This window comes from Pelecanus crispus, chromosome 8, assembly GCF_030463565.1.
Source record: "Pelecanus crispus isolate bPelCri1 chromosome 8, bPelCri1.pri, whole genome shotgun sequence".
Taxonomy (NCBI): Eukaryota; Metazoa; Chordata; class Aves; order Pelecaniformes; family Pelecanidae; genus Pelecanus; species Pelecanus crispus.
The window spans coordinates 41,415,746-41,476,693 of record NC_134650.1 but is presented as its reverse complement, the minus strand read 5'-3'; the positions used below and the strand labels follow the sequence as shown (position 1 = coordinate 41,476,693).

The window sequence follows — 60,948 nt, the reverse complement described above, 5'->3', positions numbered from 1 at the left end:
TGTAGCCCCTGCGATTCCAGCAGAATATAATATCCATTTTATTCACCTTTAAGCTGTTTTATATAATCATTATAGGAAAAATATATACAACGGTATCTTTCGAAAAACATCGTAGTTCTTCAGTGGAGAGCACAATTAGTATATTACTTCTTATTATTCATCCACACAGCTGTACATGCCACTGAACTGTTGTTCCAGAAGACTGATGTTATCAGATTCTATATTTCTCTTTGGCTTTCTCTTTCAGAATGCAGATGTGCTTAAAAAAAAAAAAAAAGAGTAGTACAACTTCAGTCAATCTTTAACTTCAAAGGAAATGCAAGAATCATTTTCAATTGTGTTTTCCTTACAATGCTAAGAATACACCAGAACAGTAATCTTTGCAAGTTTACTACTTGCAGTAAAATTGAGGTGTTAATGTTGCTTGCAAGCTCATCTATAATTTATAGATTTGTATATTCTGAAGAGGTCAGGTTTGTTCAATTATTGTATTGTTCTTCATATTGCTTTGCAATAGCATAGATCCATTATGTGTCTTTAACATAACAGGCTTGTCTTATTAAAAAGATTTTCAAGGAAAAAACTTTTTTACTTAACCAGATGTAAGGAAGTGCTTTTGAAAACTAAGGAGGGAAAAAAAGGTCAGCTCTTTCTATCAGTTATGCTCTTTCCAAGTCTACTACTCAGTGCAGCCTAAGGGGACTATAATGGAACAAAGGAAAATATCTTGATGGACGTGTTATACAGTATAGGAAAAACCTTCACACACAGTCCACACGCAGCCATCTTAAAGGCTTGGCTAGAAAAGAGCAACACAGGATTTCACTAAGACAGACAAACATCAAATCAAAGCCAAATTACAAGTTACTTTCTTTTCAGATGGGGCCAGCAGGTTGTATGCTGCCAACTGCCCTGGAGGATTCAGAATACTGTACAGCAAGGCTGGGCCATGAGACTTGTGAAGTAGATTCATAAAAAGGTAAGGCCCAAACAAGTTCTTATGTGTTTACATTGAAGTATCAGCTTGGCACGTTAATAATGTTTTTGCCCGTTTAATGGAAGTTTCTAGTCAGATTTGAAGTTTTGTTAATTGTTGAGAAGCTCCTAGTATACGCTAATATTCTTGCTTGTTACCTGTGGTAACAGTCATATATGTAACAGTTGAGGCACACATGTATGCACTTACGTTTAGATCTCTGAAGTATTCGTTATAATCAAGAGAATATCCAACCACAAATTTATCTGGAATTTCAAAGCCTATATCTGTAACAAAATACAATTCATTTTATACTTGGGTGGTGTAAATAGTTTTTGAGTACACAGCTTGTATTCAACACATGCTTCAGCTATTTAAGAGTAATCCTAACAAATACATCACCTTGCTTTCAAGGTACTTAGCATGCTTCTTTAAGAATCAGAGCCATAAATTGATGACAAAGGTTAGCATCTATGCCATCCCCATCAGTTTGTAATACAATTAAAATGTTAAGAGAATGTATTTTCAGAACAAAGTAATTATTTAAAAACCTACTTATAAGGTAGTCCTGGGAAAGGGAGACAAGGAGTGACATTTTACTTGTGTAGAAGTAGATGTACTGCAACTCAGTAGGGATTTTCAGTTTGAAAACAAGACAAGTTTAATGCAAAGTCAGAACAAATGCCTTTTAGGATCAGAGCCAAACAATACAAAGTTAAGGTGTGATTCTGTTTCTGGTATCTGGTAACAAATAGCCAAACCTGCACTCAGGCCAGCCAGGGAAGGAAAAGAAGGTGGTCATGAGGTTTCAGTGTGGGATAGCTGGTCATCAGGTCACAAATTTTTTATGTATTTTCTCCCCATTTCTGTCAGCCTTCCTGAAACTTACATGCCAGTTTTCAGACTTACTGCTTGAAGTGAAAGCGTGCAATTGTATTTTAGACAACCAGAAAAATACAATACTTACAGTCTGGTCTGTAACCTTGACTTCGATGTGTCCTTTTAACGAGCAGGCTGTAAGGCAGAGCAGAGAAGGTTATGTTTTTTAAAATATGTCTTGCTCTAAGCTGTGTACTTCACTCCTCCCACCCCTCCCCATAAGCTTCTCCAATCATGCAGTTAAATTAAAACAATGAGATTATTGTAACAGAAAGAAGTAGTGTTCAGCCTTATAACTGAGGAAGAAACAAAGGCTCTGATCTAGGTTCATTCTGGAGGTCCAAATGACACTATTCTTTTAGATTTAGTTCTCTTCAATTCTGTATCCCAAATCATTATCTCTTCATGTAGCAATGTATCAGCAAACTAGAATAGCACGAACAGGTAAGCAAGTTCAAGTGGCACGTAAAGATTTTAGTGGGGAGGGAGGGAGAAGAGGACAAGCTGTGCAATGTCGCTAGGATTTCTTCCACAAAGTCATATCCATTCTTGCTTTTCCTGTGCACTTCTGAAGAAACTGAGAACCTCCTGGACAGACACTAGGAGGAGAGTAACTGGTACATAAAACAAGAAGTGGTTTTTCAAAGCATCATGATTACTTGACAGAAGCAGGGATATTCCCGAAAAATTCCTTTGAGAGATCATCTAAAAGCAGATCTAGAATGCCACTTGAAGTCATCTTGCAAGTGCTAACAAACTCTTAGATTCTGAAAACCTGTGTGACTGAAATATTAAGAAAAATTCTGAGTGTTGTCATTCTAGTATTGCGGCAACTGAGAAGGTGTTAGGAAACCTATGGAAAGGGCTTAATTTCCTTCAAACATAAGGAGGTAAGAAACAGGGAAACCATCAGACTTTATGGACTATGCAAAAAGAGCCAGGAAACTTTTTTTATTCATTTTAACAATGAAGGTGGTAGTGCATATGTAAATTTCCCAGTTTAATACATAGTTTTTCACCAACTAGATAGGTATTGCTTCCTGCTTTTAATTCCTCTTCCCCCAAATTTCAAACCAAAAAAACCCCAAGCAAATGCCCACCAGCATACACTGACTATTCACCTAAATCATTTGCTATATCTTCTCATTACAATACATTAATAACTGGCCACATCGCTATACCTTACAACTTTTACCATCTTTGGTTCGTTGTCTTTTAGCTTTGAAAGTAGCGCTTTCATTGTTCTACCAGTCTCAATAATGTCCTTAAAGAGATAAAAAAAAATAAGTTATCCTCTGAGTCTGAAAGTAAAACCAGACTAATTAATTTAAATTAATTTAAAGCATAAAACCCAGTCAGCAATCCTGGCAGCACAGTAACGTACTTAATTGTTGTTTTATACGCAATAAGTATTAACTTGCAAAACGGGGAGAAAAACGTCCATGTTCTTCCCTCCACCCACACTCCAGTCTTTACTTACCTCTACTACTAAAACATTCTGGAAAAGATCATGTAGGAAGAGAAAGAAAAGAAAATATTTACATGGCAACATTCAGTAAATTATACAGCCTGGAAAAGTTTGCACTACAAACTTCAGTTACAAGTAAGCTGCAATTGATTTTCAAAGGAGCTTGTCACTTAACTGCTTACATTATTTTAGTGCTTTCTGAAGAGTCTTTCTGTAAGTTCTTATGGAAGCATAAAAGATTGTGAGAAAGCCACCTATGTCAGGTTTTATACATTATTCTATGTACAGCAATAGCATTCTAGAACTGTACTGCATGAGTCAGTTTAAGATGGTTCATTTCTGGGGGCTGTGGGGTAAAATGTGGAATAGAATCTTCAGAAGGATTCAGTATTGGTTGCGTTAAGTTTCCACTGAGATCAATGGGAATTATGCACTGTTTCAAAGCATGGCATTTTAAACCAGTGTTAAGTGGCTGTAAATATGTAGTATCAAAACCTTAATAAAGGTGGACTTCCTGGAAGATACACAAAAACCGTTCTTTTCCCTTAAAAGCTGAAGATGCTGATTAATACCTTCCCATTTAGCGTGGACAGTTCCTCACCAACAATACTGATCTTTTCCGTAGGTGAATCATCCTAGAAGGAGAAAGAAGAGAGGGAAGTCACATAAAATGTGCTCAAAATTGTTACCCTGTATGTGTGTGAATGGTGTGCTGCTTTTGCTTTTTGCCTATGAAATGACACTTGCAACTTTACACAGCACTCCTTCAACAGCTTTTAAGTAGCTGAGAGAAAGAGGAGAGAGCAAAATATCAGTGCAGACAGATGTTTGCATGGAACAAGAGTACATCCATATTCATGGAATAGACACCATTGCTTTCAGCTATTTTTGTTACCACAGATTTGTTTTAGAATTCCATGAAAAATTTATAGGATATTGTAAACTGTTGTATTTAGCATGGGGTAAATTTTGATCAGTGCACAGAGCTCTAGCCTTCAAAGAGGGGAGAAGATAAACCAGAAAAAAATAGTGTAAGTCATTGCTTTACAGTAGTTGGCTCAGATGAAAAAGATATCTGTTCCCCAACACACAGATTATGAAAACAAGTCTCTCCAATGTTAGCTATAGAAATAAAAAAATAATGCAGAGAGAGCCAATAAGCAAGTCTTTGATGCCAAGCTCCTCTCCATACTCCCTCCCACCAAAGGGTGCCATGCTAAAGACAGAGTAGAACCTGTATGGAAGCTTTGGGCTGGAGAGGAGTATGTTGGAGACCTGACCCTGGCTTTGTCATGTTAAGTGTTCAGCTATATGTTCATTCCAGCGGATATACAATATCCATCTGATCATTGGGGCAGGTTGGTAAATCAGTTGCTTTTCAGTATGTGGTAGAGTTGCTTTGAACAGGATATATGCAAAAACTCAATTTTTGTGGAGTTTTTATGTAAACTACCAGTATTCAGAATGTCAATCTATGGGAAGAGTCAGTTTTCCAAAGAAAAGAAAGTTGCTTACACCGTAGCTTTTGATTCTAACAAAATCCACAGTAATAGGTACAGATTTATCACCGTTTTGATTTAGTGCTTTTATATGGTCCAGCAAATCAGCAAAGAATTTATAGCCTCCTTTAAGGACACAGAGCGCAACAATGTGATGGCTTCCCATATCTTGCATGATATCTCTAGCCAAACGTTCTGTCCTGGAAGGAAAAAAAAACAAAACAAAACAAAACCCACAAATCCTGTAAAGTGTTTTGTATATCAAATTTGTTTGTCCATATATTAAACAACATCCAAGTTAAGATTCTGATCTTGCTGTTAAGTTTTTATAACCAGCAAATTGTGACCACATTAAGTCATAGGAAAGTGAGTTACCTGTTTGCAGTTCAGAGGATGATGCCTACTCTATTTGACATACTGTTGATTTAATCCATATATCTAAACAATGCAGGATAGGAAAGCTTAAAGATTTTTTGAGGTAACATGGAAACTTAACTGGGGTTGTAGAGGAATCCTCCACGTAAAACTCCTCTTGTATTAAACTCCAGAACACAAGTGTTATAGCTGCAGGGTTTCCATGTTTCTCATGGGCTATGCATGGTGGGACATCAGGCTTTTTCATTTGGAGGTAAATGGATCATTGGCATCACTATCACAACTCTTCGTGGATTATCCTCATACCTGTCCAGGATGAGTCCATGAGGAATGAAGACTCTTTCTAAATCTTCTTCATAATGCTTAGGAATGCAAAATAGATTTTTATTATAGCCACTTTCTTCATCTCTTATCTGCAAGTGAAAGGGAAGTAGCTGTAAGAGTAAAGACACAGCTACACAGGAAGAAACCTTCCAGTCTCTGATAACGCAGCGTAAGACTCTTCTCCTCACCCCCTTCACCCCCCCCCCCCATAATTTGTCAAAATAAAAATATATCTGAGAGTTTTTGAACCTTCTGATAAAACAATTCACAATCTGTCTGATAATTCAGGAGCTAGTATGCTTGTCTGAGATGTGAAAGGATAGATAACTACTTCGCCCTAGTCATTAGAAGAGAAATTCTCAACCATCATCCGCTCATAAAAATCCCCAAACCAAACCCAACAAAACACCCCCTTGTATTCCCCATTTCCCCTTCTGCAGAGCACAGTAGCTTGCTCGTGTGGTAGACAAGCAAAAATTAAAATTTAAATTTAAGTTTGGGATTACAGCTTGATCTTCAGTCAGCAGGTGACTTTAGGATGCTGCACTACCTTGACCATCATTTTCCATTTTGCAAAAGAGATAACCATGTCTCCTAAGTGTGAATTCACAACTGAACTTTTGACAGAGGTAAGCACATACCAACCATCAGCTGTCTCAGAGGACAGGGGAGATGACTTACCCCAAAGGCAAAGCTTTGAGATGGTAGTGGGAAGAGGAGAAGCTGCAGAGGGTGCCCATAGGTGGGAACGAGTGACCTGCTGAGCTGCAGTTCAGCTTGTTGTGCTGTTTGCCCTGCTAGCAGATTGCTCCTCAGCATGGTTGGGAAGAGGCCATAGCTACTTCCCACAGATCAGGGTCTTAACCCTTTTGCCATCAGGCTTTAGAATTACAGTTCTTTTTTCAACATGCTGGCTCCAGGCTGTTGCACCCAGAGGTGTCTGGATGTCTAGAAGTTACGTATTCTCCATTTGGGCTTCTCTTCTGACTTGTCTTTTGACCCCAAACAGATCATAGAATGCTTTGGGTTGGAAGGGACCTTGAGAGATCATCTAGCCCAACCCCCCTGCAGTGAGCAGGGATTCTGTGCCTTTGGATTCTACCACCCTTCAAGACCATAATGGATGCTTTGGTCTGTTCATTTATGAATTGGACGTACAAAAGCAGGCAAGAAAAAATATAATGAGGTAGAAATGATTGTGAATAAGAGGGCTAATATGTAAGTATTAGAAATAAGTTAAGAAAAAACTCAAAGTAGTGAGATTTTGTCACATCTACTATTGCCCTGTTATTGTTAAAAAATACAGAACTAATTGAAAGAAAAATTCAAAGCTGGCTTAAAGCTTCACTAGTGCAAAACAGGTTAACTACACACCAGTTGCATTCAACAGAACTCAATACAGTGTAATTCAAAATTATTAAGTGCTGCACTGTGCAGGTTTCTTTGGTGGACCATATGTTCCTAATAGCATATAGTCTGTTTATTGAGCAACGAAGTAGACAACTGCTTCAGTAGAAGGCAAAGTTTTAAAGGAGTGGTTTTACTCAGTATTCTTGCTGAGACTCTAAATCTTTTCTCCCTCAGAGTTGGCATGTGTAACACCCCTATACTAACTGTGAAATAACCTTGGATTTTAATAAACAGGCCCCAAAACTAAGGATTTGGCAGCTTGCTAATGGACAGCACAGAGCTATGAACTAGGCAATAATAGCATAAAGCATTGCTAACAAATGAGTTAACACCTGCAAACTCTTTAGACAGATGAATTGTTTTTAATTCTCCTTTTTTGGCATAGGAGAGATGAGTGCTTAGGAAGAAAGGAAAAATGGACTGTAGGGAACAGGAGTAGGTTATTACTTGCAAAACTCACAGCAGCCACACAAATGAGATAACCAATTACTGCCATTTATTTTAAATTGGCCACAAATAGCTCACTTCATTTAAAGATAAAACTAGACAGACAGTTGTTAACAAGAATTTCAGAGAACAGATTATTGTAGTACAAAGCAATGCATACAGAATCTCATTCTGGCTGAACTAACCATATTCTGCAAGTACTCAAAATTGATAGGCCTTGATGTTCCAAGTTAGACTTACAGGATAGCCTTACAGTTGAGGCCTGTTTAGAGTGTCAGCAGTACTGTTCTGCCTGGTTTAGTTACTATTCTTTGTGGCTGAAGTCAATGAAGTGAAAGCTCAGGTGAAGGATTGTTTTCAAATTAAGTTTGCGGTTTATTAATCTGGGAAGAGATACTGGCAGTTATGTTGGTATCAGCTGTAGATGAGGCTAGACGGTAGCATCTATGAACAGACTTCAATGCAGCGCAGACTGCTTATTGTTGGGTTTTTTATTAACCCAGTTGGCCAGTTTGAAATGGGCTAATTTCTGCCTTTGTGAGGTTGCTAGTGGTGACAAACAGAATACACATACAGGATATGGGATTCTGTCAACAAGAAGCAGTGATGATAGGACATAATTAGAAGCATTGGTCAAAGGGAAAAAACTTTATTTGAGACTACCGGAATGTATAAGCATCATTTTCATTTGGAGTACACAAAAAACACCTTTAAGGATAGTCACTGACGTGATAAACAGTTTAAAAAGTGCTGTAGGGTGGGTTGGTTGTTTTGTTGTTTGGGTTTGGTTGGTTGGTTTTTTTTTTTTTCCCTTCAAGATTCCCATCTTTATTGCATTCTGCATAACTGCAACTTAAATGCAATGGCTACGCTACATGCGACTAGAGCAGTTTTTCTTCTGCCCAATGATAGAATCATTGAATGGTTTGGGTTCGAAGAGGCCTTAAAGGTCATCTCATTCCAACCCCCCTGCTATGGGCAGGGACACCTTCCACTATACCAGGTTGCTCAAAGCTCCGTCCAACCTGGCCTTGAACACTTCCAGGGATGGGGCATCCACAGCTTCTCTGGGCAGCCTGTTCCAGTGCCTCACTACCCTCATAGTGAAGAATTTCTTCCTTGTATCTAATTTAAATCTACCTTCTTTCAGTTTAAAGCCATTACCCCTTGTTCTGTCACTACATGCCCTTGTCCAGCTTTCTTGTAGGCCCCTTCAGGTACCAGAAGGCTACTATAAGGTCTCCCCAGAACCTTCTCTTCTCCAGCCTGAACAACCCCAACTCTCTCAGCCTGTCCTTGTAAGAGAGGTGCTCCAGCCCTCGGATCATTTTTGTGGCCCTCTTCTGGACTTGCTGCAACAGGTCCATGTCCTTCTTGTGCTGAGGGCCCCAGAGCTGGACGCAGTGCTCCAGGTGAGGTCTCACCAGAGCAGAGGGGCATAATCACCTCCCTTGCCCTGCTGGCCACGCTGCTTTTGATGCAGCCCAGGATACGGTTGGCTTTCTGGCCTGCGAGCACAGATTGCCAGGCCATGTTGAGTTTCTCATCAACCAACACCCCTAAGTCCTTCTCCTCAGGGCTGCTCTCAATCCATTCACCGCCCAGCTGTATTTAAGGGACTTCAGCCTTACAATTTGCTTTTGCAGTTATAATTTAGGCTTTCATCTGCACAGCGAGTTAAAGTTCAGCCTCGTTGCCAATGAGTTTAGTTTCTTGCTGCATTTGATGAGAGGCATCACAACTGGTTCAGCTCAAGTGAGGGATGAGCTTTGTCCGTGCTAATGTAACTATTGAATAAAGCTAATCTTGAAGCATACAGGTGTGCATAGTGATTACTGCTTGTAGCTAGTCCAACAGCGCAGTTTAGTATCTTTTATTTGGTTAACAACTATGCTCATTGAGACTATTTTGTGCAAGCAATGTCTGCTACATTAATATCTTGTTTGTTGCTATGTGTGAAGCATTTTTTAAGGTCTGCTGAAAAGTTCATGAACAGACCTTAAAGACTGCATCAGTTTGAGCACCACATCACCATAGCAACATGCTGCATACCTTACAGGCTCATAAAAGCATTTGTATTGTGGCACTTGCTAAATAATACAGCAGTATCCATTATAATAAAGTAATCTACTAGACTATCACACAAAGTCATTACATTTTTAAATCACGAGCTTATAACTTGAGAAATTAGTTGTTTAATTTGGATTCAGTCTTATCTGTTGTTCATTTATTGATGTAGGTTTCTGAGTTTAAGGAGGAAAAAAACCCAACAAAATGAACTACAGCAATTATGTACAATGAAGAGATTCATCAATAAGTATTTTTTCATCAGCACAGAATGAAAGAATATGAGTATAGATATATTAAAGTCAAATAAATAATGTCATAAGTTTTTTAAAAAATTGAGTCTTTTAAGATGCCTCTGTTCTGAAAGCCAGTTTTTCTTGTGAGTAAATATAAGAAACAAGGCCTTTCACTAGTCGATATTTCTAATGTTCTACTATTTTTGCTGAAGCTAACCTCTCCCCTCTCCCCCGCACCCAAAGCTCCCTTCAATCAAATAACCAAATATAAGTACATTATGCTTTCTTACCTGCAGTCCATGAGCCATAATCTTACTTTGAACTATGCTATCAGAGAATGAGTTGGTAATGTTACTGCAGTTTGTCTTGCTCTATTTTCATCTTGCAGTCAGATCATGACCTGCTTCTAAAAGGTCAAAATTGCCATCCTTCCTACAGGAAGCATCACTTCCTTCTACTAATGCACTGACATCACAATCCCAGGTTCTTACTTAATCAGATTAACCAGAAATAAAATAGGCATTAGCCCTGCTGCTAATCAGAGCAAAGACACGGGGAACAAGGGAGATGCAAAAAGGAAGCACATGAATCAAATTAGTGGGAAGGACTAGGTAGGGTAGTGGGTTTTTTTATTGAAAACACAAATCAGGTATTTGGTTGTAGCAGCTGGTAATTCAGTGGTATATGTGTAAAAGGTAATTTTGTATACCAGTTTCTTACACAATATTTTCACATCCATTGTTGTGATAAAGTCCACATCTTTTTAAAATTCTTGTGCTAACTTGCTCTCAAAAATCAGTATTTGAATAAACAAAGCCATATTTTTAAAGATGCCGTAAAGCAGAGGTCTGCAGCTGTTGAGACATGGTGAACCCTGTCTGACATTCTTCCAGGTCATCCTTTCATAAAATGAGGGGGTGATGGTTCCAGTAACACGCTCCACATCATTTAAAATCAAATCGCATTGACATTCACTGTAATCTGATTATTTTCATGTACCAAACTGCACTATTATCTGGGATTAAAATGAAAGTCTTAGATTTCTAAAAATTAATCCTACTAACAGAATGAGCTAAAGCTAGCTTGCGTACAACGTGTTACAGAATGTTCTTACCAGATTGGGTACATTTTATTAATTCAACTAACTAGTTTAGTGTTTTCTTGTGGAGAGGGCACATTAATGAAACATTTTTCTCATTTCTTTGTAATCTAACAGATGCTCTGCAGATCATGGCTGATAACACTTGGGATAATGCGGAAATGCTCTTCCAGGTGGATTAATGGGCATAGCCACAACTTTCAGTGATACATTAAATAGTAGTACTGTTTGGGAACTATTAATGCCTTAAGGCTACTTGGCCCCTATTTTATACAGTTAGCAATACCTTCCTTCTATGAATTCCCTGTCATATTCCTACGTTATATATGTGAGCTCCCTATCTTGTGAAAAGCCTTGCTTTTCTAATTCTTAGTGTAAGGCACTTCTTTCTAGGTGGTAGTAACTCGTGTTCAAAAAGCTGGAGAATTTCCTCAACAAAATCAAATCCTCCTTTGAAAGGAAATGTTAACAAAAACCATACATGTAACCTGTGATGGCTATTGTTAGAGCAGACATGCTCTCCCTTCCTTCTTCTCAGGTGCCAAAATGAAGGTAAACAGCAGCACTGCTGAGGAACTCATGCAAACATGCATTGCCTTTGTAAGTGCTTGTGGATAAAGCGAGAGAAAGAAAAAGGGGGGACTCCCAGAGTAGTTTGTATGTTTCCCCTTTCAACCCAGTGTAATTTAGCTGCCTTGAAAGGGTGTTGGTGTTCTAGAGAGCCCTGAGGGGTTGATGCCATGATAGAATACTAAGTGCTGCAATATCGCTCATACCTGTTGCCCATGTATCACACCTACAGCTTTATATGACTGGTTCTAGGATTTAAATAATTTTTCTTTTCTCTAAATATTTACAGGAAAAAAAGACATGTATAGGTTTCACATTTGTTTGTTGATTCTCTTGTAGTTTTCCACATTTAAGCCGAATTTAGTGTAGTTTTGCTAAAATCAACAGTATGGGTGAGACTATTTGTTCAAATGAAGGGGCTAATTATTGGCACTATCTCAGTTTACGACTTCCAGCAGTCTAACGAAGCACGGTTACTCAAATTACAGTGAAGAAGTAAATATTGTGTGCATATCTGATATGATTTGTAGCACCCAGCTTAGCTCTGCCCTTTTTTTAAATGCTCTGTTCTTCTCTATATTCCGTGATTTTTTTTGCGTGCTTAATCTCTGTATAGGGAAACCTTGACTGCAGATCACACACACTAGGCAGCCTTCTCTCTGAACAGGCCACCTTAAAATAATCTCAAGTGTAATATGTATGCTTTGGTGCTGTCTATTAGAAGACCACCTCTGTTATGTAAATTACTTTTATAAATCCCTGAAGTTGTGAAGCAAGTTTGATTCCACATTACTCACATTTTTATAAATTATACACTGGACCTTGCAAATCTTTGTGTCTCCTTTAGGCACCATACTGTTTGATCTGTTTTGAACTGGGCCCAGTTCTAAAGTCCCGTTTAATTCTGTTTCAGAAAAGAATTGCAGAAAATCCCTCCCACTGACTTTATTTCTGAGTTTTTACTGCATTGGAAGTATTGTCTGAGCTACGAATGAGCAGTGACTTTTTCACTAGAGTCCATGTTTAGAAAGAGCAGAAGAATTTCATTCCTAAGGGGTGCATGCATATACATGCATGTATCATATAGTTGTATTATTATTAAATTTTCTTAACAAGTACTCATTTCTCTTTAGAGAAACTGACAACAAAAGAGACTGTTTTGACATTGGTTCATGATGTGGACATCTGTTCAGCTGGAATGAGATTCCTGTAATTGAACTGGGAAAATAGGTGTATTCTACTAAAATCCCCATAGATGGAAAATGTCAGACAGGCTACCATGTGGCCTCCAAAATTTTATGAAAGGATTCATGAGAAATAGTGAGGTCAACAGCCCATGTGGGGGAAAAATGTAGATTTTGGAACTCTGTGAGACTTGAAATAGAAAAGTTTAGTGTTGGGAAAAACATACACTTTCATTAAAATTTAAGCTGGTTCAAAAAGCCTCTGCTTACTCTATCAGAAACTCCAAAAACTTCTTCCCAGATCATATTTGTTTGAATGAATTTAGGATTCTCAGTAAATTCCATAGAACCGTAATAGTAACCACATACCACTATCACCTGGCAAGTACTTGAAAATCCAATAAATGCGTTAGTGGTCTCAATTACTAGTGGGCTGAGATTTGCATTATGAAAGTTACTGCTACAATGAATGTCTTTATTGTCACATTCTGAAGAAAGAAAAATTCACAGGTGAAAGGTTCATGCTAAGACAGCCCTTTGTCATTGCTGAATAATGAAAATAGAATGTAGCCAGCTGGCATTCTTAGATGGTTTCTCAGTTGTAAATTATGTGATCGTACTCCCATAGGAAAGAACAAAAAAGTTTTAAGTGTGTATATATTGTTCCACATAGGAGCCGCAAGTGCATCTTTTTAAAGTTAAATGTTTTGAGGAAACCAGTGCACCAAGCAAGACGGGTATCCATCTGTTGCCCTTCTCTAAGTAACAGGGTACTACTGAAAGAGCCAGTAAGCGTAGCCCATGCAAACAGACTGGAGATTAATTAGATCAGCACTGACAGCTGGGTAAAACAGCAGCCAGTCAATGCAGAACAACACTGCTCTTGTCCTTGTATGTCTTCCCTGAACTACTGAATCAATAATTAGTTTTTTTAGGACTTGATTTTGCTGTTTGCATACCTGTTTACATACCTAAGTTTGTTAAACAGTTTTACATTGTATTACGGTTAGAAGTAACTGATCTTGAGACTGCTGCAATAATTTTAAAGTTCCTCAAGAAACATTGTATAGGCACTAATTAAGTCCTGTGAGGCATTTCCTTTTAATTATTTTAAATCAGAAAGCAAATACATGATATTGGATGTATTGTACAACTGTTCCATTAAATTACTAAAACCTTACAAATAAAACATCAGAGAAAGTGTCCACTAGAGGGAAGCCTCTACCATGGAAGACAATACTTGCCAAAGGGGAAGAAAAACCTACTTTTTATGAAGCAAACTTTCTAGACTAAGAAACTCTGTGTTCAATTAATAAGTATACAGATATCTCACCGAAATACAAATACAATCAGGTAATTGAAAACAGGCATCTTAAATATTTAGACCAGTTCTGAACTTGTATAATTGTGGATTACAGGAAAACTGCTCTGATTTGCACCACTAAAGACCTGACCCATGGGCTCCATGTTCCAAGTGGCTGACAGAGCCTTAAATTAAAGCTGAGCACTTGTATTCAGTGACTGATGTGTTATTAGGAAACCTGATGAATACACTTCAAGATGGCTAGACTTCAGTAATTTGGAGCCCATCCTAAATCTGGTTTTTGTTTGGCACTTTTATGTCTTGGATTATAAGACCAGCTGCTTAATTTGTTTGCTAAAAAGCTGTTTGGAAAAACCACGCTGCACATCCCGTGGTAAACAGTACATGTTTACAATTAGAAATTAGAAACAATTTCACAATTTTAAGCCTTTATCATATCGACTCCTGTAGATTATGTAGCTCTTCTACACAGAAAATTTCATGAGTATGAACCTTCATACTTTCCTTGTCTTTTTTCTCTCTGGTCTGAATATGAGATTTTTATTATTTTACTGAAACAGAAAAGTGATCTAAGTCTTGACCAATACTGGATATTTATAAACATTGTGCTTGAAAAGGTCTTCTACTTTTACAACTCCTCTAATACCCCCAACATCTAGCAAACACTGACTGATGGCAGAACTTGAAGGAAAACACCCCTGTAAAAGATGACTCAGATTTAAGTTTGAATAATTCTTGAAAATACCCTGACACCAATTCTTCAGTGGACGAGTGACAAATTCTGCAGACTCAGACATTCTGATTGCTGACCTGGAGGAACAGTACAATATTTATTAACAAAGTCTTTCCGGCCATAACATAAATGGTGGAGTGACTGTGTGAAGGAAACCTTTATATACCTTTTGCTACATTTGTTTTGTAGATAGGAAAAATGTTTCAGTCTCTCGGACTGTCTATATTGGAAAGTCATTTTGAGAGAGGAGCTGGTTAGGACTGAGGCAGTAGAGCACAGAGGCAAGGAATCAGGACTTCTGGATTTTATTCACAGCTCTGACACACAGTTTATTTGCTGTACGACCGTGGCCAATTTATTTTCCTGACTGCTCCTGTTGTACCTCTGACCTTCCTATGTGCCTACTTTCCCCCCATTGCCTGCTTTAATCAGCTGACCTTAGTTTTCTGAGACTTCTCTCCTGTGGGCTACACAGGTCATTGTTATTTTTGGGAAGGTGCCATTCAAGAAACACCATTGCTGTCATTAGCTAGTGGTCGACTTAATGATTCGAAAAAAGATTGTGGTCTATTTGGTTGAATGTTAAAATACAGTAGTTATAGTTTAATATGTCAGTGAGCAAACGTGAGTTTCTCCACCACTGCCATAGTGTCCAGTGTGTCTGATTGAGTTCCCCCCACCCCTCAACAGCTGGATGAGTTGTTTTACCTAGGGAGCAATGGGTGGTCCAGGAAGCAGTCTGCTGTATTCTTGGGGAGCTGGACTCATCTTCACTACAGAGATGTTTAATAAAAATATTTGTTGAACAATGGCTTTATCTGAGTGTGTGATCACAGCTGTTTTATTTTAGCAATGTAACAGCAGTAACAATTGAATCCATATTCCTCCTTGGCTATTTATTTTCCTGAATTCATTCTTAGTGCAGTGAAATAATTTGGTGTGAATTGCCGAGTTAAAATAGAACTGCATGTAGTGGATTTCAGATTGCTTGTATTACCTTTGTATGATTTTCTATTACTTGAGACCTTAAAACATAGTATAAAAATACATACCACAGAGAGGCCACATTTTAAAATATTCTGAAAGTCTTCCCTCTATTTTTTTCTAATCACCATTTTTAATTGTTAACAATGTTCTGTTCTGCAAAGCCGTGTTTGACTATTAGAAAAGCTAAGTGCCGTCTTCCCATAACAGCATGTAAGAAAAATGTGGACTATGCATTTTGGTAAAAAAAAAACCGCAAACCTCTTTTAAAATACCATGCAATTACTGCATTCAAATAAAGATAGCTCATCTCTAAATCTTAGTTTTATAAACCCAGCTATTTCAGTGTTGCCAATGCCTTTTGTTGAGAAGTTGAATGATGAAGATGACACTTTTGTATAAGCTTGCTTAGAAAGATTTTACTGCTGCTACTTGTGTTTACTCGTAGGCAATTCCAGTGGTTGGCAGCTTACAGTGAAAACCACTGCTAGTGTGCATTAGCTGTGCAGACTTGCCCACAATCTAAAAAGGAAATTCAGTGCTGGTCAGTACAGTTTCATAAGACAATGGAGGGACCCAAGAGAAAGCTTCTGTTGCTGATACTCATATTTTCAATTCCTTCCTCAGATCTCCATCAAAGTACTCCAGTTACTGCCTGTTGAATTTGGTGGCATAGGAGACTCATTGGAATTCATTTACACAGTTGAGCGTCTGAATTCTATAGGGGGCTTGCACCATTGTAAAGTCAGTAAATCCTAGTAAAGATGTTCATAGAATCCTAGAACAGCCCAGGTTGGAAGGGACCTTGAAAGATCATCTGGTCCAGCCTTTTGTGTGAAAGGAAGCCCAGATGAGATTATCTAGCACCCCCTCCAATCACATCTCAAAAACCTCCAGTGATGGGAACTCTACCACGTCCCTGGGGAGGTTGTTCCAGTGAATGATTGTTCTCAATGTAAAAAATTTCTTTCTTATATCAAGATGAAACCTCTCCTGGTGCAACTTGTATCTGTTGTCCCTTGTCTTCTCCATGTGGCACCTTGTGAAGAGAGAACCTCTGTCCTCTGTGTAGCTGCTCTTTAACTACTGGAATACTGTGATGAGGTCCCCCCGAGCCTTCTCTTCTCTATGGAGAAAAGACCTTAACTCCTTGAGTCTTTCCTCATAGGGCAAGTTCCCCAGGCTTTTGATCACCTTCCTGGCCCTCCTTTGGACCCTCCCCAGTATGTTATAACATGCCTTTTTCTTTGTCTTTTTCCACTTCCAGCACTCAGGTTTCATGCCTTCACTCTTCTTGCAAGTTTCTTCATATTCTAGTCATGACAGAAGAACTTCCTTTGTCCTAATATCCTGTCACCTCATTCACTGAACTCATTTCCACCTGGTTCTTCCATCTCACAAGTAGTATTACAGCTTTTCCATCGTAAAAGTATAATCTCATGGGTAAAAAACTGGCTGGGTGGCTGAGCCCAGAGAGTTGTGGTGAATGGAGTTAAATCCAGTTGGCGACTGGTCACAAGCCGTGTTCCCCAGGGCTCAGGTTTGGGGCTAGTCTTGTTTAATATCTTTATCAATGATCTGGATGAGGGGATTGAGTGCGCCCTCAGTAAGTTTGCAGATGACACCAAACTGGGTGGGAGTGTCGATCTGCTCGAGGGTAGGATGGACCTGCAGAGGGACCTGGACAGGCTGGATCGATGGGCTGAGGCCAGTTGTATGAGGTTTAACAAGGCCAAGTGCCAGGTCCTGGATGTGGGTCACAATAACCCCACGCAATGCTACAGGCTTGGGGAAGAGTGGCTGGAAAGCTGCCTGGCCGAAAAGGACCTGGGGGTGCTGGTTGACAGCTGGCTGCCCATGAGCCAGCAGTGTGCTCAGGTGGCCAAGAAGGCCAACAGCATCCTGGCTTGTATCAGGAATAGTGTGGCCAGCAGGAGCAGGGAGGTGATTGTTCCCCTGTACTCGGCACTGGTGAGGCTGCACCTGGAATACTGTGTCCAGTTTTGGGCCCCTCACTACAAGACAGACATTGAGGTGCTGGAGCATGTCCAGAGAAGGGCAACGAAGCTGGTGAAGGGTCTGGAGCACAGGTCTTATGAGGAGCGGCTGAGGGAACTGGGGTTGTTTAGCCTGGAGAAGAGGAGGCTGAGGGGAGACCTTATCACTCTCTACAACTGCCTGAAAGGAGGGTGTAGTGAGGTGGGTGTTGGTCTCTTCTCCCAAGTGGTTAGCGATAGGACGAGAGGAAATGGGCTCAAGCTGTGCCAGGGGAGGTTTAGATTGGATATTAGGAAAAATTTCTTCACGGAAAGGGTGGTCAAGCATTGGAACAGGCTGCCCAGAGAGGTGGTGGAGTCACCATCCCTGGACGTGTTCAAAAACCAGGTAGATGTGGCACTTTGGGACATGGTTCAGTAGGCATGGTGGTGTTGGGCTGATGGTTGGACTGATGGTCTTAGAGGTCCTTTCCAACCTTAATGATTCCTAGTTTTTACTTTCATTAAAAAATAATGCAGTCACCAAGCGAGGAAACATGAAAGTGCTACTCTATCCTTAATTGGTTTAGTGGTGGACTTGGTAGTGTTAGGTTAATGGTTGGACTGGATGATCTTAAAGGTCTTTTCCAACCTAAACAATTGTATGATTCTATGATTCTCATAATAGGGTACCATCTTCCTGTTCTCCCATCATATATAATCTCCAATTTCCATTCACTAAGTTATCTTCAGGGGCAAGTGTTAGGGCTCTCATTTATTAATTCTGCACTCATGGCAGCTTTTGACCTGGTTAATGTCTTCCTCCTGGACCACTTGTCTTTGTTTTGCTTTTGATTTCGTTATCTCCTTCCACTCAACAATTTCTGATCTCCTCTAACATATTTTTTCTCACATTTTCTTTTCTGAGGGAAAGCTATAACACAAAAATAAGCAAGATCTACTTTCAACATAATTCACTTTTATCCCCATTAGAGATAATAAAACATCCTTCCTTAATTTAAATGAATGGATTATGCCCTCAGTGCACATCACACTATGTTTATATAATTTGATAGTTTACTTTTTAATTTCTTATTTGGTGCTGCAATGGGTGGTGTGAATTATTGTATTGTTGTAATTATTGTATTCAGTTATTTGTAGAAGAGTCCTCTGCAAGCAAGAGCCTCCAGAGACTCAGAGCAGTTCACCACATTTCTATCCTGCATGTATACCCTAATTCAGGTAATTGCTTTACCTTCAATCTTATACAACCTATATCCTAGACTGGCAGATTTTATATATATTTAACACATATATTTTGCCAGCCGAAAAACTAAACATGGCTTATTCATGGCACTTGACAGCTGTTACTGAAACAAGACAGGAAGCTGGAAAGATGTTATACTGGAGGCTTCTTATGTTTAGTTTTGGATTATTCTCAAGTAAATCCTTCAGTGTTAATAAAATAATTTAGATTTCTCATGAATCCTCCTTGGGCAATTTTTTTTAAAAACAGTAATTCTGAAAAAGGATAAGTTGTCAGCACTGATATTTCTAAAACTGATTTATCTGCCCTTTCAAAAATCTTTTGCTAGTGTTTAGAAAGGGTGCAAGAAGACAATCATAATTGTAGCAACTGCCTTCAGCTCTGCTTTCCTTTTGAAGTCATCATTCTAACCTAGTGCAAGGCCAAGTCTTGTTTATGTAAAATGTATAAAGTGTTAACAGGTTAAATCTCCTGTCATACAAAGTCATATGTGAAATACTGATTTATTCTATGCAAAACCATATACTTTACATAGGACCAAATCTGGAATATTTGCTAGAAGCCATCTCATTGAAATCAGATAGGTTTTTAAGGGATTTAAGCAAATTAGATATACAACTCTCAGCATTTCTGAAGATACTAACCTTCCACTGACAGACAGCTTCTATTCCCATTCATTATGCCTCAGGTTTTCAGGCCTAGGTATTTGAATTAGCTTTATGTCATCTTTACTCTGACCAGAGTTTGGAAAATGAGTATGTAGTTTTGTGACTACACAGAAATTAGTGGTATATATATAAAAGATTTTTAATGAAACACATTGATTAACAGTTCCCTTATGCTATTATAATGGCTTTGATCTGTGAGAAAAGTAATAAAACCAGAATCTGAACCATTGAAAATTAATGCAGTTCTACTGTAGTTAATTTATATCTGCTTTAAGCTGTGTATTCACCAATAGTTAAACCTATGCCATAGTCTGTTTAAAGAGTGGAATTAATGTTATCTAAATGCTAACTCTCAAATAATACTGGTATTTAAAAGGCAGTAGTTAAGGCTTGTGCCTGTTATATCAAATTGGTTTTTTTGAAAAAGATTGATAAAATCAAAATTTTTCATTAATAAACAGTCTTGTTTTATCTAAAACTGTTTATCCAGTTTTGACATATTGCCGGACTGGCACTGCTCTTATATGTCCCAAACTCAGTGAAATTAATTTCTTATTCATTCTCATAATGACCATGAGTGTGTTAAGTACACAGGTGTATTCAATAAGAACAAATTAGGTTTGCTTTCAACTCTCCTAGAAGCACCTTGGCTCAGAGCAGAAAGCTTGTATGTCATCAGAAGGATCTTCCAAGGCTATTAATAAGGAAGAGCCACACAAGTTTTTATGGCACAGTGGGCACAGCGGGCACAGCAACTGGTTTTCCCTCTGTTCAGCCATTCACAAGAGTATGTCATAATGAAGCTAAAAACCATGGTTGAATATTAATGAAGGCAAACAGCATACATTCTTCACTCCTTAACTAGTCTTTTCCACATTTCATTTGAGTGTATACCAAAACTGACATAAAACTGATAACTAAGAAGGAGCCATCGTATGTAACATTGTGTGATACCCTCATATGAGATGGCAACTCGCTTTTCTTTTTGCTTTGTTGCTGTTAACATCCATTTCAGAAAGTGCTATCCAGCACTGACTGAAAAAAAGATGACTTTGTAGAAGATATGATGCAGTGGTAATCAACAGAAACCAGAAAGTAAGACTGTGGGCTCAGATGCTGGCTGAAGATCACTCAGTCTAGCCACAAGTCTAAAAATGCACCACTGTACGGTAAAGCTGGAAAATCTCTAACATCTTGGCTTTTACTAACAAAAAAGAAGAAAGTTAAACTCATGGAAGACAGCTGTGATAATTTTGGTCATTTCCAGACATGTTAAATTTTCATTATAGCAATTATTCTTTTAATTATCTTCTTAAACAGCTGCCATTTTAAAACATCATCCACCATGATCGGCTTTTCAAAAATTCATTTTAATCAGTAGGGGTCCAATTTAGGAAAGCACAAAAGTATGCATTAAGGACTAGCCCTGTTGAAGGCAATAGCCAAATTCATTCTTAACTTCAGGCGTGTATTAAGGCTTCAGTCTGGCTTCAGTCATGGAACTGAAGAAGTGAGAATGATTCAGGCATAGAGTAAACTGCAACTGAAGAAATCTCGTATGTAGCTTTGCAGCCTCTTCTCAGAGAACATCTGTGACAGCTGCATTGTGGAGGGGCAGAAGGGAGCGTTGTCTAGGTGTCATAGGTAGAAACTGAGAAATTAAGCTCTTCACATTTTCAGTTCAAAAAATTCCACAAAGACACTGTTGGTAAGAGGCTGTAATAGCAAAGTTTTTGTATGGATAATATGGTGCATCTAGTGAGTCTACCCAGGAAAAATAAGACAAGCTATTAAAAGAAAAGTAAGTTTTGGACAGCTAGCAGGTATAATAGTACTCTCACACAGCTGTGTCAATGGGGTCAAAGCAAAGGCTTCTGCATTGAGTTAAAATGCACAGTATGTTGTTATGCTTAAAAAAATCCATGATCTCAAGCTGTGTTTTCTATCTGGAACCTAGAAAAGGTTGAGGAATAGGCTGCCAGGGAGCAGCAAGGGACAACTGCTGCATAAAGGACAAGGAGCCAAGTATGGTAACATAGCAGGCAGGGCAGGGGCCTCACCAGCCAGGTTTAGTCTCACAGTACGTGACTGAGGTGAACAAGACAGGCCTGGGGATGCAACTGGGGTCAACCAGGAGTCCAGATCACCAGAAAAGGTTGTGGTGATGCAGCAGGTCCAAGGTCAAGCTGGGAAGTCAATCCACAGGTCAGGTCCAGTGATCACCAGGCAAGTCCACAGCAACAAAACAGATCCAGCTGAGCTGGAGACAGGTGCACATGTGATACAGCTTAGACAAGGACTGAAAGCCTAGTCCTGACCTTAAATGGAGCCGCTGAGCCCATGGCCAGAGGGTGTTGGTGGAGGCCCCAGGTGAGACTGGCCATGGCCAGTAAGGGCTGTTGGTGCACACAGGTCCCTGACACAGGCTACCTGTCAGGGGTAGCCAAACTGCAGGAGGTTTTCTCTTTAAAGAAGCCCAGAAAAGTCATGCTTAGAGTTAAGCAGAAGAGAAAACCACAAATAAGACCCACCTGTGATAGTTTTTTACATAACACCTGTGCATGTTTGAAATAGATATCTACAAGACTGGAAAAGAAGAGCAAAAAGAAGTTTTATTTACTCTAGCAAGAGAGTTATGAGATCACGCAAAACCTGTTCAAACTATAGAGGAAATAGTAATTTCCAAAAACTCACATATGACATTAACCATACAGGTTTAGTACTGAGGCTTTGAATTGGGTAACAAGAATCTAATTTTTTTCCATCAAATGCTTCCACAGCTATGCATCTTCAGAGGAAGCGAGAAGATAAATGCTGTGATGTAGAACAGGGCAGCTGGTTTGGATCCTTGTCCCTGTATATGCTGAAAGAGCACTAGAACAGTTATTCTTACTGTAGGCATGTTCATACAGCCCATCATCACAAAGTTAACAGAAAGCATATATATCTCTCAAGTATTTAGTGAACTACATACCTCCCAAGCATTTATACTCCTATCTGGATATTTTTCTTTTGTCATTATTCAGAAAGAATATGAAAAACACCAACTTAATCTTTCATTAACTTAGATTTTTCCCTGCTGTAGACTGTGAACTTGGGATATGACAGAGTCTTTTCTATGAATTTTTGCATCCCACATCTGTGTACAACAACCTTAGAGAAGAATTTTGGGGGAATTACTTTTCCATTTTTATTTGTGTGATGGAGTAATCGGTCATATATGTGCAGTCAGGTGTATTATTCAGGATAATGGGGAACTGGAATAGATCAGGTAATGGAAAACAGACATGCAGGTATTGCAAGATGCGCAATTTCAATGCAGAGATTCCTCAGGAACTCTGCGCCGTTGGTTCAGTTTTGGTGCAGCTTAGCAGGGACCCTGTTAGAAATAGGCTACATGCAGCCTCTTGAGGAGTCTTCACACCGTGTATCCCCGCTTCTGAGGGCTCTTACTAGCTCAGACCCAGAGTACAGAAACGTACAAAAAACCCTTTTGCATTCGTTGTTTTGCCAGCCCAGAGACAGAGCCATACAGGAAAAATGTCTAATTACAGAAATTGTTCAGCTGGGGGCTGAGAGGTGGGCAGGTTCCCAGTGGTTCCTGTGACTTACCAGAACAGTGCAAACTTCAAAATTGAAATAGTCCTATAAGAGAAACTTTGTGTAGCACCTTCTGAGAAATGTGAGATAATATATGCCAAAGACAATTTCAAAACTGGTATCTAAGGAACAGGAATAAAAGAAAATATCCAACAAATAATTTATATGGTGACCAGTTTTTCTGTCAGTTCTAAATGTAACTTGTCACATTGTATGACATTAATTTTTTATTAATTTTCCATGGTTTTCTTCAGTGCTGATTTGAAGGTAATAAAAGGTTTTTCTTTCTTTTTAAATCATATGTCTGATCCTCAGGTTTTGTGCATAGATATTAATTTGTGTGTTTTATTGAACATCTCTGGATAAACTGCCTTATTGCTATCCAAAGAGAAGAAGACTCTGAGTGCTACAGATTGTGTCTGACAAAGCTGTTCTGTAATACAGGGACTGACCTACTCCCTCTTAGTCATAGTTAGTGACAACTTTGGGCCACGTTCTAATATCTTTATTTAACTGACACTACAGATAGCTACAGTTTTCTTACTATGCCTGCTCCTTGAATAAGGAGTTAGTCTGCCTGTGTAACAATGTGTATGTGTATACAGGGACTCAGTATCTGGTCTTATAAGATAGCCTGAAAATCCTATCTGAGGAGCCATCTATGACTGCAGTGTTGAGACATTACCATGTTAGATATGTGCCAAAGGCAGATCAGGTTCTTCTCTTGTTCTCTTCTTCCTTGCAAAAGGAAGCAAGTATTTTTTGATCGACTTCTGAATGTTTGCTTTTCCTGATGGGCCCAGCTAGCTCAGCTTTTCACATACAGTGAAATTTGTATTCCTTTCCCAGTTTGTTCTGTTCCTCCTCTACAAACCTAGACTGCACCATCTGCATTGCTCAAGGTGCAGACACAAATTTAGAACCAACATCATATTGTCAGGCAGGAAGACAATGTCATCTTTTCTTTCCTCTTGTACTGCTTCAGAAAGGCCAGCAACAAGCTAACACAAGGAAATCAAAATGAGTAACTGCTAGCTTACTAATACCCAATATGAACAGGTACAGAAGAGATAATGACTAAATCTAGGGAGACTAGGCTGATGGCTCTTGGGTCAACTGATACAAGAGTGACATTTCTAAATTTATCTTCTCATGTGCACTGTAGAAGTTGGGCCTACTAATTGAAGGTTAAGTTCTTAAAGGTATGTGTGTGTGCCAGGTGCTCTGTTTTTCTGTGACTACCTCTGAAAATTTTGTGTTTATTCCCCCAACGTTCTATTATGGGAAGCCTCTTTTCCCTCCTCTCAGATGATAGTGAACTTCTCAGGATGGGGACTGTCTTTGGCTAGTGAGTAGGTGATCTTAATATAAGGTGATCTTACATCGTAATGCAAACAACTAATGATAGAAGTACTGCATTGGATACAACTCAAAAGCAAGAAACTAATTGTCAAAGTATCAGGAAAAAGTATTGAAGCTCCTTTATACATATGCTAATTTTTTCCTGTTTGGAATGCTTAGAGAAGAAGAAAATTAAGCAATATAAATTAAGCAGTATTTTACAGTGGTATAACTGTGAATGCAGTTAATTAGCACAGGGGAAAAAATGATCCTGAAAATAATGTTGGAAATGAAGTCTGGTTAAATAGATGATAATGCTTTTGCTGGCTGTGTGACAAGCCCCAGTACAAGATGTCTAGTGTGTAGATTCCACCACTGAGTAACTCATTGCCATAATTCATGTAAAACAATACAATTTTATCATTCTTCCAATAAAATTAACTACAAACCGGGCTTGTAGTGCAGCATTTATGCTGGCCTCTATGCCCCAAAGGTCATTGTATTGTCTGCATAAAATGTTTGAGTCATATTTGAAAGAAGAGTAATGGGATAAAAATGTCTTCGTTGGAAGTGTTTTCTTCCCTGGAGTGTAGGAGCTCTCGAGTACTTAACCATAGTACTGTAGCAGATGGTGAGCAGCCAAGCCACTATAATGGGATGAGAATCTCTAATGTCAACGTTGGCTTCAGGGATGAAAAACACAGTTTTTATAGAGAGAGGCCTTACTTTCATCTGCAGTGTAACACTAAGTGTTCAGCTGCATTTTAACTAAATGGTTTTATTTCCTACAGCAAATAAAGTATCTTTGTTAGGATAATAAGAACTACCATCATTATGCATAAAAATCTGGTTCTGCTGAAATCAGTGGCAAGACTACTTGATTTCAGTGTAATTGAGGCTTCACCAGTCCATTTAAATGTCAAATCACCATAGCAGGCATTTGTGCTTTGAGCAGTATCAATAGCATTCTGGATATTCAGTGTATTAGCACTGACAGCATCAAAATTAGATGTCGTTGTGAATGACAGTATATCAACATTCACTATATGGTTATCCTTGTGCCTAATGACTCAGTTTAAAAGTGGGTCATAGCAGTTCTATGAGACAAATCATTCTGAAGGCTGAATCTATGCAGAACACATGGGAACAGAATCCTTTTTTCCCTGGAATAAACAATGCTGGAGGAGACAAGCTTATGCTGAGTCTTCATTCTGCCATTTAGAGAAGAAACACAAAGTGGAATTCATGCAAAAATATCACAGAAGTGGAGGCAGACTCAACTGCAGGCTGGTCTTGCTCCCTGCCAACCCAAACAGGGAGCACTGTAGTCACTTCAACATGGAGTTCACTCTCAGTTTGCTGAGTCAGCTGAGAGCAGGGCATCCACTGTCCTCTCTAGCAATACAGCACACTGGGAGTGGGGCTGTGAGAACAGTGTACATTGTGTAGAAGTGTTTTCCGAACACTTCAGCTCTGCAGATAACAGAATTTAGAATCGTAGAATCATAGAATGCTTTGGGTTGGAAGGGACTTTTAGAGGTCATCTAGCCCAACCCCCCTGCAGTGAGCAGGGACAGCTTTAACCACATCAGGTTGCTCAGAGCCCCGGCCAACCTGACCTGGAATGTTTCCAGGGATGGGGCCTCCACCGCCTCTCTGGGCAACCTGTTCCAGTGCTTCACCACCCTCATTGTAAAAAATGTCTTCCTTATATCCAGTCTAAATCTATTCTTCTTTAGTTTAAAACCATTATTCCTTGTCCTGTCACAACAGGCCTTGCTAAAAAGATTGTCCCCATCCTTCCTATAGGCCCCCTTTAAGTACTGGAAGGCCGCAATAAGGTCTCCCCGCAGCCTTCTCTTCTCCAGGCTCAACAACCCCAAATTTACCTGCTATCCAGCTTAGACAGAGCATGTGGTATGTGTAACTGTGTCTTCCCACAGGGCAAATACTCTGTCATGAGTGACTACTATTTTGGTCTTTGCCTATCAGCTGGAGTTGCTGTTTTCAGACTGTGATAAAATGCTTTATTCTGGTTTTCAGCAGAAATACCTGCATTCCCACATCCTATCACACATGCACATACACACAGACACTGCTGCTGCTTTAGTTTAGGTCAGGGAATGAAGCATTCTGACGTCAATATGCTCATAACAACCAAAAAGTTATTATCAGTAATAAGAAGATAATTCTCTCTGTGCAAAGTTCTTTTTGTTTGTGTCAGCCAGCAAGATCACATCTTACCTTAGTTTCTGAGGTGGTGGGAAAAGGAATTACGCTTGCCAGATGAATTCTGAAATGGTTTCACTCTGAACCAGCTGGGAGTCACAGGACTGGAATGACAGGGTCAGGAGAGCAGAGACCATTCTGGTTTGGCATGAAAGAGGAGAGAGGGACATGAGGGACATGGAAAACATCAAGATGTCTGAGTAAACAAAAACGCTAGACCTCAGCTGGGGTAAATCCGAGAAGATGCAATGAATTCAGTGAAATCTATGCCAGTTAGTCTAGGCCCCCAGACCTTCCAGGGTTTGACTGATGTAAATCATATAGTGATTCTTTTAAAGTTTATCCCATCACTAATTATTTGGTGTGTCTAAGGGTCTGACATTCACTTTGCAAGGCTTTTTAAGAACTGATTTTACCAAGAAACCACAGGATTCAGGGTAACATTTTTTAGACAGTTTGGTGTCAGTGGTGGTTTTTTCTCCTCGAGGTTTGCTTTGTTGCACAGCTGTGGTTTTATTGGGAAAAGTCTTCACGTAGCATCTGGTTTTTCATTGCCTGTTTCTGGTGATGTTTGCTGGAAAAAAGCATAGCATTTCCAAGTGAAAAGTGTGTGCCCTGTCAGGAACCTTCCCCCAGCCTTGTTAGAGTGCAGGTATGCTACCCAAATCCTACTCAGAGCTCTGATTTTATAAATAGTGGCCAAAGTACAAAATGCAAAACCTAAACAAACCTGAACATAAGTCTAAAAGCTATAAACCCAAACAGTCCATAAATCAAATGATAAGATTCCACAAGATGAAGAATTCATGAATAACAAGCATGTAAGTTCACTTGGTAGCATGTTGGAAATGTGCCACCTCCTGCAAGTGGTAATCAAATACACCTGAACTAGTGGTTTATGACTTAAATAATGTGAAATATTTTCCATCTACTGTATTAGAAGCTAGATTAGAGAAATCAAAAAGAAAGGTTTAACGACTCGAGAAAATAAGAAGAGAAAGCTGTGCTTTCACAGACATTTCCTTTGCAGTAAATCAATGTTTGCCTCCTTTTAGTGTCCTCTTCACTTATGGGGGAGGAGGTTACCTTTCATTTATCAGAGGCAGCAAGATATTTCTGCTCTTGGAAATGTTGCCATGAACTAGATGTGTCTCAAAGGGAGTCTAATTTCTCATTACCTTTCTAACCTTTCAGCCTTTGCTGATTCCAAAATGAGGAATTTTGAAATGTAAGCTCAGAAGCAAACTGCATCCTTTCAACAGCCCTCTCTATTTAGTCAGATAAGAACATCTGTGCAATTTTAAGGGAAGCCTTCCAAAGTGTTAGTGATCCACTGATATTTTTCAGTTGGCAATTGACATAAATAAACCCAGGTCTGGACCCAAATGCGTGTTTTCTTGAGACTTCATTTTTTCTTTAGTTTCTAAATTTTTGCTGGTTGGTGAGAGATAAAAACCTGTCTATAGAGGAATACATCTTATGGCTTAACTTTATCATCATGTGAAACTAGATGAAGTGCCCCTAACATAATGTAGATGAGATGCTGAGCACAACTCATTCATAAAAGTTGCGAGTCTCCAAAAGAAGGCTGCAGGGTTATTCTTAAAATCCATTGCTCTTTCAAGTCTATTAATTAGTCCTCTGAATGAATGCAATTGTTAGCACAGCATATTGTGTGCCGTATTCAGGAACAGAATTGAAGCTGTATTAAAATCTCCCATCATGATAGCAAAATTTAAGGAGTTGATGCTGTGAGCTCCAAACCACGTGAACCTCTAAGAACTGGAAGCTGCCAGTGGTTGTCTTAGATAACCATAAGAAAACATGTGGTATTATGCATATCATTGCATGGTAACAATTGTTTATTTCTGATTTTTTGCTGGTAACTAGCACATTTTACTTAGCTATTTATTCAAATAGTTTGATTTAAGTAAACCCTTTAATTAGATTCAACTCTGAATTAGGCTTAATTGCCTCACATGTCCAGATGTTAGTTTTCCAGTGAACTGAAAAAAAATATTAAATGGTATGCCTTGAATAAGATAGAGGCACAGGGTGGAAGCTTGCTCAGGTTCCTTCCAAATAGCTGCCCTTTTACACAATGATAGGAAAAAGCATTATCACTGATGTATAAAGAACTGACTACAAAATGTATTCTTTTGAAAATATGAGAAAAAGAATAAAAAACTTCCTCCTGCAAATTTTCCTAATAACGAAAAGTAGTTAACATGCCACAAGCTGTTTTAAATGTTGTTGCTTGGTGTTTTCTTAGACCTCTTAGAAGATTCAGTAGGGGGAGATGAGAGGGAGCAAGTTGCCTGAAAACAGTTACAGTAACCCCAGATCTGAAGTAGTAGTTAAATTGAGCCAAAGTTCTGCAACATGTAGCCCATTTTAGCATTATATGGATCAGTGACTATCAGCTGTCTTTGGAAAGGGACGTGATATAAAGGATGATGTAATACAAAGTGCATTTGTATAAATTACTTTCTAGTAAAAAACCCTACATCAAAGCAAACCTCATAGCAATGAAAATTGGTGTAATCTTTGCCATGCCAAATGCTCAATCCAAACCCAAACTATTGTTTCACTTTGTTGGGTTCTGGAAACATATTTCCCAACCATTAATTTGTATCATTAAGTACTGAATACCATATAAAAACAGTACACAAACTTGTGCTATTTAACTGAGACATGGTATCACTTTCCCCTGCAATTTTTATTTTAATTTCGTGTCTTTTTCATGGTTTTCTAGAATAGTGATGCTGAGTATTGGGGGAAGCATCAGAGGAATAGCATAAATCAAGACTGTCCCTATATTCCTTTAATTCCAAACATCAGGTTTAAAAAAAAAAAAAAAGGAAGAAAAAAGAAAAGCAAGCTCCCTATCTGTGTGGTGGGCTCAGATCAGGTCAGACCAAAAGCCCACTGGGCTTCATTTGCTCTTGGCCTCTGTAGGACTAAATTTCTTGCTTTTACCTTTTTTCTTGATGCTTATGTAGAAGTCCAAGCCTGTTGACTTAATTTCTAAACCATTGTGCTGGGAGTGGGTCAGCCAGGTAGCATCTCTTCCCAGGCCTGCACACCATCTCAGTGAACTTAAAATGATGTCAGCATCTCCGGGAGCTAGAGACCCAGAAACATCTCTGAATTAAGCAAACCTGTTAGCTCTGCTCTGGATCAAACCCTTAAATGGCTCTCCTATGCTTTTAGCTGCCTTAGTCTCCCAATTAACTTTTTTTTTTCTTCTCACAAAGTCTGTTCATCTCATAGTGAAAGGATCACGGATATAATCAGAATTTTCACATCTAAGTGTTTTTTACTCATCGTTTGAAAGAAAACCAGCAACAACTGAAAGATAATAGCTTCTGGTAGATACTGAAGAACAGAACAAGCATAGTGATACGTTCCTAGAATAATCAACTGCCAAAATTACTTTATATGCAGGGACTTTCTGAGCCAGAGGATCATCTTTGTGTTTAAAAGCCTTTATTAGATGTTTCTTCAATTAATTTGTTCAATCCCTTGCAAGCCTTTGCGATCTTCCAGCATCCACAACATCCTGTGGCAAGAAATTCCATGAGGCAGTCTGTTAGTCTGATGATTGTGCTGCTATTGTGTTTCTACAATGCATGGAAATTAACAACTCTGTGATATTTTCCTGCTCATTATCTTAACACGGGAAATCACTTTGATATTGCTCAAAGCACTAAGCTAGGTTCTTGACTGATACAAATTGAAATAAATGGAACTAGGATAATTTATGAAATAGTATAGTGTTATTGCTGTGCAAGAGCAGTCTTGAGTTTGAGATTGAGGTCAAATTTTTCCATCTGTCCACACAATTAACCTACAGAATTTCCTATTATATTGGCTTTGTGAGGACCGTGCTGGTACCCCCAGGAGGAAATAACTGTGTGAGTCCTCTACTGTAGAGAGTGCTGACCTGCTGTCAGGACTGTGCCTTGCCTGGGGATCTAATCTATCCTGTCTCACTTTGCAGTGCTTTCAAATGGCAAATACACAGGAAATGAGGTGACACAAAGTCTTTCATAAAAAGACCCCAGAATTTTTCACCATAAGGACATATGACATCTGTAGAAAGTCTGTGTTCTGGTTGCTTGGCAGTGGGATAAAGAACATGTGGAGCTGAGTCCTGGGAGCACTTCAGGCTACATACAGTATTCTTGGTATCTCTCAGATCTTATAGGTAAGTATAGAAATGCATCCCATTGCACAGAACACCTCCTTTCTACTCTGGTTTCTTTAGGATGGAACTTGTATTTCATCCTCATTACATACATTTAGAATGTAACTTTATGTGCAGGAATCTTAAAGCCTTGAGAAGGTACTTTGTTGGGGCAGATTCTGTGAGAAGCTTCTGGAGGACTCTCAGAAAGATCTTATGCATGAGACCAATGCAGATAGCCTTTCTAAGGGGAGTTAGGAGTGGGAAGAGTGCATCAGAGTGGGCATCTTTTGAACAGCCCATAGTTAAAGGATTTCATGCAGGACTCTGTAATTTATGGATACCTCACTGCCAGTAGTACTTAGGCTGCAGCAGCAGTATGCTTAATGCTGGCTAACTGCCCAAGGATGTAGCTTTCTTTCTGGGCAAATTTTGCAGCCTGCAACCATGTCCTGAAGCAGCTACTGACCTGGAACTTAGCTGATTGAAAACTTATCTCAGCACGTACCTTTTAGCCTGGAAATTCTGCCTTCTAGCTTCCAGAAACTCAGCATATATGTCCCACCTATCTTGCTTCCTCCCAGTTTTAATTGCTTTTAATTCTGAGTATCAGATCATCTTTTCCCCTTATTTTCTCAGCAGACAGTTATTCATGGAAAAAAATGTTCCTGGTGTCTGGCTGTGGGGTGGATCATATTCCAAATACAAAGGATGACCTAGTTTCGGTATGTGATGTGGCAGTTTTCCTCAACTCTGACTGTATTTCAGTAGCACTTAGCACCCTCACCTAACTCCTGCCCACAAACTGTTTCCCACTACAGGAGTGTTCATTTTCAGTATAAAAATATCCCTAACAAAATGACAGATTACCCACATTACTGCTTTTTAATGAAGCAGACTCTCTAATGTAAAATAATCAGTGTGGTTTTTGGTTTGGCTCAGAGGTGGCTTACATTAAAATATTGAGTACTAAAATGGTAGGTCAGAGTAATGCTAGAGTAATACCAAATTGTGCATGCCTATCACATTTTATTCCTGTACTTGAAGGGTTGCTCTGTTTTTAGTTATAGCAGGGCCTGTTTACGCCATTGGGAAATGTCCATTCCAAGTTCTATCTGTGCTGATTTTCAGAGAACTGAAATTATAGCTTGGCTCTCATTTGTGATCATAACTTGTATTTCTAGTTAAACATGGGCAGCTCCTATGTTCAGCTCCGGACACCTTTGGGAATGCTTCCTGTGGTAGACAGGATGGAGGTTTTCATGCCACTTTGGATGCCCTCACTAACAGAGCGCTCAGTGACAGTCCTTTAAGACAACATGTAAATGATGGAATGCCAGTCGTTGCTGACGTGTGCTTATGAATGTCAGCTACAGGGATTTCACGGAGCTTATCTCTCTTGAACAATCAATATATTCTTCTAGAACCCACCAAAATGTTGACGTAGGAGATGCAGTTACAGAGCTTGTCATGCAGGCCCTAAAAAGTCATGGCCAACTGTCTAAACTGTTTCTGACTTGAAAACCTATTCTACTTCTTGAAAAAGGGCTAGGTCAGTAGCTTCATGTCCAGTCCTCAAAAGTACTGAGTACTTCCAGTTAGTGTCTGGGATGCCTTCTATTCTCTGTCTGCACGCTAATGCAGTTCAAACTGCTCAGAAATATGCAAGACCTAGTCTTAAATTGTAGTCTCCCCTCATCCATTACTACCTGCTGGCAATGTCTTCAGAGTGAGCATACATCTTTTGAAGACAGCACCATGTCTATGTACTTGGTAAGGTCTTCATAAGCCCTCTGTTTTTCACTTGATTGCCACCACTGTTGGAAGTGTCACCCTTCTGGAGCAACAAGAAGGTGTGTCTCTCTTATTTCACAAAGCCATTAACAGGGAGTCTTCTGTTAGTGCTAATATTTTTAATTCTTCTAACTTCACTGACCTGGCCTAGATTAGTTGTAATAATAATGAGAAGCATGTTTTGAAGGTTACCATCCAGGTGGCAGGATAATTTTTTGTTTATTATGAGCTGATAAATCAGCTATTATTTAATTTACACAACAGCTGCAAAAGTAATTACTTGAATATATTGAACGGTTATGTCTAATGAAGGTGGATTTCTAATGACGGCTTCATTCTGAAGTTCTTACTCATAAAGCAATAATCAGAGCTTTGAAAATTTAGGACAAGTTTAGAGGAACTATCTTATGAAAGCTATCTTAAAGAGTAAATTCTATTCAAAGTCATTCAGTGGGAAACACTAATTTTTTGCTTCTTCAGGTATATGTGCATTATTAAGTGGGGGAAGGACAAAAATTAGGTTAAATTATTGTCTGTATGAGGACTAATATATTATGTACATTGCTGAATGATGTAAGTGCAAGAAAAATAGTATGATTTTATTTATTCAGATGGGAAGAAAGCAAGATAGTTGGAGGAAAGTATTTGCACTATAATAAAGGAGCTAAAATATGGATACTTGGTGATTTGCAGAACACTTCTCATGTTGTCAAAAGATACGGGGCATGGCCTCAAGCATTAATAAGCATTTTGTATCCTTGCTCCGTACCAGTGGACACACAAGCTGTCTTGTTACTTCTTTCTCTGATGTTCAGTAAGATTATATCACAGTAAAATAGGAGACCTTTGTGTCTTGCTGAGAGTCACACAGGTGAGAAGGATGGCTGAATACAACACTGCATGCATTCTGAACTCAGTTCTTGGAGGCGTGATTAGAGTATCAAGGGGTCAGAAAAGAATTGGGTCAGGAAAGCTGTCTGGGGAATTAGGATAAGAAACTATCTCTGGCAAGTGGAGAAGCGGAAAATGAATGTGGACTTGAGCTGTGAATGGACTAGACCATTTGGGTAAAGTGGGAGAGGAGGTAGTGAGAAATAAAAGGACATACTTATGTAGATCCAGTATATATTTATTTTGTTGGAACCTCAGAACTTGAGGTCTTTCATCTCTTATCCCTCTTTTTTTCCTGTGAATAACTAACTCTTGGACTGCCAAACACTACAGACTACCTACCTGCAAAATCTTTCCCTTCAGTGGAAGCAGAATTATCTGTGCATATTTAGTTTATAAGCACTGCAGAGCTATGATGATTTAAATAGTTTTATGTCCCAGCTGACTGACATTGAGCCATTTCATTCTGTTCTGTGTTCATTGTATGTATACAGGTTGGATGATTAACTGGACTCTCCTCTGCTTTTCAGACTGTTTCACTGAAGCTGTCTTACTATGGAATGCATATATTTTTCTTTTAAAACATTACCTTCTGCGTTACACCTTATGGCATTTTTATGTTTGAGACCTCCTCACTTTCTAACAATTTATGATAAATGTGATTCTGTCACTTCATAAAAGTGATGGTTTCATGTGATGTAGCGTGATGTCCTAAATAGCACTTACATCAGCAATGATGCAGACCTCTAACCATTCTGATTGTCAGCATCAGTCTCTGTAGGGACTCCAAAGTAGGTAATTTTTATGCAACTCATTTTGGCTCAGCAATGCATCACACAAGGAATTAGAGTAGAAGCAGTGTTTTCTAGTATTGATACTTTAAGGCAAACCCAGGCTGAAACTGAGATTTGAACTGTAATTCTGATAACTCCTATCAAAGAAGGAAAGCAGTGATTGTTCATTGCTGTCAGTTTTGACAGTCAGCTTCTTACTGCATTGAGTCCAAACTCTTATTTGGACTTTTTGAAGTCCAGATTTCATAATTTCATAAGAAATGTTTTCCCAAGCACAAGACAGCAAATGTCAAGTTGACATACAGTTTTACTTTTCTGAATGTCTTCAGTGCTGCTTTTTCCTCAGTAATGAAGACAATTGCATAGTGATGAACTATTTTTTATTCATGGAATATGGAACAACCTGAAGTAGAATGGGGATACATTTTACAAAGGACAGCACAAATGGAGCACAATACAATAAGCAGTAATCCTTGCCTCAGTTCAAGTCTCCATTTTTTATGAGGAATGAGCTGGAAGGCTATGCATTTTGATAGATAGGACACTGAGCTAGGACACCAAGATTTATGTTCTTGTTTCAGCTCAACCCTTGACTGTCTATATGACTTCAGCCAGGATTTTTTATTCTGGTTCTTTAAGGTCCTTTAGGACTTAAAGATGTGGAAAAAAGCCAGCGCTTTCTCTTGTGTCAAGCACCTATCTTCCTGTCTTTTTCCTAGTGATCTTAAGGTAATTCGATGTTTTTGAAAATGCACTACCTTAGATGGAATTCATCTCAACAGCTGTAAATGCCAAAAAGTTCGTTGGGGAAGGATTGACTTCAAATGCCTTTATGTAAGCTTCTGAAGTTAATCATCTAAGTCTTAACTAGACACAGTAACTTAGGTCTGTACTGTAAGTTTGCCAGAGAAAAACAGGCACCAGCAAGAGAGAGGATGGACTGCTGTGGTACTGTGATTTTAAAAGGATGCAAGTTCAGACCTCAGCATTTAACTTTTAGACATAGAAAGATGAGACAAATCCTACCTTTTGCCTGCATGTCTTTCACTGTACTCCTGAGCGTTGTCTGTTGCCACCCTTGCCAACAGCCACATTGTTAGCTGCTTGCATAATGGTATATGCTTATGGTACGTTTCTGAAACTTGCCTTAATTGGGGGCCCTAAACGGTCCTGTACTAATTGTTAAGAAGGCCTCATTTCTCAGTATGTTTTTGACATGAATGATCCTTTGAGCATCAGGCACCTCTGCTGAAAACTTCAGCCATCCAAACTGTGAATAGCCTTAGTCAGCTGACATACTTACCATCTCTGTGGTGATTTCTCTTCTCCTCGTTCTTTAAAACCTGAAAGCTACCACACTGTCTCTCACTGATGTCAGTTTATTGATTGTGACAATTATATTCATAGCTGTATTAGCACTGATCATTTGGACAGTTAACCTGGGTATGTACTTCTGTAGGTTTTGTTATTTGGTTATACTGGGCTTTTATTTTTCCCTTGCACAAGGGAAAAATTAATTTCCTATATTAATGTTCATGTTTGCAAAGATGTATGCATCACTTTAAAAACAAAGATTAATAGGTTTGGTTTGAGGGTTTTGGTGCGCAACCAATCGAGATGCTAATAAAGCACAGTAAGCCATGATGGCTGCAGTGTACTCTCTCTGCGGATGATGATTTTCTAAGACAGCGTATTTCAAACAGCTATTAAAATGCTTTGTTTGTAACTTGAAGAGTATATACCATGAACTCACTAAAATCTCTTTCATCATTGTACTCATTAAATTATCTTTAAAGGTCAGGCCCTGTTATACAGTGATGTCAATGAGAGCGTTACATGGTTGGGGCAAGCAACATTTGACTCTAAATCATCCCAACTAATAGGATAGATTGGTGTAAGAGCTGCTGAAGAAAACTCCTCCTCCATTTATTATGCTATGAGTTCAAGCTTATATTACTCGACTTCAGCTGATGCTTATACAAAGTCCAATGAATTTAATGGAGAGGATTCTAGTTGGGGCCGTTGGGCATTTCTGGATTCCAAATAATGGAGAGGAATTCAGTGGCTTAAGTGAGCTTTGAGTATGCAAAATGTATACCTTGAAACCTGTATTGGCGTAGAGATTTATTTCACCACATTTCATGTAAGCATCTTTTCAAATTATAGACAGTGGATTTGCTTTCTTAGTCAAAAACTTTTAAAAAACTTCTGACTCCGAGTTCCTTTTTCTGACAACAGCAGAGTGTTTGTTGTGTGAAAAAGACTGCAGTGCACATGTTTTGTGAGGTGAATAGCATATATTCAATGTGAATGATTATGCAGTTGTTCTGTGGAGAACATTTTCTGTGGATTCAGCCTAATGAAACATATGCTTCCTATTATATGAAATACATTTTTTACAATAACCATTTCAACATTATGAAAACGTTTAGATGTTTGCTTTATAATTTATATCCTTCTTTCAAATGTCACCTCTTAAAACTCATAATCATTTTATGAAAAAATATTTCAGCTCTTTTAACAATTATTGCACTCAGAAAACAAAGGAAAGCCAGTCATATGTATTCCATCCCAAACTGTGTTTGACCTCATTCAGAACTAATAGGATATTTTTTATAAGATTAAAAAAAATTTAATAACATTCATCTACCACTCAATTCCATTATTCTTCCTTAATTGTCTCCTGCAGTTGCTCTGTCTGTGTCTGCCATTCTGGCTTTCTCTTCCTGTAAAATACTCTAGGAGCCTATTATGCAGAAGAGGAATGAAGCACGTGAAGACTGAAGTACACTCTGGCTTTCTTTTTCTGTACAGTGCTTTACCAGTGTGTTATGCAGGGCAGGAGTGAAGCACATGATGGAGCAGTATGTGAAATCCTGGATTTTTTGCTTTGCTTTTAGGAAGAACAATATAGAGGTAAAGTGTGCTTTAGGAATTATGAGTTTCTCTTTTCTGGAATGCGTCCTCTGGTCCAGGAATACACATTTTGGACTTTTTTTTTCTCCCCTTCCTTTATTGCCTTAGTCCTGTAGGGCTTAATTCCCATTTTCCTCAAAGGGCAATGGGTCAGGACTTCACAATTTTCCGTCTGCTTTCATTTTTGTGTTCACTACAGTTGACTGCAAAACAATTTTGAAGGGGGGGATTTTTTGAATTAATAAGTTTAAAATATTTTGTTAGTTGGACCACTTTTTTTTCCCCAGGTTCGCCCCCTTTTCTCTGGCACCTTAAAGTGCTAAAAGACTCTCCCAACTGTAAATCACGTATCTTTCATTTACTTTCTTACTATATCAGACTAGCTGTATGTACATAGGCTTTGAAAAAGACACAAACTACTGAAACAAATTGCTGTATTGTGGGTGTGCATTGCCTGTCTGTAAGATGATGAGAAAAAACCACGAGAAGTAGTCTGGTTCTAACTTTGGAGAATAAAAAAAAAATCTTTATACTTCTGATTTCCTTGAAATCCTTCTGATTTCCTTGAAATCCTTCTGTTTTCCTTGAGGTAGATGAATGCATAAAGTGTGACTCAAAAGGGAGATGCAGGACAAAGAGCATTGGTAAGCACTCCATAGGTGGGCAAACAAACTGAAACAGAATGTAAATTAAAGCCCTCTGAGTAGAGAAATCTCACCAATATAAACAAAAGTGCAATAGCTGTAGGCCTGTTTGGCAATACTAAACCAGTTTAGTGGGTAAAGAAATAGCTTGCTTTGCTAACAGATAATTCAGTAGGACTGTTTACATAATGCAGAGTACTTACCTGAGCAAAGAGATCAGGATAAGGTATATTAATTTTTCCTTTGCCAAATAACAGAAGTAGGAGCTTATCTGAAATGAATTTTAACTCAATTCTCTCTTGCTATCCAGGCTTCTCTACGCTTGTCTATACTCACTGGCTGCAACTGTAATGGATTTAGTATGAGTACAGCATTAAAAGAGCCTCACATTGAAAAATGCTGCTGGTTCATGGTTGATCCTCAGTTCTGCTTTTGCTCTACCCTGATGCATTCACTGTGTATTTGTCCAGCTAGATAGAACTAACATTTTCATTTAGACTTGCAGCCTATGTCCAAATAGGTACAGCTACAGACATTTTCAGATGTAGATGGTAACATTTTTCTGAGTATGCCTATGCTCAATTTTAATTACACGTTCAATCTGCTTACATACATTTGAAAATCACATTTGGTTTCCACTTGCCTCCCCAAGTGCCTAACCACTGTTGAAAATTATCTGCAGGACATACTTGAAAATGAGACGTAGAATGTGTGTGGATGTTCACAACCAATCAAGTTACCAAAATTTAATGAATTTGTAAGCTGAAGTGATTTAAGGTATCAAGTTTTACTTTACCACTGGGGATGACTAGTACACATAGTCTGTTTGTGAAACTCAGTTGATGAGCAGAGGCTTATTCCAAGCACTTGCAATCATCAGTGCACACCACAAAAGTGGTATTCCAGGCTCATGTACATGCTGTGACAGAGCTATAACTAAAACACAACATTTTTTTCACCACTGCAATTGCAACCAAATGATGAGAAAATGGAAGAAACCCAACCCCTCCCACTTCTAGTTTTCAAAGTTGAAAAAATAGACCAAAACCCTGAATTATGAGCTTTAGTGGCTAGAAGATGCTATCACAGGACTCAAGCCTTTTTCAGTTTGTTATGCATGAAAATTGTAGAATGGGATCTTACCCAGTTTTCACATTCATAAATATCAATTGACTGAAAAAAGGATTTTAATTTCTAGATACCTTGTTATTATAATATTTGGAATATAATTGCTTCAATAGTTTTCCTGCCTAGGGCAAATGTAAACCCTGGCTGTCCTACACCTTTTCTAGATATGACATGTGATGCTAAGATGTATTGCAGATTTTCAAATTCTTGAGGGCCAAAGCATTGCAAAGCCTATATATTTGCTTTCTTTTTCTGTTTTTAATTCCCAGACTTCAAAGCACGTTTCAGTTTTTTTATTTACTTTGCAAAATCTATGTTTGGTTCGTACTGCCTAGCCACTTTGGTTCTAGTGTGGGGACACTGATGTGCAAAACTTACGTGACTTGCTATTAGGGATACAGTGATATTTAGTGGCGTGGTGAGAACGTCAGTGTAGGAAGAGCAAGCCAAAGGAATTTCCTGAATTAAGTTGCTTTATCTGTTAATACGGTGACAATGTATAATTCTGTCTGTACCTTTTTCAAGTTTTTGTTTTGGGGTTTTTTTTTTAACCAGTTACCCTATTTGCCCACAGCCCCTATAGGAAAGCTCCTGCCTAATTAATTAAGAATATTATCACTAAAGGTACCTAGGATAAGGTTCAGCTTTCAGATCAGCATCCACTCTCACAGTGTGCAGTAGCAGGCATTAAGTAACAGCTATCTTCTTCATTCTTAGACTAAATCTGTGCTCTCCATAGCCGTAGTGATGCTCAGAACAGCTGAAAGGGGTGACACAAGATGTTTAATGAGCTCTATCCTAGTGAGAGACAGTTGTAGCTTTACAACTAGTATCTCCCTTCCCAAAACTTGTCCTTTTTCTCTTCTGCAGGTTTTGGCTATGCATTCTTTATTCAAGGAAGGAAATTACTTCTATTCAAACTCTTTAGTGCCCGTTTTCAGCTATGAATAGGACTCATTTCTGAAGCTGTCTCCGAGATGTAATTCCCTTTTGCAATAACAAACATCAAGAGCTCAAGAATAACAAGGACATTTTGGAAAAAGCAAACATTTTTAAATGTCAGCCTAATTTAATGGTAAAATAAAAGAGAGCTGACAACTTTTGGCATGGACTTTTGCATATTATGTGGGTTTACACAGAAAGCCAAGAGGACAGGAGGTTCCCCCTTGTTGAAGGTTTCCATAGTTCTGCCTCCTCTGAACCTTCCATCCCGTGTCTGTCCTTGAATTCTTTTCAACTTAAGAATCCCCAAATGTTTTACCCCAAGGCAATATGATGAGGAATTATTACATGCCAAATCCCCCATTTTTTGGTAGACATATGGCTTTGTCACTGTACATTGAATATCTTTAATTATGTCGTATCTGAAGAGTTTCTTTTTTCTTTGCCACGTCAGTTTGGTCAAAACCCCCTAGAACTCATGGTGATAACAGCAAAACTTGCATGTGTCTAATCGAGAAAGGTAAGACTATCTGCAGTTTGGTCTGAAATACTCAAATTCATAAGTGAAATGCTGCTTAAGTGAATTTTGGAAATCAGTAAAAGAAACTGGCTTCCAAACCCTTTTTATAAGGAGTTTGATTTACCTTGCAAAAAGATGTTTATGTCTTTAGTGAATTTTTATGCAATTTTTTCTATCATCTGCATGAGTTATTATGGACTACGTAATGATATCTGAAAGAGCGTTCTAATCCTATGTGCATTAATGGATTAGGATAGTGCTAAGGGCTGCATTGTAAGATACTTGAAAATGCGTTCCCTGAAGAAATAAAAAAAAGATTATCCGTTAAGAAAGTGAGGTCTTGTGAAATTCTTTGAAATACAGCTTTAAATAGCTATCTGAAACATCTTTGTTTTGAAAATGCATTTTTTTCAAACCAAAGTGCTTTGTCCGTTGTCAATTTGTGATCTGTCAGGCTTGTGAGACTAGAAACACAGACCTGGTAGTTTTTGTAAATTCCAAATTAGCAGTTCAGCCCTGTGAACACCAATCAAAACCAAAATGGCACTGTCGTAGGGCCATGAAGATCTGTCTACAAGTCCTCACCCCACGACAGACATCCTCTGACTAAGCAATATTGTGTTATACAAGTTGACAAATAGACGAGACTAGAGAGAAAAAAGCAATTATATCCAGAAGTGTACTTAGATTGGTCAAACTTCCATGGAGTTCAATAAAAATCTTTCTGTTAGTTATAAAAGGGACTGTGCTGGGCCTGTGCTGGTTACATTTGCTACAGGGGGTTTTGAGATGAGAATTAGGCATCAGGAACTTTAGTTCCTTATAACACTCATCAGACTTCAAGCCTGTTAAAAGAAGTTCTCACAACTTCTTCCTTGACTCAAGGTCCTTGGCAAAGGTCTAAACAGTGATCAAGTGTATGTTCTTACCCAGGATTTTCAAAGTCAGCTGCCACTTCTGCATTCCAGTGTAATCACCTGATTAACAGCAAGGCTTTTCTCTCTAACTGAAGGTAAATAACTGTATGTTGTGCTGTTTTCTGTAAAGCTAGCAATGCTTTCTCTCATCAGTAATAACTGATATGTAAATTGATAATCTCTTGAGCCAGTAAAACGTTCAGACTCCTTTTGAGACACCCCTTCCTTTGCAGTGTATTTAAACGAGTGTCTGTGTTGTCAAATGTCCTTTCTTCAGTGTCCTTTACCCTTTAACGAGTGTTACTGGGGAACTGAGGAGTTGGTTTGGCAAAGCTCTGATTATAATTTGATACAGATCTGAGTTCAACTGACTGGCTCACCCTAGCTATTCTTATTACTGCAGTCAATGTTAATATTACAAGGAATTGACAGCCTGTACATTTCAATAGCTCTGTAGTGTGGTTGAGTGCTATGCATTGCAAAATAGATAATTATATAGAGGAAATCTTAGGAAGATGATAAAAAAATCAAATTTTATGTGGACCTGGCTAATGAATTATAATATTGACCATTATCTTGAGTCTGGATAACGCAAATGTGTGAGTGACATACATCATTTGAAAAATGTTTCCTAGCACTTTCTAAGCATACCTCATAAACACTTCTGGATGGGAGAGAGGAAGAGAATTCCAATTATTTATCTAAGTTACAGAGTGGGAGGTATGGAGAGTAGGAAAAAAAATAAAGGATAAAAAATGGCCCTCCTTTCCTCTCCCTTTTTGCTACAAATTGTTGAGGCTACAAATAATTTAGAGTTTCTGGACACTGCAAGAGCTCTGTGCGTTTCTGTTTTGAACTGGGGTATTATGAATAGATAAAATAGTTAAGAAATGGTTGAAAGTAAGCTAGCTTTTTTCATGTTAGTTGTAAACACATACAACATGGTGAACTGACTTTACTGTTACAGCAATTAGAAAACATGATCAGAATGTCCTGTGAGTCTAGCACAAGTGCACTGCTTTGGTATTTTATGCTCTTGCAGCACGGACGTGCTAACAATCCACTTCCATTGTGCATCTTAGTACATTTCAGGTTTTGGGGGAAGAATTTTCTGACGGACTCAAAGGCGATCCTAGGGTAAAATTTTAACCATCAGCATCATATACGTAACAGCAGGCTCAAAATCACATAAGGAAAGATTGCCCATTGATTTTTAATTTCAAACTTCTAAAACAATCATAAAAATACAAAGATCTGCATATATAGGTGCTGTTATGAGTTGTGCATATTTACCATATCTGTGTTTCTGTAACTTCACCAGTCCATTACAACAATTTAATACAGGTGAAACCCATTCTATTATTACAATTTCTCACTGGTGTGAATGTTAAATTAGTGTGAGAGTTGACAACAATAGAATTAGCCTTGTGAAAAAACGTAAATCAGACTCAGGGTAAACCAGTGCATTCTATGCCTTATCTATTCTTTGTGAAAGTGGGTATGAAAAGTAATCAAGAATAATACGGAATTTCATTCCACCTTTCACTGAAAGACTGTGTGATGTTTGGCAAATATTAAGAATGACTCCCATGACTTTGTGAAAAAGGTGGCACTCATAGCCACCCATTATCCTGCTTCACATTATAAGCAAATGTAAGTAAAAAGAAGTTGGGACATTTCCAAACTTGCACAAAGCATGATCTAGAATCTTGAGACCAGATTTATCCTCCATTTGAATTACATCAGAATAAATTTGTCTTTCAGTTTGTTCTTGGTTTTGACTTGAGACTGGAAATGTTGAATTGCTGGAAATGTTTTCAAGTCTGAGACTCAGTAATCACTTCTCTAATAATTAACACAATTGAGAGAGTTCTCTATAAAAACAGTTAAAATTCTTGCATAGATTAAACTTACATAGAATCAGTCTCCAACAGAGCAAGCTGTTAACTTATCAGTTAAGGATAATAATGTCAATTCCTATGTGTAGAGAATATACTTGCTAATATCTGCTCTGACAGGCATTGATAGATCTTATAGTTTGGTTAAATGAAGATTGTAAAATCAATCCACATAAAGGCATTTTCTTCAACAATCTGTTCCTAATGGGATCTTCATTTGTGAAATTCAATAGCAGCGCAAGAAAACAAGTCTTTGGTATTTCCTCGTATACATCCTATAGGAAGGATTGTATTGCTGTAGAGGGTAAAAATTGTACCAACAGACAATGTTACGCAGCCAAACTGTTCATTATTTATCTGTGGCCTAACATCTAACATTTGATGAATGAATTCACAGCAAAATAAGGTTACTGGAGTTTGTTCAATTCTTTCATGTGGTTAGGACAGCTGTAGGCAATCTGTATAGGCTCTTCTGCTATTAGAAACCTATACATGTTCAGGCAGTATATATTTCATTTATGATCTGCCAGAAAATATATTAAAACTGAAGATCACTGTATGAATATTCCTCTATGAATGTTTACAGCTCAAGAGGAATTTCCCAAGACTAAAAGTAACCACAGTAATTTCATTTGAACATCTCATATAAATGAAGTCCATCTGTCTTGAACATGTCTTCTACATGTACACTTTGTAACAAGAGGGGTCACTTGATATAGGTTGTGTCACTCGACCTGACCTGCTCTTAAATTCCTAAAAAGGTGTTTACATGTCTTGTGTCCATGTATGTAAAATCTCTGGTTTTCTTAAAGCATTGACTCAAGGCTTTGAATTTTAGCCTTTTAACAAACCAAGATTATTCAGCCAGAACCAAGTATCACAGTTCCAGTACTCCACATGATGTTAAATGGAAATAAAAGTAGTCTGAGGTCGAGTCATGTAACAATCAAATACATGTGAAACTCAGTCCCAGGAATCAAATTCTATCTATTTTGCCCATCCTCCCCCAACTCCCCATAAGAAGTTTTCCAGACGTATGCTGATTTTTTCAGTTCTGCCTCTCTCGAACTTTGCATCTGTTGTCAATTATTTTGTCTTTGTCAGCTGTTCAAACAGAATCTAAAAATACACTAAAACATCCACTTGCAAACCTTTCTGCCCAGAAGGAGCCAGGAGGTTTTTGACAATGGTTAGCTCATCATTTATTCCAAACCAAGGAATGAACCTTCATCTTTCTTCCCTGTCCAGGAATCCTTATAAGTAAAAAGATAATCTAACTGACAGCCTCTAAGGTTTGAAGTGCATGAGAGTACAGAGGGCTTCTGACTTACATGGATATACACAGGCAGAAGAGTTTAATTCAAGAAACATAGACTTCCTCACAGATAAAAGATTAAGCCAAGTTGAACTTTCTTGGAATTTTAAGGATTTGCTAAGGACCGAAAAAAGTTATTTTGGCTCATTTTTCATGAGCTTCTAATTGAACGAGAACATCATACTTCTGTCCTTAGAGCATTATTTATAAATTGTTGCCTATCACATGACTTGCAAGAAACTATTTTGACATCCAGAGGGTACAGGATACCGAAAAAACCTCATTAAACCATGCCATCTTGAGGAGTGCTGCTGCAGTTTTTAATTACAATCCACAAGATGGTACAAAAACAAAGCTACAGTCAGTGTGCCAAAGCTGTCCATAGAGCTTGCTTTGCTTGCCTCGGGGGTGGAATGCCTATTGCGTTTCCACATGCCTGTATGTTCTGTACTGACAGTTAAACGAGTGTATCGTGTTTGTTTATATTTAGCTGTTAGTGGTATATAGCGTATCTGTTTCTATGAAGATAGTAATTAGAAAATCTTACCGCCACTCTTGTGCACTCACTTTAAAATTTTGTGATGATTTCTTCTGTTGTGCAAAATAACCATAGTTATATACTCACTTCCTTCTCTGTAAGTAAAACCAGGATTCACCTGAAAAATGAAACCTCAGTGCACCACACATTTAAGCTTTGAAATCCATTAAACTACTCATTTGTTTACAATTAAGTATATGTTCAAATATATTGGCGACTTTGAAATTACTTTAGAACATGTAAATTCACACAATGGCTGAGCTGTGCGTAGCCTTGGTTAACTCTAATTCACTGCGCCTGCTGTTGCCGTAGGAGTTTTCAACTGGAATACTGTTGAAACAAATAAACAAACAAGAATTCTTGTGGCATCTTCAGAATAATTAGCAGGAATGCCACAACCACTCTAAGGTTAAAGATATTTATTTTCTTAAGTCCTACAACCTGGTGCGAGATGGCATATTTCACCACCTCTCAGTTTGAAATGTGAGGCAATTCCAGCAGCATCTCAAAGTAAAACTTCCCTTTCCATGGGTAGTACTTGTTATTGATCAACTGGACCAGCAGGAAAAGGTGAAAGTAAGACACCGGAGTGTAAAGCAGCACAAAGATACATTATATTAATTATGTGGAAATGTTCGCGCAAGTGCTTTGCTTTCATATATTCATAGACTATGTTCATGCTGCATATTTAGACTAGGCAAGTCAGGAGCACTCTCACTGCTATGCACCCGTCTCAGCTGAAGACTGCAGGAGCAAAACTTGTATTTTACTGATGCCAGTCATCAGAACTCTGTTTTTTATTTGAAAATATAGTACATACCATACCAACATAGGCAACATAGAAACACTGAGGGTCATGACCCAGGACCCGTCCCCCCCGCATGGCACGATGTGCATCTCACATGTGCACAAGTGACTTCATAACACTCGTGCGTTCCTGATTGTGTGTAATCTCATGCATATGCCTATGCCTGTTGCTTGAATTTATGTTGTCCATTGTATAACAGGGGTTGCCTGCAGCTGGGTTACATGCTAGAGAAAGAGCTGTTAGACCCTGCCAGAAGGCTGGAAGCCACTTCTCTCTTACGTCTAATGTGCTGTCAGGAAAGGCAGCAGCAAGCATGCCTAAGGTCAGACAGATTGTTGTGTGGGGTGATCTGGCTTCTAGACCATAGTTTAGCCTCTAACCATTCCATTTCATTTATTACCCTACTAAGTTACGCTTGTAACCATGCTTGTATTCTTATTCTAATACTTCTGAGCTCAGCTGCATGCTTAGGAGAAAAAATAATTGTATGGATCTATGGATTCTGCACATGAGAATCAGGCACATTATTTTGTTCTGTTAGAATATCTTTTCCTGGTATTCTGAGTGGGTTCCCATACAAAGAGTGAGGTAGTGTGTTCAGGTGACTGTCATTATCACAAGTTCTTTTTATTCAAAAAAATCCACATTGCCATACAGATAGCTAGTGCAGCATTTGTTATAATCATTGCCTTTCCAGTTATGCATGTGTGAAATGTTTACACAGTTTGCTTCAAGAATTTCTTGTTTTGAAAGTTCGCACAAAACACCAGAAATGGCTCGCTTAAAACATAGATCAAAAGGGAAATGGTGATAACAGATGAATGCTTTTATAAAACTAGCCAGGGACAAATTCAGCTAGCAGCAGCTTGGAACAGAGCAGGCGCAGCTCAGCTGGGAGTCTCTGGGCAAAGTTCACAGATTGTATCTATGGGAGGATAAGTTACAGAGAGTTCAGTTCTGCAGAGGGCATGTGCTGAATGCTTGAACCACAGGTGCTAAAATGTAATTAATGGTCACTACCTGGTGTGCTTGCCCATTCATATTTCTGTTCATGAGAATGCTGTTGGAGAGCTACCAGGTAAGTGTCCCTTGGTAACAAAGTAGGGTCCTTCCATGTGAGGCATTGAGTCTCCCCTGTCACATGTCATTCCTTTTATATACGATAAGACTTTGGAGGGTAGAATTAAGATGTGACATATAATATCATTCCAGGCAAAGCAGAGACCAAGAGCTTAGGTCTTGAAGATCTGGAGATTCAGAAGACAACATTTAAAAAAATATTTAATGGCCCAATTTTGAAGGCCCAGCTTTTAAAGGCACCTAAAATTGAGGTTACAGAGGTACTGGGATTTTCAAAACCACCTAAGATATCTAATTCATAGTGAAAATTAGGAACTTGGGCACTTTTGAGAATCTTGCTACCTACATAACTACAGTTTCAGGTGCTTAAGTTCCATAAACATCTCTCCTTAGGTGAACTGGGAACTAAAGTGATACTGGCTTTCACAAGAGCTTACACTCCAAGATCACTTAGATGATGCCAGATGACCATAAAAAGGGTCAAAGACAGTTTTCGTTGTTCTTAGCAGAATATATTAAGAAGCCTAAAAAGCATATCACTGTATTTATACTGAGTTACTCTTTGGGTAGGTACTGTGGGGAAAAAAGTTTGATGCAAGCAGGCTGTATTTTCTGTACTGTCAGTTTGCCACCTTTTGTTTTTTCGCTTTCACTCTTTTGTTTTACTTTGAACTTAATTTATGTACAGTATTTCAAAATCTTCAGTAGGTTCCATTTTGAAATGGATGTTCAGTTGTCATGCACTGAAGATATCTCTAAGATCACATATGTTTCAAGACAGAGTTTGAAGAGTCAAGTACTCTTTAGATCACAGCAATGATCTTATCTAAACCTGAGTCCAATGGAAATCAAACAGAAACCTACACGAAGCTGGACTCCCTAACGGTACCAGTTTTTAGAGATGACTTAGATTTTGCTAAGTTGAAAAAACCCGTTCAGTTGGTGCAAGGGTTCAAACCAAATACAGACTGTTATCATTTGCAGTCATCTGGAACGGAAAATGCTCTTAATGCAATACCAGTAAAGGATATTCCCTTGAGCTACTGTAGCTTGTTTACATTCCCCAAGGAAACTGTGTGAAATCTTTCACAGACAAAGTCAAACCGTCAGGAAGTTTAAGACAGGACTTATGTTGTCAGAATATTTTGATGTGTTTTGCTAAAACTTAACATTTTAACCGTAAGAACTCCTGGATCCTGCTTCCTTTTTTTCTTCCATGTACTAATCACTGCGAGAAGCATTAGACTTCTAAGGCATTTATACTGTGAAAGTCAAAAGAAAACTATCCGGCAGGTCAAGGCGTGGAAAATAGTAACAAACACCTGCTGCTTCTACATATGGATAGACTTTTCACTTAAGTGGAAATCACTTAGCTGAAAATCAAAGCACTGGTGGAAAGCATATCAAAGCAGTTAAAACCAGAAAAGCTAATAGAAGTGTTTTATGACAAAGCATGTAGCTGAAAGTGTTGAACTTTCACAGATAAATGTGCAGAATTAGTTAGCTATTTTGTCTCTTTCATTTGCTAATCAATTTTCCCCACTACCAGCCTATGACAACTAGTAGGCCTGCACATTTGTTTCATATGGTCAAAGAATGTTTAACCCCCTACTGACCCTCTGGTGTTTGCTCTCCTTCCCTCAAGGCACGGAAGACTTTAAAGTAGAAAACCGATGAATGAAAAGAATTAATCTCTTGGGGGCTTTTGTCATGAAAGCTTGAAAGGGGATCAGAACAGTCTGACATGTTGACAGCTGAAGTCAAGAGGAAAATTATGATATAATGCAGCAAGTCAAAAATGTTATGTGCCATTGTATCCAAAAGGCAAACAAAGTACACGTATTGCCTTATTTTGACTGCTCTTGCTACTGGTAACAACAGTAAATTTTGTACTGGAACCCCTTGAAAAAGATGAAGGGTATTCATGGCTGCTTTTTAAGAATAAGCTGTTGAGCTCCTCAAAGATGGGTCTAACATGTAAATGCGCTTCTTCTCACCCTTGTGTCTTATCCCTTTTACAGTCTCTGATGGATCTCTGCTGTTACTGCTACGGACACTTTTGTTCATGCTTTGTCTTCTAACTAGCTTACTTTGGAAGTTGGGAGGCTTCAGCTTGATAGATTTAAATTTTTCTCCCTGAATACAGCATTGGCCAACTCCTTACGCCAGCGGTGACATTGTTTGCTGTATGAACTTGGATTTTTTAAATATAGTCTCGCTCAGATACCTTTTCAGCTATTTTTATTATTAATTTGAAGTGATTTGCCTAGCTATTCTAAAAGTGATCCAGACCAGAGTGGGTTTGTGACTTAAATGGCAAGAGAGGGAAAGTTTGTGTAGATTTGCATTCAAAGATAGTAGCTATTCTTTCCCGTTGTCTTTATTGGAAGCCCTTGGAATGGACATTACATCAAGCAGAACGGTATTGGTAAACTCCAGCAAAAATAACACATTTGCAGTCCTCCTGTGCTTATTCTTTTTCATTGAGCTCCGCATGGAGAGCCAGGCATGGCCACAGCTCAACAGCTACTGGACAGCGGGCCCAAACCCAGGCAGATTTTCGCAGTGGGGTTTTAAATCTGTGGCTGCCTTTCTGGTTAGCAGAATTTTAGGAGTTCCCCCGAGTTCCCCGTGAGCTTTGCCAGCCAGGGCAAACTGAGAGGCATCGCTCGGAGCTTCCAAACTGCATTACAGTGAGCCAGCAAGGATTTTTGCTTCTAATTCTGTTAGCGGTTTTTCCCTGCAGTAGAGGTGCGAGACCAGAGCCTGCATGGTGCTACCAGCAGCACAGCCCGCGCAGCTCCACGGCCGCGACGCACCGCCAGAGCCACGCGCCAGCGCAGATGGCGGCAAAGCCCGGGCCCTGTGCGCGTGCGCGTGCGCGTGACCGGGCGGAAGCGGACGGGCCCATCACTTCCTCCCTCGCATGCGCCTCTCGGCTTGCGTCACTGCGCGTCACTGCCGGCCTGCCGGAAATGAAAGAGCGACCGGTAGCAGGCGGTGTTGCCGTTGTAGTCGCAAGGCGAGCCTGGATCTGTGCGTTCTGGGAAACGGTGGAAAGCGCTGTCCCTTCCCGCCGGGAAGCGCTGCCTCTCCATCCGGGAAGCGCCGTCCCCTGCCGCTGGCGAAGGCGCAGCGCCCCTCTCCCCGCCGCGCGCTGCCCTTGCGCGTGGCGGGCTCGCCCGGCGGCCCCGCCCCCAGCCCTGCCCGGGCGCTGCCCCTCGGCTGCGCGGGGCGGGGCCGTGCGCCCGCCGGCCGCCAGGGGGCGCCGGCGGCCCCGGCAAGGCGGGCAGCGCGCGCTGCCGCTTGGCCTGCGCAGGTGTGATGCGCGCTGGGCAGCAGGGCTTGGCAGCGCTGCGCACGGGGGGGCTCAAAGCGCCCGCGTGGCGCTCGGTTACGCCGGTAGCCGACACCGGTGCTCTTACCAGGCGGAGCAAGGGTGCCCGGAGCTGACGGAGGCGAGTAACCTCGCAAGTGGGAGCAATGGAGAGGGAACGGTGAACCTCGCAGTCTAACGCGAGGCTGAATTTGAAGACTAAAACGGCCTTGAATATGTATGTACAGACATACTCTGTAGGGAAAAACTGAAATCCCGCAAAGTGGGATAAGCGTTGCAATTTTCATTTTTCAGCTGAAAAGAGCCCAGGGTTCATCAGCTGAAATAAGATCTTTGAATTTTCTGGATGGAAATGTAAAATTTTTACCTTCTAAAAACTGTTGGAAGAGATGATACATATCTGCTTTCGAAGTCCAATTTAACAACAGTTTTTCAATTTGACTTTTTTTGAGAAGCAGACCATGTAGACCTAGACTATAACCCTGCAATCGTCATGAAGAAAGGGACAGCAAATATCTCTGTCGCCTTACAAGCCCAGTTCGCACTCTGACCGCGTGGCGTAGAGTCTAATCACCTCCCCTAATCATACAGTGAGTGATGTAGGTAGCTCATATTATGCTGATTAAAACTGGTTTATAACCTCAGTTTTCTGTGTGGATGCAGAACACGCTTTCAACCAAGCTGTTAAATGTTTACTGACAAAATTAACCAAATTTTTCGGAGCTACTGAAGTGAAACACTGCTGGTTTCCTCAGTGTGTCTAAGAGAAATGTCTCCATAAATGGAGCAAGTGATATTAGCAAATTGAAGTTTGCTAAAATGAGTCCCAAGACTTCAGGTCTTTCATGGTTTTCTACATTTTGTGATTCTTGACAAATGTGATATTCCCATGTTTGAGGTGGTGGCAGGTAAATATGAATACGCTGTTTGTAAAACAAACAAAAAAAGAACTTTGCATTGTGGGGAAGACTAGGAGAGCAAAATCAAAATGATAATGTTTTAAAGAGTAGAAGAAAACTCCCTGCTAGCTGCTAACTATGAAAAGACTTGTTAGATGTATGGACAGTTTGTATAAACTCCCGGTATACCAGACAGCATTTGCAGTAATTGTAGCAAACGGGTAGCTGTGTGGGCAGAAGCCATGGGACCATCTGGCTAATCTGGAGTGAACTTGGAAGAGTCCCCAGGAGTCCTGAGTCCCAAACCTGGTTCTGTGCGAGCCATTAGTCCACTTTTTCATTCTGAGGACTGCAGAGTATGCAACAAGAGAACCTCTATGTTCTGGTCAGTCAAGTGCATTTGCAGTATGACATACAGAGTTCAACCACACGAAGGATTTTTTGGAAGCCAGCTTAAAACTGGCAGGTTTAAAAGCAAGATGAACAGTAACCCCAATTCAGCCCATCCAGTGAAGGCTGACTGATTGAATGCAATTCTCAATCCATTAAAAGAGCAGTTTTATGCTGAAAAGTGGAAATGTTACAAAAAAATATGCTCACAAAGATTATCAGTCATTCTTGACTCAAATTCCTCCTAAGTCCATGATTCTAAGGCCTTTTGAGAGCCTTGCAACTCCCTTTTTTTTCAGCTAAGAACTAAGCCGTCCTCAGCAAGAGGATGATAACTTCTGGCTTCTTTTGGAGCTTCATTTGGCTTCACTTCTTGGAATATGACTGGATGCTCATTTGGGTCCTATCCTATCTGTGGAAATTCCACTGAGTTTAGTGAAAATAGCTCACAAGGAGAGGCTGCAGGAGAAAAGGGCCTGAAAGTTGGAATGAGCTGAGGTTAATAAATTGGAAACTTAACATCCAGAAAAAGTTGGTGGGTTCTGTTTACGTATCCATAGTTACTCGCTACATATCATTCCAGTGTCATGCATTCTAAGTGTAATAATCAGTAGGAGGAAAAAAGTTACTTGATCTGAATCTTTGCTGCTTTAGGATACAAAGTTCTTTTGAAAATATCCTGAGTGGCTAATATGGCCTTGTGTTTATTATTAGTGCAAGAATTTTGTTCATATCCCATCTATTCAAAGAGATGCTTTAGTAGATCGTTACAATGAGAAGGCCTAAAGTTAAAAGTGTGGAAATGAGATACAAAGAGCCAAATTTTATTCTATTCTATACTATTGCTTTTAGCTTTATTGAAGTATTATAAATATTCCAAGTTTATCTGGGCTATAATGCTGCCTAAACTAGTTTCAAAACAAGCATTTAACTGTGAAAAGCATCTACTCTGTGAAAAAAATAGAGAAATAGGCACAATCATATGATTAAAGTTGATCCTTTGGACATATCCAACTCTTACTTAAATTAATATCAGTCTTCCACTAAATTTAATGGGAGTTGTACAGAGCATGGAATGCTGGGTTCTCATATAGCAGCAATATGGAAAATACCAACCCGAGGTTTTTGAAAACATGCTTTAAAATACATTTAGCAATTAAATCTGGATATGCTGACTTCAGAAAAGAATACAGATGTCTTGAATTTCTTCCTTTCAGCTTCAGATAGTATTAACTTACAAATTCATGGTCTTTTCACTGAATTGATTTCAATGAAATAGATTTCAGTAGAATTGCTTTGAAGATCCTTGTTGGGCTTAAGAATTTTGTCTGCAACTCAGAGGTCAAGGGCAGAATTTTTCCCCAAATGAAAAGTAGTACTCTAAGTAGGTAATATGTGTAACATAAACATTTGTTATGATGAAAGATCCTTAAAAACATGGAGGTTCAGTGAAGTTCTTGAGGTTCAATGGAGCATAAATATGTCTTCTAAAATGACACTACTTTACATGGGTTTAAGTTTCTTTAATGACTCAAAGTGGTTCAGCTGTAGCTCAGTGTCGATCACATGTAAAGATAAAGAACACAGGATTGTGCATATACTAATATTTACATTTTTATGTGCAAAGTTCATACATTTGCAACTTGGCCAGAATGTTAGCATTTACCCCAATTTTGGGTAAGAACACTGTGGTCAAACTGGAGTTAATGGGATCAGATATTGGTCAATAATATTTGGTCTTCAGTATTTGTTGACAAGATTAAAATGATAAATGTATTTGTATTAGCTGCATCCAAGCCAGTTAGCTAAATATGAATTGAGTTGACATTTACTGATATTTTGGGATAGTGGAAACATAATTTAATAATAACCAAATGCTAAAAATATCTAGCAGTTTATGGTAATGTTGCTGAAAAAGTACATATAACTGCCTGGAAGGTAGATCACACAAATTATGTCTCGTATGTTTTAAGCAGAGCTATGGGTTTCTTGTATTAGCACTAAAATGATACTGACAAGTGCTGCTTTCCTTCCAGAATTACTTAATATGTCTCTTCTTAGCTAGTTGCAGTATATATGAATCACATACTTTGGTCCTTAACTTCTGGAGTTCAGGCCATCATCTGTTACATTATCCTTCCTGTTTGAGCATATTTGGCAAAGAAAATGAGCACTGCAAGTAAGAAAGTGATCCGTTTTCTTTTTCCACTACTCTGGCCCCTACTTCAGTTGTATCATTCTCATTCTGTCAGGTGAGATCATTATTACATGTCTTGTCCTGGACAGTTATTCTCATTTGGGGTGTGTAGGTTTTGAAGCAATCAATCAGAGGTCAGATTTGGTCAGGGTGGGACCCTTTCCAAATTACTCCTGGAAAAGGTGGGACCAGTTCCTGAAGCAACATTCTGTGAGTGGAAAAAATTATTTGGTGAAAAGCTGTAACATTTCACGGATCTTTTATTAGGCAGCACTGTGTAAGAAAGCCTGAGAACAGACAGACTAAAAAGTAGAAAGTGAACAAATGTCTTAATGAGAATTCATCAAAGTTAGCTCTTCGTGTGGAGTATTAAGTTGAAGTAAGTCTGAATTGCTTCTCAATACAAAGACTTTCTGATGATGTGATCAGAATTATGATTCCATTATGGAGACTGTGTTAAATTGTTCTTCACCAAATGGGACTAAATCACTGTTCTCAGTCCATCATTGTGGAAGTTTGACATCAAACCCAGCTCTCAATCTGCCTTTTGCTCCTTGGAATCCATCTTGATCAATAGCTCAAACCTTAGTTAAAGTAAATATAAAATAACTGGAAGACAAGTTAAAGCGATTTATGTTGCTTTGTCTTTATTATTTGCAGGGCATAACTTGCTGTACTTAAGCAGCAAACACCAATACAGATAATAAATGGGAGATACCTAAGTTTAGAACAAGTGCAGAACTATAAATTATGGAGGACACACTTGCCTGTGTGAAAGACAATTTTAAAGGTTCAAGTTTTCTGAAACAGGAGAATTACTGAAATAATGACTTCAGTGAGTGCACTTTCACTAGAGACTGGTAGTTACTAGTAATTGTGTTGTATATACACTTTAGACATTGACCTCATGTCTCAGACATTCAGCATACCAAAAGCTTGGTTGCTTAGCAGTGAATGCTAAGTGACATATTAAGTTCAACCAAATGTCAGTCATTGCAATGATGTCATGTTGCCCAAAACCCATTAATTACTTTGAAAATTCCCACAGTAACTGAAAATCTCAGATTATCTGCCTGAATTAATGGGAGCCCTCTAATTGAATGATGGATCCCATGCTGTTATTTTGTACCCTATGTACTTTATGTATACATTTTGATAGGGAAATGAAGGTGGCAAATACTGGTTTTGGTGATCTCTGTTCATCTTAGTATCACTGCCAATTTTAATATTATCATTAAGAACGATTCCACTAATAATAAGAAATGTGAAAGGCCATATTCCCCACAGTACACCTTAGAAACTAATATCCTGTATGAGTGATATGCAAAGGTTTTGGTGGAATTACATGGCTGAGAGTTGGAGAGTCTGCGCCAAAACCTCTTGTTCCTGTTTTAGCAATGTTCAAGATTCCAAGGGTGAGAAAAGGAGGTTAAGTTAATTTTTTTTAATATCTCCTACCAATTGAAGTATCATTTTTCTCTTTTCTCTTCAGTCAGGAATGTAGAAAGTAAGTCAGAAAGTTTTTAAGTATGTTTGTGCACTGGGTGACCAGGCTGTAGTTAAATTTCAGAACAGTGCATGTAAATGCTTGGGGCTTCATGCATTTGTCAGCCAAGCACTGGGAGGTGAGGTCTTCTTTCAAAATGACAAGCAATTACAGGATGCAGGACACTGTTACTCTCAGGTGCTTTTTGCTCATTCTAGACCCCTCTTTAGGCCTTCTGGGAGAGATGAGGCAGCACCGTATTTGGTGGTATCAACAGCCAGTCTCCCCATCTACATTTGCTCACAAGTCATCAGCAGTTTGTGTATTTTATGTGATCTGGCTTCAGTGCTGCTGTATTTTATAGGGTAACACCTATAGTAGAAGAAGAAAACTCCAAATTTGTATTATGAGACCTGAGGAAATATTTCCTAGAGAAGAGTATTCCAGACAAAGCCTGTCTCTTTGTTGATGGAAACTTTGCAAACACTTTGCAACCTTCTTGATTTTTCTGAAGCAAGATCTTAGAGAGATTTTTCTTTCACTTTAGTGGATTAATTGAGAGCAACTTGCCACTGTGAACCAGTACTCAATGTTCAGAATTAGGTTATGTTAAAGTTCTTCCCAGTGCGGCCTGACATATTTGGTTTGTAAAGAGCAGGTATGAGAAAGAAAGAAAGAAAGAAAGATTAATTAAATTCTATTCAGGCTTTTTATGATTAATCATCAGGCCAACTTTCTGCTCATAAGGAAAAATGATGAAATTGTCTGGTCTATCAATCAAATTGCACTGAAGAAAGACATGTCTGAAGCTGCTGGAAAGGAAAGCATGATTCACAGGATTGTGAAATTAAACATATCTGCACTTTCTCTTTTTTAATAAAGAGATGCATACTCATGAAAAGAATTTTCTTGCTTTGCAACTGTACGTACTGGCACCGAAAGATGACTTGATGCTTCTTCAGTTATGTTTCTAATTTGCCATTGTTTCAGTCTGTTATTCTTTGCATGTGTACAGGGCATGTTCAAACAGAAGTCTTAGAAACAGACTAATTTGTGGAGCAGTCAATAGGCTTTGGAAGCCAATTTCTAGATACTTTATTTCTCGTGGTACCCCTCAGTAGGATGGTAGGACCAGATGGAGAAGTGAAACAGAGTATTTTTTTATTCATTCTGTCAACTTGTATCTTCCAAAAACCTACAAACTCAGCATTTGCCGGGCTGGCTTTATAGATCTCAAAATATCAAGAGTGCATATTGTGGGGATAGTTAGATTCTATTCAATTTAAAACACAACTTTTTTTCTTAGTCCTTCCTTTGAGGAAGAGTGTGTTTCTTTTAAGAAAAAAAGAGAGAGAAGGATGGTTACTGGAGTCTGTCTGTCTTACATAGCTTATATGGAGCTTAAACAAAATCATATATTAGACCTAATACATGTCATACGGTCAGTATTTAAAAGAAATCTAAACGCCCAAAATGTACACGAGTAGAAACCCCATCACAAGCAGCAGTTGGCTAGCTAAAAAGTAGGACTACTGAACGTTCAGTGAGGTTTCTGAGGCAGAGTAAAACCCAAATTCAGTTTATCAAAGTTGAACTAAGTCTTTTGGAATCAGTGGAGTGATTTTGGCTTTATTCCAGCCAAGGACTGGTCAGCAGGATCTATTTTGGGGATGAGGAATGCCCCAAAATGCTGAGTGTAGAAGTTAAGGCCGCTAGGGCGTATCATTTTCCATTTCACACTGTGGAATGGACTGTCTAAATTACCTTCCTAGACTGAGGAACCAAAAGGCCTGCAGAAACCTGGCTGTCCAAGCCATCTTCTGCTTTTAGCAAGCTCATTTATTTGCAGCATTTTGCTAACATTGCCATTTAAACTGACTAAGAACCAAAACCATTGTGACTTGCCACTCCCCAAAGGAATATCACCTTTCCTAGTGCACTAACTCTGGAAATGCACTAGAAGAATGCAATATCCTTGAAATTGCAGTTCTCTGCCAGGAAAATCAGATTTCACTCCTGAATCTAAAAGTATCTCTTATTATTAATAACAAACATGTATGTATCAACTGTATTTGCATTGCACTTTACCAAAAGGAACAAGACATTCTCTTTGCCCTGATTAATTTGCAGGCTAAATAAACCAAACATAGCATATGAAATTTATCTGTTTTAAAATATATTTAGCTTCCGTTACCATAGACAGCTATCAGCTTTATATTCTTGGTGTTTGTTAGTTTGTTTTCTTAAAAATAGGCCTATAAGACAGGGTAATGCTGTTATTCCTATAGGGAGCTAAAGCACAAGAAGCTGATTAGCTGGAGTTGACACAAAAACATATACGGCAGATGAGGGACCTAAACTGACGTATTCTGGCAACCGCACTGTGTCCTGACTAATGTATTTCTCTTGAAATCAGGGAAAAGAAGGCAACAGGGAAAGAAGCAACTTTTACTTTAAAAGATTTGTCTTTTTGGAAATCCTGCAAGCAAAGCCCATGAATTGTGTGCTCATTTTTAGAACCTCAGGAAACACCTGCCTTCAGAAGAAAAACCTGTAAACCCACAGCTCTCAGACGGCATATATCTGATTGTCAGACTTCTCAGTCATAAAGTGGGTAGGAGCATGTAGAGGAGTATGTAGAAAGATCATGTTATCACTAATCACAGAAAGTGGAGGAAGTATTGCTTAAGGCATATTTTAGAATATTTTAGATGCTTCTTGGTGTTTATTATTCAAGCTCCATGAATTTTTTTTCCGTATCTTGGAAAATGAATTTGAAGTTAATTTTTCTGAATAGTGGCATGTTCTATACAACCACATAAGGGTTCAAAGTTACAGAACTTAGTACCTATGAAAATAGTTGCTGCTGGGAGTCACTCTTACTAACTTTTCAGAGGCAAAGCAAAAATTAAAAAATCAAATAAAAAGTTGCCTTTTGTTTCAAATTATCGAGCATACATACACTCATTTGCCTAAACCTCTTATACATTGACGTCAGTAACCTAGTGGAAATGCAGTAACATGTTGTAAGCAACTGGCTGCATCAAAGCACAATTTCTGAAGTGCAGCTCCGTGGTGTTGCAATAAAGAACACATGTAACATTCCCAACTAATTAACCACACAGTATTTTAGACATACTAATTTATCTGTATACAGGAAAGCCAAGCTGTTGTAAACGTACACAGGGGACAATAAGAAAGATGAATGTCTTTCTTGGCAAATGCCTTTTTTAGGCTGGTTTTGAAAGTGTAACTTTGGATGTTGATAGAAGAAAAAGAGACTAATCTAATGTAGAGATTCTATAGACTAATATCTTAACCTTGACTTTTTCTTTAGCACCCAGAACCATAGCACTGGATCATCTAGACATAAAAGAGCCCTTCAAAATTTGAATGTCACAACATACAGTTTTTTCCACAAAATGGTCGTGCTTTATCTTAACAACAGAATTCATCTGGTTAAGAATTCTCTGCACATTTTAACCTTAACTGTATTAATAATCATTTTATATTGTTATCTTAGGTCATCTTTTGACTTAAGTAGCTCTTCTCATCCTCTGTGATGAAATTCATCCTTCATGTGTTTTATAGGCATCAATCCTATAGGTGATTCCTTTTCTTCATTTTACTAGCCTTTTCTGCTGTCCTACCAGCTGCTAGATTACCAGCCACTCTTTTCTTCACAGTTGTTTGCACTTAGGAAATTAGCTCAATAATTTATTACAATGGAGTTGGCTATGCAGTCAACTAGGGAGGTTTCTGTGCTCTCTATAAGCTGATGCTTCCGGAGGCAGATCTACAGAGTTGTTTGCAAACTTCTGATTACAACTGGCTATCATCCAGCTAGCTTTGAGTGTGGGCAAAGCAAGCATGTGTGTGCCTGCGAAATACCAGGGAGACACGCCTTTGGGGTTTTCTGGCATTGCCCTAGTTACAGCACATTCTTGCAAATCAGCTGAGCATCAAAAAACTATGCTGAGATCTTGATAGAACATTTTTCAACGGCAATAGGAAATACCCCAAGTAACTGAACCCGTAGGAAATAACTGACCCAAATCCTATTGAAGCTGATAGACCACCTTTGACTTCACTGGGCTTTGGAAATAAGCCTGAATAGTCTTCAGCAGTTGTAATGCAGAGCCATATCTGACCACGTAAGGGTACTGCGTGTTCTAATATTCCCCACCGTTGTCTTTTCCCTTCAAGTCAAAAAAGAGACCAAAACAGACTCTGCTGTTTTGTTCTGTGTGGATGCTCCCAAGCCTCTATAAAGTGCAAATCGAATATATAAGGCTGCATTTTTGATGATAGGAAATTTGCTGAACTGTGGTTAACACTGACTTCTTTTCCTCCTGATGTGGATTTCCTAAAGCCAAGATACAACCAATCATCCTTGTTCTCTTTCTATGGATTACGCCTTATCCTGAATTCACACAAAGCATTTCTTTTGGCTTCCAGTTGTGCAGGCCTGTTAAGTCTTTAATTGCCATGGGGCACTTGAAATCTGTTTCTGTTTCTATCCACTACTGTTTTGGTTGTGTTTTAGTTTATAATTGCTTTCAAATGTGCATTATAAACATACATTATTTTTAAAAGTGTTATTATGAAAGGCCAAATTAATTTAAAAGGAAGTTTCTTTCCCCAAAATGAGCATGTATTTTTGGATGGCACATAGTCATACTACATAGGAGAATAATGCAATACTAGATTACTGCATTAAATTAAATCAAAGTCAGTGAAATTCCCTAATTAATAAATGCCAGATATTCTGGATTTCTTGAGCCAGAGTACTTGCAAAGTCCCTAACTAGTGACTAATTAGAAGAAAAATGTTGACAAATTACAGAGGATGAAGACAACAGAAAGAAGACAGATTTGGGAAAGAAATAGTATTGAACGAACTGTAAAAGGTAGAACATCTCCTTGGTAACTTCTTACATGCAGCTTATATTATCCACTGCAATTTTGAAGTGATCATATATTTATATCACAATAAAAAGAGCCAAGGGATGGTGCGTTGAGTGAAACTAATGGTAGGAGTATCAATTGTCTAATGCTGACAGTCTTGTTACTGAATAAGAAGCCTTCCGTTCCATGTTTAACAAATAACCTTGCATATGGTTTAATCTGGATTTGTAAATAGATTGGCTATATATGAGTTCCCACTCAGTATCATGAGATTGAACTTTGTGCAGTTCCAGCTAAATGTCGGAAGAAAAGCAGAGATCACTTCGTACAGGCTTTGTGTAAATACTAAACCAGGTATAGGAAAAAACCTGCTCCTGCTGAGGAAAAGGGAAGTGTGTGAGCTGCAAATTCAATGTAATCAAAAGAGATCCAGACTTTATTTAGAGCTACTTTGGATAGAGAAACTACACATTAGTCAATTTGACTTATTAAATATGGACAAAATTTAAGTAAAATAGTAAGTAGGAATAAACAAGCAGTCTTCACTGCCTATATATAAAAATTATGCTAGAAGTATTGCCACACATTTTGCTCTCCACAAATAATAACTGATATTTTGTCTTGACTTCTGTATCATAAATAAAAAGATTAAGATAGAAATTATTGAATGTATAGTTTATTCCATTTAGTAGTATCTGAATT

General features: G+C 38.7%; 1 protein-coding gene across 1 annotated transcript; it reads right to left on the bottom strand.

The window, feature by feature from the left end:
- Positions 1-211: 211 nt before the first annotated feature.
- LOC104026653 (hypoxanthine-guanine phosphoribosyltransferase) lies at positions 212-12,516 on the bottom strand. Its single transcript, XM_075715156.1, has 10 exons — positions 12,490-12,516; positions 8,930-8,947; positions 5,504-5,610; positions 4,839-5,022; positions 3,896-3,958; positions 3,336-3,353; positions 3,037-3,119; positions 1,944-1,990; positions 1,187-1,263; positions 212-259 (listed from the first exon to the last, which is right to left on the bottom strand). The coding sequence occupies exons 1-10, from the start codon at positions 12,514-12,516 to the stop codon at positions 212-214; spliced, it is 672 nt and encodes a 223-aa protein (XP_075571271.1).
- Positions 12,517-60,948: the final 48,432 nt, after the last annotated feature.

What these genes read in the sequence shown, in the direction of transcription:
- LOC104026653 (XM_075715156.1), bottom strand. Translation starts at nt 12,516, where the DNA reads ATGTCAAAACAGTCTCTTTTGTTGTCA. An exon ending in CATGGACTCATCCTGGACAG is followed by an intron (nt 5,023 to 5,503) that starts GTATGAGGATAA and finishes TTTTCCTTCCAG; the next exon opens with GACAGAACGTTTGGCTAGAG. An exon ending in AAGATGGTAAAAGTTGTAAG is followed by an intron (nt 1,991 to 3,036) that starts GTATAGCGATGT and finishes TCTGCCTTACAG; the next exon opens with CCTGCTCGTTAAAAGGACAC.